Raw genomic sequence first — 72,089 nt, forward strand, 5'->3', positions numbered from 1 at the left:
CAATAACGCCTCCAGGATATCCACAATGACTATATTGCCCTTTCTGCTACTATTTTATTTTCTACCATGAATATTCCTGGATATTTCAAAAATATCTTTTTTGTGAGTCGTAGGTAGGGTAGCTTTTCACTTTCACTGCTGTTATTTTAATTTTCTCTCCGTTAAAAAAATAATATTTTCCATATTTTAATTCTACAGTATCGAACAAAAGTGTTTATCCGGGACAGTTCCTGATTGGTAAAGAGATAGAAAAAAATACGATTTTTTTTAAAGAAAGAGAAAAAATGCTACTTAACATTTTCTTATTATGGATGTTATACAAACCAGTATATAGTTTGTTTATTTTTAATAATTATTGTTTTAGCTTTTTTTCTTAATTAATAGATTGTATAAGCTGAATTCATAAAATTTTAAAAATTAATATATAATCGTATTCGAATTCAATGATGCATCAATATTATATTTATTTCTAACTTTCCTACGCATCTAGAAATTATAAAAATGTAATGAAGAGTGTTTTTTTTCATTATTTGTTTCATATTTTTTAATATATGAATATTTTATATTTAGATAATGCAACATAGTTTAATGAGAATTCAAAATTTAAAATGTTGAAAAATAAAATTTATGTGTTGAATAATCAATTAATTTTTTAGTTCAAGCAACCCAACCCATTCTCTCTAGTCAAAACATCTATAGCTTTAAATGAAAATTTCAAATGGTTGGTGGTTGATAGTTAGTGATTGATAATGCTTAGTAGGTTAGGGTGACTGGGACATGTAAAATATTTTCTTTAATGGATGTGGAGACTCTTCTGTGCTTAAGTTAATAACTTTATAACAAGAGAAAGTGCAATGATATTTTATAGATATAGAGTTTAAAAATATATATGCAAAAAATATGAAGAATTAAAAGATTGAGAATCTGGAGCTTTGAAAGGATTCATGAAGGTATTTATAGCCTATAAGTTTTTTTTTTTTGTGGAGAGGAGTTAAAGAATCATTTTATTTTTGTGACATTTTGAGTTGTATTTTTTATGATATTTTGAGTTGTATTCTAATTAAAATAATATTTATTAGATTAATATAAAATATTGAGAGACTCGTGTGGAGTTTTGAGAAAATTTCCAAGGAAGTATTGCACTCGAGCAAGGTGTCTAAGCCCATTAAAGATGAAAAATTGTCAAGACGCACTACTTAGACCTAAACATATTGGGCTAGGGGCATATAGGATGTTAGGCCTCATGCCAACCACAAAAGGTGTTAGGTGTGACAATATGCCCAGCACAAGCATGTCACACCATACTAAGCGTGCCTAGTATGGGATCGAGCTACCATGTCAGACGTTATGCATCTTAGGCCCAAGCAAACAACCTAAGTCCATCCCTCTTTGCAGCAAATAGACTCGAGCGTGGTAGCCCAAGTCTATGAGTTTTTTTCCTTGTAAGGGGTTTTTTCCCCTGATACAATTAAGTCTATCAGTAGCATCCAAAGTCTTTGTGATATTGATATATATGGACTTGTAAAAATTCTTAGCTTAATAAATTAATGGAGTTTTCTTCATATAGAAAGAGAGTAATACACTCCAAGTTTATTTAATTGAGCGCTTGTATGTAAGGATATGCACCATGTTTAAAGAAATTTCTAAGTATGTAGAGAGGAACCATGAAGGAATTCATATTTAGAAAACTTTCTACGAGAGTGATGTAAAATATAAAGGACTCTATACTTAGAAAGTTTTTTTAAGAGGCCAAGCGAACTTAGAGGGTAAGGCTATCATTGAAATTTTTTTTAAATGGTTAAAAGAAACTTATAAAGGGTGATTCCTTATGATAACATGAGACTCGAAAGCTATGTAAGAACTCATGCTGGTTGTTCTTACAAAAATAAAAAGGCCCGTGTTGTACCACGCTAACCTCTTCCACCTGTATATGACTTTCCACTTGTTTTATATTGAGTAAGTTTTTGTCTAGTAAGATATAAAGTCTTCTTTAGAGGGAATGCTCTCTTACCCTTCTTATCAAGAACTTTAAGGTTATTGACTTAAGTAGCTCTTTCATTTTAAAGATATCCTCATTAAACCTTTTTAAATATACCCTGATACAGTGGCCTTTTTACCAAATAGTTATGTGGAGGTTTTCTTGGTAAGTATATTGGTGCTAAAGCATGTTACTAGCTTGTCACAAAGGTTACTGAATTTTTTGATGAAGTTTGGTTTTAAGTTATTGTACTAAATATACTTATACCCCCGAAAGGTTATAAAGAAAATTTTACATATTGAGCCATTGTCTAGGGTGACCAACTTTTAGTTGATATGCACATTCTACACATGCTCTATTAGGTTGGCCAAGCTAGTATCATTGTAGAGGCTTTTTTTTATTTATTTATTATGGAAATATAGTCCTTAGAGGATCAAATGTTCGATACTCATTTAGACAAGGGGGAGTCCCTCACCTAATGAGGGCTATAAATATTCTTCTAGGTATGCTTATGTATAGAGAGTCTCTTAGTCATTTGTCTATTAGGCTCTTAGGATTAGCAAGGTATGATTTTTTATTTAGATTGCTAACACGGCCCAAGTGAGGACTTACACCTAACTAGTGATTTGTTGAAGGTTTGGTTCGGCAAAAGTGCATGCAGTGATAGGTAGATTCGTTGTACATCTTGACCTTGGTATGTCTTAGTTGTGTGCCATGAAATAACCTTGAAGTGTTAAAAACTAGTAGCTTTTTGATAAGTTTTAGAAAAAAACAACTAGTGGTTTTTTGATAAGTTTCCCATAAACACGCTAATGATAAGATCCTAAAATCCAAGATGCTTTCAAATAAGGTTTATGTATTGGATAATTTGTTAATCTTTTAGTTTATGCAATTTGATCCATTTTTCTTAGATAAGGTGTTTGATGACTTGATGTGAAAAGTCTAAAAGGTTGGTAGCTAGTGGTACCTAGTAAGCCAAGAAGACTAGTAGTTGATATCTAGAAAATATTTTCTTTGATGGTTATGAAGACTTTTAGATGCTTAAATCATTAACTTTGTAGAGAGAGAAAGTACAATGATACTTTATAAAGATAAACTTTAAAAACATATAAGCTAAAAATGTTAAGAATGAAGAGACTATGAAGATGAAACTTTAAAGAATTTATAAGGTATTTATAGCCTATAATTGTTTTTTTAATTATTGTGGAGAGGAGAGGTTGGAGAGTCATTTTACTCTTGTGATATTTGAGTTGTATTATACTCAAGATAATATTTATTAGATTGATATAAAATATCATGGGACCTATGTATAGTTTTTAAAAAATTCTGAAATGAGTGTTAGGCACAAGTAGAATATTTTAGGAGTAAAAGATGGGTCTAAGTGAGTTGCTTGGATCCAAACATGTTGGGCTTGGTTATGATAACTCGAGTCCATGTGGGTGCTAGGACGCATGCCCAATACTAAGGGTGTTAGGTGTGATAACATGCCCAACACAAGCATATTATGCCTCACTGGGCGTTCTAGCTTAAGCTTGGGCTTCCATGATCGAGCTTTTAGGCTTCAACAAACAACTTGGGCTCATCCCTTTAGACAACAAATGAGTTTGTATATGGAAGCTTAAGCATATAAAGTTTTTTTTTTTTTGAGTTTTCTAGGAGGTTTGATAATTTTAAAGTTTTTTTTAAAGTTGTTAAATTTGTGCTTATTAATATCAATAAATTTTAATTCAATTTGTATTAATACTATTAATTTTTTTTTAGACTTTAAACTTATTTTTTATAATAAAAAATAAATAATATATATTAAAAAAATAAAAAAAATTATATTATATAACATTTAGTTAATTAGTTAGATTGTTTTTTTTGTCTCGTACAAATCATTGCCTCCTTGTTTCAAAAGCAAAAGCATGAATATTTGGCAAATATTTTCATATACCGAGGAGAAATTCATATCTCATATTTTTTTTTAATAAATATGTTACTAGGAAATAATTCTGTCAAATATTTTCAACATAAAATTTCCAGTATTCATTTTCTCTTTTCATCCCTGTTCTAAATTAATTTGTCTATGAAAATACTTTACTAGAAAATAATTTTTAAATAGCAAGGGATCTGTAATATCAAATAAATTAAATAATATGTAAGCCAAATATAGATTTTGTTTTCTAAAAAGAGATTTTGAAAATAATTTATTAATTTATTTCAAGCTCTTAGAAAATTACAAAAAAATTGATGGCAAACACACGTTTCTAAATAGATATTACTAGTAATTAAACCTATTTTCAATAATTTTTTTCTTAGGATTTGTTATAAAAATCATATATATATATATAAAATCTCTGCTGGAGCTGCCTAATTCAAAAAAAAAGAAAAAAAAGAAAAGGAAAATAGAAAAAGAAATTAAGGTGATGAGTGAGGCGACATCTTTAGAGAGGGTAGTTTTGTAATTGAAGCAAATCATCAGCCTCTCCGTGCAAATCTTAACCTAAGTTCTGTACGCCCATTATTATCCACTCTGGGAACGCTCTAACAAAAAAGGAAGAAGACAAGTTTCGTCTAAAATGACAGATCAGACCCCCAAAAAAAGTTGCAGTTTCGTCCCTTCCATAATTTCCAAATCCAGCTCCTCCTCTCTCTCACTTTATCAAATCATCACACTTCCATATCTTCTCCCCAACCTCACACCTCAGTGACAGAGTTCGCCTATTTTTCCCGTTAAGTCCCTTCATATTTTCATGTTCTCTCTCTTTTTCCTTGAAGCTTTGCTTACCCTGAAAAATCGGGTCTGTTTTATTTTCTTTGTCAACCGTTTGTTTTAAAAATCCTTCCTTTTTTTTTTTTTTGTTTCAACTAGAAAGACAGGAAGACAACTTGACAAACTCTTCAACCATCATCCCTATATTTCTCTCTGCATGTTCCTTACCAGGAAGATCTGTTTTGTGAGTCATGTCTGATAAATCTGTTTGAATAAAACCTGTGCTTTTCTTGGTCCCTGTTGCGGTTTTAATAGTTATTTCCTTTCAACTAGTAATTGGAAAGTTTAAAGCTTTTTTTTTTTTTTTTTATCCTATATAATTGCAAGCTTACAGGATAAGACGGTCTTCCATTTCTCTACTCATCCCAAGCCAATTCAATTTAGCCACAGAATTGACCGTTTCTTATGTTTCCAAGCCATTTGTGGCCTTTTCACATTTGAATAATAAAATCATAAAAAAAGAAGCCTTCTCCTTTTACCACCACTTCTCTCTTTATCTTTGCCTTGTTGATCTATCGGAGAAACTAAAAAAAAAAAAATGCATCAAACACATAGCCAAAGAGAATTTGCCATAGAATTCCAACCTCAAATACACATATTGAGGCCAAGCATCCATTCAAGAAGGGCAAATATAGTAGTAAAATTCCAAGACCTTTATGGGTTCACTGTAGAGGGCAATGTGGATGATGTTAATATATTGAATGAGGTTAGAGAGAAGGTGAGGCAACAGGGGAGGGTTTGGTGGGCGTTGGAGGCTAGCAAAGGTGCTAATTGGTATCTGCAGCCACAGGTTTCTTCATTAACTGAAGGGATTGCACTCAAATCTTCTCTCAAATTGTCCAATCTGACGAATGCAATTACTTTGAAGAGGTTAATAAGGAAGGGGATACCCCCCGTGCTGAGGCCTAAGGTTTGGTTTTCTCTGTCCGGTGCTGCAAAGAAGAAGTCTACAGTGCCTGAGAGTTATTACAGTGATTTGACCAAGGCCGTTGAAGGGAAGGTCACAGCAGCTACAAAGCAGATTGATCATGTGAGTCTTAATTTCTGTTATGTTGCAACATGCCAATGCTGGTTTTGATATAATTTGGATTGGTTTTCTTCGTTTATTCCGATTGATGAATTATGTTGTTTGGTACTTTGGTGTTTTTGTGCTGCCTTGATGATGGGCTTGGACAATTTTCTGTTGGCTTTGATTGTCAAATTATGGTATTAGATTTGGTGGTTATGCTGGCTTTACTATCATGCGTGAATCCGTTTGCTTATTTTGAATTGCAATGATGGTTGTGGCCATGATGTGAAATTGTTTTGTTGTCTTGCTTAAAGCCTGATGTTTTAGATTTACTTGCGATGTGCTCTGCTGGGATACCAGATTTCTTTCTTTAAAGATAGGTGTTTGCATCCTAATTCTTCAAATGTTGAAAGTTTTTGTTTAGAGTGTTGATGCATAAGATAAAGGATTTTGTTTTCGATTCATTTTCTGATAGAATCTGGTGATTATTTTTTCCTTTTTTCGCCTAAAGCAAATCCAATTGTGTGATTCAGCATTATTAATTTGTTAATTTTTTTTTCCTAATGTCAAAACCAATAAGAGCATAACATTCACGACAAAACCTGTCAAGAGTACATGTAATTCTGATGTTCCTCCAAAATGACGCTTAATAAGCAAGGTGGAACATTACTAGTACAAATAAACAGTGCTCCTAGAAACCAGTTTAGCAATAGCATGTGGGGTGTGATTATTACTCGGTCTCACATGCTTAAAGAAGAGGAATTTGTACAGTTACTCAGCTGCAAAATACCATTATCAATGGCTTCAATTTCCCAGGATCAAGAGCCTTGTACAATCTCATTCACCACTTCTAAGCAATCGCATCCAGCTTAAAGCCGTCATCCCTTTTGAACTAGCAACAGAGGAACAATAGACTGCTTTAGCAAAAATCAAATGACCATGAGTATCGCAAATTACAAACCTATACCCCCTTCTTTTGTTTCAGCATTATTTTTTGTTGCCGTTTTCAAACTCAATTTTTCAGAATCCGTTGTTCCTACTGATTGCTGATCAAGATATATAATGACAGGTCAAGATATATCGTGGCTGAATTCTTACCATGTTCATCAAAGTCTAACAGTCTTTCTTTATTTGCTTCTTTGATGTCTCTTGTGGAAGACATGTTGTTGTGCTGCCTGAACACATAGAATGGGGGGGGGTAAGAATCATTCAGATGAATGAAAAAGTACTTTTGATGAGTGTTTATTAAAGTACCTAATTGCTGTATGCCTTGGAGACAACCTATACAATGCTGGTTCTCTTGTACATTTATTAATGATTGGGTAAATTTTCCATAGAAAGGAATTTAGTCATCGCTTCATTTATTTAACTCTTTTTTTCAAGCTTATTATGTTGGTCTGCTTGGCAGAAAAATTATTGTACTGTTTCCCAACAGTATCCCTTACATTATGGGTGCTGTTCATTTTGCTATCAATTTCTTTTTTTCACTGTGTTAATTTGTTCTTGCTTGCAGGACCTGCCACGGACCTTTCCTGGTCATCCATGGTTGGACACTCCAGAGGGCCATGCTGCGCTCCGACGAGTTCTTGTCGGATATTCTTTCCGTGATTCAGATGTTGGCTATTGTCAGGTAAGTTATTTATGGGGCTCACATTGTTTAATTAAAAAATGTACAATTATGCGATTACTCAGTGTCAAATGAAGTAATTCAGAAGTTCTTCCATGTTTCATCTTGCACACTTTGTTTGGTTGATAATAATGCCCTTACATTAGTTTTTGTACTCTTAGAAACACATCAGCATGAGCTTGGCCTGGAATTATTTTGTATAGATTTGGCAGCAGAGCAAGATGAATGCAGAGTTATATTCAGATTTCTTGTATCGTAGTCAAATTCTTGCTGCACCTTGCTCAAGTATTTTAGCTGTACTGAGCTGATAGCCTCTAGATGTACTAAATGCTTAGTCTCCGTTTCTTTCTGTTTTCCTATGAGCATAGCTTCTAGATCAATCACCCTGAGATTTACTATTTACTCCATATTTTCTCGATGTACTTTCATGTGTAATATCATGTTCATATTATTTCCTAATCATCACAATATCTGATCTTGCCCCAAATCTTCTTCATTACCCCTTTGTAAATCATTAATGGCATCCTTGTCATCTAGGAAGAATCTCCATTTGTATTCCCATGCCGGAATTAGGGCTTGAACATGCATGTCTGGCATAACATATTTATCTTCCCAGACTATTCATTTAAGGAACCAAAAAATGATATGCTAGCAGGTGTGTGCCAGCTAGGCAGCTACTGATTTTGTTTTTGAATTGGCCATGGTTTAATTTCATAGATTTCCTTTATTAAGTTCTTAAATAAATAAATTCTAATTTCATAAAACGTGTTCTAATTATCTTTGGAGCAGGGCTTGAATTATGTTGCAGCACTGTTGTTGCTTGTGATGAAAACAGAGGAAGATGCTTTCTGGATGCTAGCAGTTCTTCTGGAGAATGTCTTAGTTAGTGACTGCTACACAACTAATTTGTCAGGATGCCACGTTGAGCAAAGAGTTTTCCAGGATTTGCTTGTTAAAAAGTGCCCAAGGTATTTTCCTTTTGATGGCCTAGCTAGTTGGCTTTTTTAGCGGTTGTCAATTTTCTAAGAAATTGGGAATAAAAAAAACAATGCAGAATAGCTACTCATTTGGAAGAACTAGAGTTTGATGTCTCCCTTGTTGCCACTGAATGGTTCCTATGCCTCTTCTCTAAGAGCTTGCCTTCAGAGGTTGGATTGCCGCTCTCCCTCTCCTGCGCACTCTCTCTCTCTTAGACACGCTTTCTCCTGAGTAGAAAGATTGTAATTTTTTTGTTTTCATTGATGAATAACATTTTTTTTCCTTTGCCTCGCTACTTTCCAGACAACTCTGCGGGTGTGGGATGTCCTTTTCTATGAGGGAGCAAAGGTTCTGTTTCATGTAGCTTTGGCTATATTCAAGGTGCTAGTGCTTTGCTTTTCCACTGGGCTTTTTATTTAAGCTGTTTGAATTTCTATAAACAAGCTTAGAAGTTTCTTGAACATCATTATTAAGCAAAACAAAAAATAAATTGAGATTTATGATTGCAGATGAGGGAAGAGGAGCTCCTTCAAACTCACCATGTTGGTGATGTAATTAATATATTACAGAAAACAACACATCACCTCTTTGATCCTGATGAATTATTGACGGTAAGACAGTTTACTTGCTGCCTCACCCCCTACGTAAAATAGTTTTCTATTGATTATTGCGTAGCACATTTTCTTTTTTCTTTTTTTTTTTGCGAGGAAAAGGAGGAGAATTTGATGAGTGAGAACATGTTAGAGAATGTAATCTTTGGTGGAGGACAAACCATAATTTAATTTTTAATTGATGGTCAAAGAATGATGGGGCTTCTCTTGATTTAGTACTAACTTGACTTGTCAAACAACCCAATTGATTAGTCGTTAGTTTCTCAAGCTATGAGCATGATATTGGTTAAAAAGCTGATTATAGGTTATTTCCCCCTGCATTTGGTGTCCCTAAACCCCTTTTGCAAGGAACTACTCCCATCTTCTTGTCCTGTCCTGTTCTGTAATTGCAATCACCTAATTCATTATAATGGCGACCAGCAAGTTAGTGAGGCACCGGCATTTTCTTGTTTTGAATGTAACTTCCCTCAATTCATGAAGAAAATGTACACTGAAACTTCCCCTTATCTAAATCTTTCAGGTGGCATTTGATAAGATAGGTTCCATGACAACTAACACTATATCAAAGGAAAGGAAAAAGCAGGAGCCAGCAGTAATGGCAGAGCTTGATCAGAGATTGAGAAGGCTAAACTCAATCAAAATGGATGACGAGAAATAGCACAGCACTTTTAGCACCTTGATCAAAATTGTTATATAACACATCTTAGAAGTGGCTTGTTTCCCCTGAGGAGAATATTTATTGGTCCCCCCTTATATCTGAAAGGGAAGGACAGTAAAGTGTGCGTGTTGTTGTTTTGAAGGACGTTGTGGGTGGCTGAATGTAAATTTGAGCTTGTTTTGACGCAAGCATTTAAATTAAAATGCAAGTCACACATTGCTGGCCTTTTACCGCCCCGCAATTTTCATATCTGATCCGAAGCATTCTAAAACTACTCTGGAATTGTTTTATTCCCTGAAATCACAGACTTGTGTTCGACGCAAGGTAAGTTTACCAGCTTGATATCAAACTGCTCTAGAAATTGGAATGATTTCTGTCACATTAGAAGACAAGTGATTAAAGGACCCCCTGGTGTGTAGTCTATAAGCCATGTCGAGCCTTGCAATAAACAGTTAATTGCTGTTTGTTGGAAAACCACCAAAATTAAGCTATGGAAGCCCTCAAATGAAATGGCCCAAATGAGGGTCTCATCCGTGGTAATAAGTGAAGAACTGTTCTTGTGACTCGCTAGTGCCTTTCAAAAAGCCCGAGCTCCAGCCTCTTTTCTGTAAAAATAAAAACAGAGAGAAGACAACAGCAAGGTAGGTTATATCCTAGCCAGTAGCCAGCTCTGGATTGGTGGGAGTTGCCACTGTAAAAGTCATTGATGTGTTTATTAATGGTTAAACAAGTAATCCATTCTTGCAGATATGATAGTAAAAACAGCTGTTTGAACTTTCGCATATTCAGTTTTCAACTCGATCTGATGGCAAATCTGGAGAGCCCAAGTCACCTGCCATTATTCCACTACGGCCGTGGGATTCTGGTGGTTTGCTTTCCAAATTGCTATGGATGTCAGCGGAGCTGTTAGGGAAATTGATTGGAGATATATCCATGTGGATGTGCATATCATCAGCTTCAAATGGTATTGCAATATCATTTTCTCCCGGTAATACTGAAGCAGTACTGCGTCTTCCCTCATTTTGCGTCCCTTTCAGATTCCCATGGGAATGTTTCTTTGTATGGTAGCTCTCTCAGCCGTCGATGTCGACATAACCAAAACAGCTCTTGCTCTGCTCACCAGTGACAAGTGCTCTGATTCCCTAGACGTCTGCAATCACCCCTAGGAACGCCAAGTGGATTAGGGAAACCATCACATACATATTTATCCCCGGATAAATAATCATCTTGTTCTTTAGATTCGTGACCATGCTCTCGTGCTATTGGAATGCGCCAGGCAGTCCATTCAGCACGGCTCCAAAGACATATCGGAGGTGTGTTCACATTCCAATCTTCTATCTGCTTGCCATTCGCATCAGCTGATCCAGGCAGATAAAATGACTGTAAAACCAAGAAAATAAATAAAATTCGCTACGTTAGAAGCTTATATTTCATATAATTCCAGTCAGGAATTGCAATGAGCTGCCTCCCCGCTTTTTATACCTTTGCCTGAGAGTAGCCTATCATCCTCCCATATTAAAGGATTCAGATGGAGGTAATAAGAGCAATGAGCTTTAGTCTAAACTCTAGAGCCTTGCTAATAAATTTATTAGCAAATTGTGCATCAATCCAAATGAAGGATTCAGCCCTATGATCTGATAAATAGAAATATAATGAAAAATAGAAAATTAAAGAATCAGGTTTATGCATATGAGTTAACAAATCTGAACACCCTGATAATCAAAAAGCCAAATCTTTACTCTTCCCGTACCAACTGTGAACTGCAGCAATTACTCTAAATGAACCTTCTTCATCCAATCTCTTCTCAAAACAGAAAACGTTCAGCAAAAAAAGACAATTCTAAGCACCTAAAAAAGCTGACATTCACCAGCAAGCAGGGAAAAAACAACAAAATCAGTATGAATATGTTAAATGACGGGTTTTCTATTTCCATTTCATTGGTTGGGATAACGCATGACAGTGACCTTTAACATTACCAGAAACCACGTAAAGATCAAGGACTGTAGCTATCAATTACACCCCAAAGCAAACGATGAAGTGTGCGCATGAGACCAATTATCTTGTATATTTCTACGAAACAAATCTTCTATATTTCTGAAACGTCACTCACACAAGCTAGCTTTTTATTTTTTTTTCCCTTTTCTTCATCTGGTATTTTTCTTTCTTTCTTTCATTGCTACAAACATGTTAATTATGTTAAATAATATTTATATAATCTTATGTATTAAGGGTAGAATAATATTTTTAGTTTATACATATATACTTTATATGTATTTAGGTTAAGGCTAAGCACTCATAATATACAGATTATTCAGAATTATAGTCTCCCTTTTATGTTTGATCTTAATTATTTTAACATGATATCAGAGTTGATTTTATGAAACAAAGCTTCATTCCGAACACAGTTTCGTGGATCCAACTTCGTCAGTTTTTTAGAGTGAGATTTTGTCTTCCGCTTCTGCAAAAAATTTGATATTTCGTCAGTTTCTGCAATTATTTTAGTATTTCATCTTCCCTTCAGCTTCTGCAATTTGGTATTTGCGTTCAGTTTCTGCAAATTTGTTTTGTGTTTTGGAGTAATCATATAGTTTTGAGAAGATATTTGTTTAGTTTCTGAATTTCTGTTCAATTTCTATAATTTGATATTTGGTTTTCCGCTGCTTTTGCAGTCTAGTTTTCTATGATTGTTGGTTATGGCTACTGAAAGAGATGATTCACTTCAGTCTATAAGTGTGAGGTTGGATGAAAAGAACTATTCGTATTTGAGCTATATAATGAGAAATTTTCTTAAGGGTGAGAAGATGTGGGGATATGTCAGTGGAATTTATGTAGTACCTAAAAATACTAAAGAAGGAGAAACTGCTTTGAAAGATGCATGAGAAGCAAACAATGCAAAGATCATTACTTGGATCCACAATTCTGTTGAGCATTCTATAGGTACATAGTTGGCGAAGTATGAGACAACAAAGGAGGTTTGGGATCATTTGTAATGGTTATTCACGTAATCAAATTTTGTAAAACAGTATCAGTTAGAGAATGACATATGAGCTCTTCACTAGAAGAATATGAGTATTCAAGAGTTCTATTCTGTCATGACAGATCTTTGGGATCAATTGGCTTTTACAGAATCAACAGAATTAAAAGCATGTGGTGCTTATATTGAACGTAGAGAGCAACAATGATTGGTACAGTTTTTAATAACACTTTGCAGTGATTTCAAAGGACTTAAAGGTTCAATTTTACATTGTTCTGAATTTTTTGAAATATATGCAGCTTTTCGAGCTCTTATTAAAACTCAACATCTGCTGTGATCAAATGCTTTAGGTGTGATTTGGGTGGGGAATACATCTCTAATAAATTTTGCCAATTGCTTACCTTAGATGAGACCATCCACCAAACTTCATATACAGATACTCCTGAGCAAAATGGTGTTGCTGAAAGAAAACATAGGCACATTGTTAAAACTGCTCGTTCTCTCTTATTGTCTGCTTTTGTTCCTAATGAGTTTTGAGGAGAAGTTGTTCTTACTGCTATAAATTTGATTAATACAATTCCATCTTCTCATAGTTCGGGTCTATCTTTTTTTGAAAAATTATATGGGTATGTCCCCAATTATTCCTCATTTAGAGTATTTGATTGTACTTGTTTTGTTCTTCGTCCTCATGTAGAACGCAGTAAGCTATCCTCTCGATCTGCTATTTGTGTTTTTCTAGGTTATGGTGAAGGTAAAAAAGGGTATCGTTGTTTTGATCCGATAACTCATAAATTTTATGTGTCTCGTCATGTTGTCTTCCTTGAGCATATAAATTTCTTTTCTATTCCATCCACTGCTTATAGCCTGAATAAATCTGATCTTATTTGTATAGATCCTTTTTCTGAGGATTCTAGTAATGATACCTCTCCCCATGTTCGATCAATTTGCACTCATAACTCTGCAGGTACTGGTACTTTACTCTCTAGTACACCTGAAACTCCATTCTCATCTACAGCCCCTCAAGCTTCATTTGAGATTATAGATCCACCTCCATATCAATCCATCGGCATTCGTAAGTCCATAAAACTACCAGATTTTGCTTATTCTTGTTATTCTTTATCATTTACTTCCTTTTAACTTCTATTCATTGTCTCTTTGAGCCCTCTTCCTATAAAGAGGCAATTCTTGATCTACTTTGGCAGCAAGCTATGGATGAGGAACTTTCTGCTTTGCATAAGATAGATGCTTGAGATTTAGTTCCTCTACCTCTTGGTAAGAGTGTTGTTAGTTGTTGTTGGGTGTATAAAATCAAAACTAATTTTAATGGGTTTATTGAGCGATACAAAACTAGGTTGGTTGCAAAAGGATATTCTCAACAATAGGGTATGGACTATGAGGAGACATTTACCCCGGTTATAAAAATGATTACTATTCATACTCTTATTATCATAACTTTAATTCGTTAGTGGTATATTTCTCAGTTTGATGTTAAAAATACCTTCTTGAATGGATATCTTCAAGAAGAAGTTTATATGGCTCCCCCTCTTGGTATTTCACATGACTCTGGATATGTTTGTAAGTTTAACAAAGCATTATATGGTCTCAAACATCACCATGTGCTTGGTTTCAGAAATTCTCTATTGTGATCTCATCTCTTGACATTGTTTCTAGCAGTCATGATTCTGCTCTTTTTATCAAGTGCACTGATGCAAGTCGTATCATTTTGTCTTTATATGTTAATTATATGATTATTACTGGTGATGACATTGATGATATTTCAATTTTCAAGACAATAGCTAGACAATTTGAAATGAAGGATTTGGGTTATCTTCAATATTTTTTAGGTATTGAGGTAGCATACTCACCTAAAGATTACCTTCTTTCTCAGTTGAAATATGTTGCAGATATTCTTGAGCGGGCTAGACTTACTGATAACAAGACTGTAGATACTCCTATTGAGGTTAACACAAGGTACTCTTCTTCTAATGGTTTGCCTTTGATAGATCCTACTTTATACCACACTATTGTTGGAAGCTTGATATATCTCACAATTAGTCGTCCAGATATTGCATATGCTATTCATGTTGTTAGTTAGTTTGTTGCTTCTCCTACTACTATTCATTGGGCAGCTGTTCTTTGTATTTTACGATATCTTCGGGGTATAGTTTTTCAGAGTCTTTTACTTTCATCCACCTCTTCCTTGGAGTTACGTGCATACTCTGATGTTGATCATGATAGTGATACTATAGATCGTAAATTTGTTATCGGGTTCTGTATCTTCTTAGGTGATTTTTTTATTCCTTGGAAGAGCAAGAAACAATCTATTATTTCTCAATCATCCACCGAAGCAGAATATCATGCAATGATATCTACTACCAAAAAGATTGTTTGGTTACGTTGGTTACTTGCTGATATGTGAGTTTTCTTTTCTCATCCTACTCCTATGTATTGTGATAACTAGAGTTCTATTCAGATTGCTCACAACTCGGTTTTTCATAAGCGAACTAAGCATATTGAGATCGATTGTCATCTTACTCGTCATCATATCAAACATGGCACCATTGCTTTGCCTTTTGTTCCTTCTTTCTTGCAGATTGCAGATTTCTTTATCAAGGCGTATTCCACCTCTTTTTTTCGTTTTCTAGTTAGCAAACTTTCGATGCTTGTAGCTGTCGTATCGTGAGTTTGAGGGGAAATGTTAAATAATATTTATGTAATCTTATTTATTAAGGATATAATAGTATTTTCAGTTTAACCTATATATACTTTATATGTATTTAGGTTAAGGCTAAACACTCATAATATACAGATTATTTACAATTATAGCCTCCTTTTTGTGTTTGATCTTAATTATTTTAACAAATTGCAATCATTCCAACACCAACACAGTAGATTATTGTACATCAAGACAACTTTACCTTCCTAACTAGAATCATCCTTGATGAGACCAATTATCCATTATAGTCTCAACTCATGGAAATGCATACAGGACTCGTAACAAAGCTGGATATCTTATAAGAGAAACAACAAAACCAAAATTTGAAAAATTCAATTTTAGAGCATCAATCATTGAAAATCACAGTATCAATAAGTCCAACATTAATGCAATGATTTATTTGCCTTTTTATTACGAAAGAAATATAAGAGGTTGTATCAAAAACATTTTATGATGAATTAAACAAAACCTGTATCTTTGAATTCAACCAAAGATCTTTCTCCACCAAACATAATTACTGTAATGAACTCGTTGCTATCAGTCAAGAAATTGATCATAAAACAAAATCTTAGGAAGGAACAGTTGAAGAGGTAATTTAGTTGCACTTCGAAATGGCCAGGCTTAGATTTCATATTCTTCTCAACGGACTGGATTCTGAATTCAATCAGGTGTGTGGTGAAATATTGTGTAAAGATCCAAAACTTAATTTGGAGAGCACATACACATATACACATATATCAGGAGAGAATACCAGTGAAGACAAACCACGAGGAGCTATCATCCAATCTTTCAGAATTTAGCCATGCTAACCAACACTACTCGATAGGGATCATCATATGAATAAACAAAGAAACGAAACACTCAATTATCTAGAAAGGTTAACAACCTTGCGATCATTGTGGGGAAAAAGGTCATTCACAACAGCGGTGCTATGAGATTATTGGTTATCAAAAGTAGTGGGATTTCTTGAAGAAACCTAAAAAATAATAATCTCTATAATAGCTATGACAACATCTATAGAAGATCAACAACTGCCTACAGTAAATATTGCCCATCCTAGTAATATTGGTAAAGTATTTGTATTCTCTGCAAATTTTAAGGATAAAACTTAGATTATTGATAGAGGTGCATCTTAGCATGTGATGAGAGACATTAGACAATTACAATTTATACTCCCTTCTTTTTAATTAGTTATTTCCACAATCAATGGCAGTACCTCCCCGGGAAGGATTTTTTATTTTATCCAATACACTCACACTAAATACTGTCCTTGTTATTCCTTCTCTTGAATATAATCTATTATCAGTTAGCTAAATTACATCCACTTTTCATTGTATTGTAACTTTTTAGCCATCTTTATGTGTCTTTCAGGACATTTTAACTCAGAAGATTCTTGGTTATGGTGTTAGACAAGGCAAACTCTACTACTTGGAATTAATAGAGAATGAAGGATAAAAAATCAGTCAGGCAAATCATGTTAGTAACAAAGACAAGGCTCAAACAATCATATAGCTATGGTATGTAGATTATAACAATTATTATTATTATTATTATATAAAAAAACTACAACCAATACTCTTTTCTAGTTTGAATGGATTAGATTTTTATTATGATACTTGTGAACTAGCTAAAAGTCACCGTGTCTCTTATTCACCAAGTTTGAATAAAAGTCCAAAACCATTTGAGGTCATTCACATTGATGTCTAGGGTCCTACAAAGGTTCCTTTAGTTTTTAGCGCTCATTATTCTGTGACTTTTATTGATGAATGCACGAGAATGACTTGGGTATCCTTACTTATACATAAGAATGATGTGTGTTTAACTTTCCAGACATTCTACATAATGATACAAACTCAGTACCAAAAACTAATACTTGTGGTGCAGTTTGATAATGGCATCGAGTTTGTAGTTACTCTTGGGAACCTTCTGTGTAGCCATGGAATTCGTCATCAGACCTTATACACCTATACTCCACAATAAAATGGATTAGCTAAGCACAAAAATTGATAACTATTAGAGGTAATGCGTGCTTCCCTCTTTGGTATGAACATGCCAAGATTTTATTGGGGTGATGCTGTGAAATCTATTGCTTATATCATCAATAGAACACCTTCTCGGGTGCTAGATTTTCAAACACCCTTACAAAAATTGCAATCCTTACTCCTAGTTCTATATTTCCTAACCTTGAACCCTAATATTTTCCCAACCTTAAACCCTGGATTTTCGGTTGTACCATGTTTGTTCACATCCCAAAAACCTTATATAACAAACTTGATAAATGTGCAAAATATTGTGTATTTATTGGCTACTCTGATCTTCAGAAAAGATATAAGTGGTATGATCCCCACACTTCCAAGCTCCATGTGACACGAGATGCATCCTTTCATGAGCTCATACCTTATTACTTTGGGGGAGTTTCAAACCATTCTCTTTAGGCGGAGAGCTACAGTAAAGAAAATGAGGTTTTGATTGATAAAGGGAATTGATAAAGGGAATGAAGAGTTTACCCAGTTAGAAGCCTTGATAGATAGAGGGAGTGAGAAGTCTATCCATTTAGAAGTAGAAGTGAGTGAACAATTGAATCCACAAGGTTATGATCACAGCAATGATGTTGAGAATAACTCCATATAAAAGGCTCTACTTTTTACTCATAAAACTGCATCACCATTTGAGTTGCCCCCATCTACACCATTACTTGAAGAATCATCCAAAAATGTTCCTCCTTGGGTGGGTCTTGCTATTAGAGAATCTAATGAAACATATTATCCTACAACAAACCCCACTTCTAGATATCCACAAAAGATGAATAAGAGAGTTCCGAAAAAACAATATAAATCTGATCTTACAGTTAAAACCAAATATTCAATTAACAATTATATGTCCTCTCATAGGTTAATTAGGTTATATGAACTTACTATTAATCAACTTTCTATAGTTTCTATTCCTAGTAATGTGCAGCATGCACTAGCCATTCAAAGATGAAGAAAGGCAATGAATGAAGAGATGAAGGCTCTACAGAAAAATACAACGTGGAAACTGGTTTCATTGCCTAAAGGAATGAAGAGAGTTGGATGCATATGGGTGTTCATCATGAAACTCAAATAAGATGGTAGTATTGATAGGTATAAAGCTTGATTGGTCGTAAAAAGATATATATAAAGGTATGGAGTAGACTATTATGATACTTTTGCACTAGTAGCCAATATCAATACTATTTGCATTCTTATATCTATATAAGTAAATCAAGATTGGCCTCTACAATAATTTGATGTTAAGAATGCATTTATTAATGGAGATCTAGAAGAAGAAGTCTACATGGAACTACCACTTGGAGTTAATAGTAATGTATGTAAATGTGAAGTTTGCAGACTGAAGAAGTCATTATATGGACAAAAATAGTCACCTAGAGCATGGTTTGAGAGATTTTTTTTCCTATAATAAAGGAGTTTGGTTATAAACAAAGTAACTCCGATCATACTATGTTTATAAAACATCACTGACACGATCAAAGAGTTGATGTCTTATCCCAAGTGCAGGAGTGTCAAAGTAAAATAACCCGGCAAGACTGGGGTCGAACCACAGGGAAGTGAATTATATAAATTACAAATAAAGAAAAAGATTTGAAGAGAATAATAACAGAAAAGGAGTTGAAGAATGTTTTGAGATGTGATATTGATGTAAGGATTAAATAATAACAAAACATATGTCAAGGTTATAGGATTCACTAATGGTATTTCAAATAAATATAATATAAACTCTTTTTATTACTCAACGAGAAACCACACACAAAGGAGGTTCTAATCGGATGATTTCTCGTTATTAGCTCATTATAAATTACTAACATGATCATATTAATTATCTTATCTAAGTAATACCATACTTATAAATATCATCAAGCATTCATGTTGCTAGTTTATGTTAACAACAAATCAAGTTCCTATCATAATAACGATGTCGGCCGAAAACTATGAAGGATCAAACATTTGATGTACCAAATATTATACAACACAAATCTAAATTAACCATTTAATAAGCAAGGTATTAAGAATTAGTAAGATAAAAAGATAAAACATGTTAATAATAATCTTTCTTGAATATAAACATTTAAAGCTCATGTTGAGTTTATATTATACCTATTCTAACACCATTAGAGAAACCTTTTCACCTTGACATAATTAACTTAGCTAAACATTAAGAAGGAGAAAAACATAAATAAACAATATAAGAACATAAACATAATATAAGCTAACTAAGTATAGGAAAGGAAATGAAAGAGCATAAACAAGAGATTACTATAGCATAAAAGAAAACTTGAACATTACAAAGATGTAGAGAGAAAGCAAGAAGATAACTTTGATCTGAAAATTAATATGACTAAATACATGGACAATGCCTCCTTTTATAGGCTAAGTTTCAGAACTATTGATTGATTGAAGAATTGGTGGGCATCCATTGATTTGGTGGCTGGTTTTTGACATTAATGACTGCTGTTTTTTTGATATTGTTGGCTGATTTTTGATATTGTTGGCTGGCCAAAACATCATTGCTCACATCAGAATTATAGCCAACTGAATTGTGGAAGCTGTGGGAAATTGTCTCAGCTTTCCATATAAAAAAAACCAGAGCTCATTTGGACTTCTAGAACTCAAGATATGAGCCAAAAACCGAATAGTGCTTGAGCTGCAGGACAGCTTCCGACATCTTCGTTGTTGCTAATATTTGGGCTTGCAAACGGCATAACTGAGTCTTTGACTTCATATGAAAGTTGTAGGTCTATGTCTTACCTATCTATTGATATAAAATGGACCTAAATCTGATATCTACAGCTCTAGATATGATCAAATTACTGAACGGTGTTCGAGTTTGGAATGCACCAGCAACACTTTGCTAAGTTTGGCCTTCTTTTTATCCTTTCAATTTCAATCCTTAAACTCATCAATCAATCCTTTTATTTATGTGATAGACCTGCATTTAGGATGAACATTTACCATGAATTAAAGGTATATTATATTTTTAGACTTGCTAATATAAAACATGCTTTTGTTAGGGAATTTAATGATACTTTAGGTGCAATATAATGACATAAATCCTTAATGAGAATGCACTTTTAAGTACTAATCAATAACGCAGGAAGAGTAACCACTTTAATTGTGTTTGTGGATGATATGGTCATGACAGGAGATGATCCATGCGAAATGAAAGCATTACAGAGGTATCTAGCTACTAACTTTAAAATAAAAGATCTCGGACACTTTAAATATTTTTTGGGGATTGAGGTGGCAAGATCAAGGGCAGGAAATATCTCTCTCACAGCAAAAATATATGATGGATCTTCTAATTGAAATTGGAATGCTTAATTACAATTTAGTAGAAACGTCTATGGAGATGAATCATAAGCTGGGAATTTTTCCGGATCAAGATCTAATAGACAAGGATTGTTACTAGCAATTAGTTAGAATGCTAATCTACTTATGCCATACCAGACTTGATATCGTATATATAGTAAGCGTGGTAAGTCAGTTCATGAATGCACCAAGTAAAAAATATATGGAAGCAATATATTGGAAGCAATATATCGAATCTTATAGTACTTTAAAAGGTTCTCTAGAAAAAGGATTATTGTTCTAAAAAATAGTACCTCTAACATTGAAGGATATATATACTATGATTGGGTAGGGGATTAAATAACTATAAAATCCACTTTTGGTTATTTTACGTTTATAGAAAATAACCTTGTCACTTAGAAAAGCAAGAAATAGAATGTAATAGCAAGATCATGTGCCGAAGCTGAATTTCGAGAGATGACTTATGGTATATGTGAATTGATATGGATAAGAAATATATTGAGGGATTTAGGGATTAAATATATTGAGCCTATGAATCTCTATTGTGATAATAAAATAGTTATAACAATCGCACAGAATCCTGTTCAACATGATCGCATCAAACATGTTAAGGTTGATCGTCATTTTATCAAGGAGAATCTCGATGGAAGAATCATACAATTTTCATTTATACAATCTAAGAGTCAATTGGCTGATGTACTCACAAAGACAGTTTCAGGAAATGTATTTCATGGTATAATTGACAAGTTAGGTATGATAAACATCTAATTAACATAACATAAAGCTATTCTTTATATAAAGCAAACTTGTAGAATAACTCTCTATTAAGAAGTTTGCCCATCTCGATGAAAGTTAAAGGAAATAGAACACAAACCTCATTTTTCGCTTTGAGACATGCATCGAGCTGTATGTTTCACTAATAAAGATTACATACATCCTTACCCAAAAAAACATGGAAAATGACATGATGTGGTTCCTATAGAGATGAAGTCTTGCAAGAGAGCATTTAAAGATAGCTTATTGCCCTACAATTTATATAAATCGATCAATATAGATTTCATTGAAGCATATACAAAGCAAACATACTTATTTAATATATAGATCCATTACAATGTAGCAAGAATATGTAATAGATTACAAGCCATTGAGATTGATGAAGTTGTGAAAACTTCATATTGAATTAGGCTTTCTCTTATCTTGAGTTAAAATGTAATATATAATATCTTTGGTTTTAGTTATTTCTAAAATAATAATAAAAAATTATGCAACAAAAGACTCTTAATATTTAAATTAATAAATATAGAAGTAGAAAATAACATGTATAAAAAATAAATAAAATATACTAATGTGATGCAATAAGTTTGAATGACTTATGATGTGAAGTAATGAAGGTTAGATTTTATTCATTGGTTTAAATTGTGTGAGAATTATTTGACTTGAACGGTTTAAATTGACTTGAATTTTTTAAATGATAATCAAGATATTTATAAACTATAATCAAGGGGAGTTGCATCACATGGAGAAGTATGATAATAAATTAACCATTAGTGAAAAAAAAGTGATGTATGATCCACGTAGAAAAAATTATATGTATTTAACTTCTTGAAATTATGAAAAATATATTTAGGTATATGTCCGATAATTATTTGACAAATCTAGGTGAAAATGTTAGGCTAGATTGTTTGATCATAAAAAAAATATTAAGATGGGAACTTATTAAATTTAATTAGAATAATTTTAGTTAATTTATTATATTCATGACTTGTATTGTGAGATCATGATAACCACATATAAAATAAATATAAAACTAATTATGAAGCTCAATTCTCATTCAATTTAATGTTAAAGAACAAAATTTAAAAAATCAATTTAAAAAAGAATAAAAAGTAATTTGAGTTAATTTGAATTAACTTACAAAATCCATGATCTAAGTCATAATACAATAATGTCCTTATAAAAAGTAAATTGAAATAAATTATGAAACTCAATTTCCTATCAATCCAAATATTGAAAGAAGAAATTGAGAAAAAATTAATTTAACAAAAAGAACAAGAAAAAAATAACATGAGTTAATTTAAGTTAATTAACAAAATTCGTAATCTAGATTATAAGACTTAGGTAATCTTGTAGAAAGCAAAGACAAAAATGACAAATGTCAACCCGTGTTACCCTTCAAACTCATATATCAGGTCATAAGATTGAGATAATTTTATATAAAATAAATCAAAACTAATTATGAAGCACAATTACCAATCAATTCATTATTGAAAAATAAAATTAAAAAAAATTAAATATAAAAACACACAATAAAATAACTCAAGTCAACCCTCGTCAACTCGCAAAACTCGTGATCCAGGTTATGAGACCGAGATAAGCTAATATAACTAAATAAAAAAGAACTATAAAATTTAATTCTTAATTAATCTAATATTAAATAATAAAATTAAAATAAAAAAAATAAATATGAGTTAACAATTAACCTGCTAAACTTGCAAGGAGGGTTACGAGGCTTAGATAATCATATAGAAAAAAAGTTATAATCAATTATAAAACTTAATTTTTATAAACTAAACATTAAAGTATGAAATAAAAAACACACAATTTAAAAAAAAAATCAAAAGCAAGAGTATTTTTCATTTATATATATATATATATATATATATATATATATAAAAGATGATGAAACAAAATGCAAAAAGTGGGTGTGGGCAAAATTTATTAAATCAATTATAATTTTAAAAATTAATTAGTTTGGTTTAGTTTTATAAGTCTGAAAGTTAAAAAGTAAACCAAAAAAATCAAGGTTTAGTTTTATAAGTCTAAAAGTTAAAAAGTAAACCAAAAAAATCAAGTTAAATTAAAAAGCTAAATCAAATAAAAAAAACCGAACCAAATTAATTTAAAATAATTTTTATTTTAAAATAACCAAATTAAACTAATCAATTTAAATCAATTCCAATTCCAATTTAATTTTAATTTTAAAAATATTAATTTAATTATTTTTTTTAATAAAAATCAAATCAAATTAAAAATAATTATCTTAATTAAAACAAAAAAACACCCCTCGAAGGGAAGAAGATGATGGGGGGTTTTAAGGGGGCCTTGGGAGCTCCCTACCTATAAAACCGGAGAAACATTTCCCTCCAGTTCACTCTTTCCCACCTTACGTCACCTCGCCCGCTCAAATCAAACGCCCGATAGAACCCCATCCATCTATCCATCCAATTAATGCCCCAAAATCGCCCATCTTCCGGATGGATAATCGACCCGGACCTGGACGAAATAGACCTCGACCCCTCCGATTTCACTTCCTCTCTCCCACTTAAAAAGGTCCCCAACGGCGACGTTTTCCAAGCCTCCCGTGCCGGTGACGTCGAACGCCTCAAATACTTGCTAGAATCAGGCGTCAATGTCAACGCGCGGGACCAGTGGGATTCCGTTGCTTTGTACTACGCTTGCCTCGCTGGACACCTTGATGCCGCCCGCATGTTGCTGGAGAGTGGGGCTATTTGCTCCGAGCACACTTTCGACGGTGACAGGTGTCACTATGCCGCTTTGAATTTGAAGGTCAGGAAGTTGTTGAAGGCTTTTGAGGCTAGGCCGCCGCCTTTGGCACCGTTGCAGGCCGCCTTGAGAGATACTTTTTTGAGCTGCGAGGCTAATAGGGTTTATTTGGAACAGAGCGAGGATATTTATCATGTTTCAGGTTGGTGCCTTAATTTCGTTTTTTTCCCTTTTCATTTTTAAAATGACTGTATTTGCTCATTGTTTGGTGAACTTGTCAAGCAATTTTCTGTATTCAAATAGTTAGAGCCGTGTTTCGTTTGCATCAGGATTGGAAATGGAGAGGGACCTCTTGTTCTATTCCTTTCCTTATGCAATGTTGTTTCGTTTGCTAATAGCGTGGATGAAGATTCCGCAAGAAATGAAATATTGTTCTTCACGTGGGAAATTTATATCACATGTTTTAGTTGGAAGTAGAATTGGCATTCAAGTTCCATTTTCGAGTGCTCCAAACATGGCCTAAGCTTATATCTTTCCATTTGATTTTGGATAAAACCATCGTTTGAGCATCGTTATGGTGTCACTGGGACTAGCCTCTTTTTTTTTTTGGCTTAATCAGACTTCGTTCCGCTGCATGCGTCTTTAGTGGTGTTTCTCTGGCAGATGTTCGGTCAGAATGGAAAGCTTTATCCCGCTAGTTTATAGAACTGCATTATTTCTCGGGTGCATGCCTTGACCTCGTGTTTGTGATTCATCAATAGCATTTTTAGTTAATTCTATCATTTTCTTTCATTCTATTATGTTCTCAACCAATCTTTGCATAAGCTGTGGCAACACTTAAGTTGTTTGGAGCTATCTATCTCACTTGAGATTCAATTAGATTATCCTGTTTATGGAGGGTTATGGCGGATTTAGACAAAGTACAGCCTTAACTTCCAAGGAATTGTAAGCATGAGTAAATGGGTTAGAGAATTGAAAGTCAAAAAACGTTTGGATATTTTGGTGAGACTGAGAAATCAATTCCACAAATGATATGATGCTATAAAATCTGAATCAATTGAAGAGACTTGTGCTGAGAAATGGAGAGGACATGGTGAGCTTATTTGTGAGAAATGGGGCTGGGTATTTTGATATTTCAGTTTGTGATGAATTTGTGTAGCGTCTAAAGGTTTATTTAAACATGAATTATGTGTTTTCCGTGTCCTGGACTAGCCTTTTTCATCAACAATCATGAAACCTGCCTTCCTTGGGGTTAACTTTTTGGGAGTAGAAGATCTGATGGGCATGAGCTACCTAAGACCCACATGAATTGTTCAGAATCGTCTTTCACCTTTTTGTGAAGGTTTTGTTTCTTATGCATATATGTTACAAACAATGGATATTTCAAAGTAACTCTGTTCTACTTCCATAATCTTGAATTTGTGCATATTGCAGCTTCATGAGTTTTTGATTGTTGGTCAGATTATCGTGGTTGTGCATTTTTTCTCCTGAGAACAATATGGACTTGACACTCGACATGTGATATTGTTGAGTAGGTCTTTCATCCAATGGGGTATCCAATGCGAATCACTTCCCTCCAGATGTTGTATTTTTTGTGCAAGGTAGGCCTATTGAAGCTCACAGAGTCATATTAAGTGCTCGGTCACCTTTTTTTAAGAGAAAGTTCAAAACTGATTGGAGAGGCCGCAGTGAAGTGAGATTAGCAAGGGAAAAGTTGTCATATCCTGCTCTTTACAGTCTTGTTCACTTCTTTTATTCTGACAGACTGGAGATTGCTGTAGATGACATGGAAGATCTGGTAAGAATCTGCAAAGTATGCAAATGTGAATCTTTACAAAGGGTTCTTGAGAAGGAATTGATTCACCAAAAATATGCAGAGTACAAAGCACTGAGAGATCTAGACAACTCTCAGAAACGTTATATCTTACAGGGCCTATCACTTCCTGAGGAAGACAGGCTTCCTGCTGCCCTGCAACGGGTCCTTCAGAGCTCTTTGGCAAGGTCCACTATGCAACAAAACCTAGAGAATGATGTTGATAGGCTAGTATCATCTTTTGATGTAGTGCACATGAATGATTGTGTGGATGATCTTGCCGATATTTGTGTAAGAGTTGATAATAAGATTTTTCGTTGCCATCAAGTGGTTTTGGCATCAAGGTCAGAATACTTTAGAGCAAGACTGTCCCATATGAAGGACTTTCATGAAGGGAAAGTGGGGTTACCTAGTGATGCTGTTCCTTGTTTTGAAGAACATGATTTAAGCATGGAGGCATTTGAGAAAATGGTGGAGTATATGTAAGTGCTTTCTTTTCTTGTAGAAGGCTAATCCTAATTAAAATTGTCTAGAGGGTAGCATTCATTTCCAGGCTTGGTCCAATGGCCATTGCCAATTATTCCTTGTAGTAGTGGTCCCTGGGCTTGGTAGATTTAGAAATAGTCTTAGGTGTAGCTGAAATGTGTTGCTTAAAATCAGCATTCTCCTTGCAATGTGTGTTGCATAATCAACCGTTTTAATTCTTGGAATCATTATATGCATCAACGAAATTCACTTTGTTATTAGCAATGCTAAGCGCAACTGTCATGGGACTTATTTTTACATCTTTGGTTCAGGTATACTGATGGTTTAAAGGATATAAATCCAGGGCAGGTACGTTATGTGTCAAAATGGCGTGTGCCTGACTTGATATTATCAAATACTGACTCTATTGTTTGAGCAGGCAGAGGAAATGTTTGATGCTGCTTCAAGATATCTATTATTTCCCCTTAAGCGTGCAGTTGCTGATGTACTGTTGCCACAACTGGAAATGGTCTCACCAGCAGAACTGTGCCATTGGCTGATACTGTCAGACATGTAAGATGCATGTTTATTGACCTTCTTATTTCTTAAAATTTAATTGATTTCCTGGTTTGAATGTATTTGGGATGGGCTTGAAGTTCAATTTATTCAGGTGTTATATATTTTTGTTGTTCCAATCATGTGTCAGGGTGTGTTGAGTTGAGACACATTGAAAACAGGTTCAGGAATCTAAATATCAGCCACCTTTCTCAATGAACAGATTGTGTTATGCTATCATTCAGGAATTTAGTGGTTAAGCTCCTAATTTGAACTCCCGGTTTTCTGATTTTTCTGAGGGAACCAGAATTCAGTTTAGCTGATGGCCATAAAATTGACCTTTTGTTGAACCTAAATGTATCTTACCAGTTTGAGCCAATTGGTGTCTACCGAGTTGTTAATTGGTGAATCTACATGCTCAGGTATGGTGTCATCAAGATCAGGGAGTACTGTCTGGATACAATAGCCTGTAACTTTGAGACATTTGCTGATACTCGTGATTTCCGAGCAATGCTTTTAACGGTGCCTCCACCATCTGGAGATTCCTCACTCCGCACAACTGCCCCAAGCGCTCCTGGAGCTGCCCTGAATACAGACCAGGGAAATCTCCTTGATGACTTGCGGGAGAAATGGCTTGAAGCTGAAGCGGCTGAGCTTGACAAGAGAGATGAGAGTGCGTTACTTTTTGACAAGCGCCTGGAGATGCTTATGCTTGTGGCAAAGAAAGAATCTGAAACAGTAGTTGATGATATTCAGGACTCCCCTGCATGAACTTTCCTCGTATGTGAATTTTGTTTTACATAATTTCCTTTGCACACCCTCGCACAAAGTTGGCAAAAGAGAAGGTAACGTTTAGACATGTTTTCCTGACATATGAATCTTTTCATTGTGTAATTCTTTTTATGGGTCCTGTCCTTGTACTATTGTTTTATTAAGATTTGTGCCCTGCCATTAAATTAACAAATGAAAATTATTTTTTAATGAAACTGGGAAAAGAAAAGAAAAAAAACTGACCACCCTCTTTTCTCCCTCTCCCACTGTCCCTGCCAAACAAATATAAAGGTAGAATCTATATATATAAAATTACACGACGAAATTCATTAAAAAAAAGAAGAACAAAACAAAAATACATGGGCAAAACGTATCATTAGCCCAATCATTTCAGCATGATGAATGCACCAATGTGTTAAAAGAATATGCCTAAGAACATCAGGCTCTAATTAAAGAATGCAATTTAATGGATTCCCCCCCTTCCTTTTCTTTTTCCTTGCGTGCTTCAGGAGCACATTGATTATGAAGATCCCCGTCTGTTCTGCACGCAGAGACCCTGTATCTGCTAACGGCTGCTGTATTTTCCTTCGATTCTTATCTTTGGAAATGAATCAGTAATGAAAAAAGTGCTGCAGCATTTTCAGGTCATTTCATGTAAGGATCTTTTTCCTCCACGTGTGTCGACTCAATAGGACTCAGTAGCATCTGAAACTGCATCGTCCACCGTCAAATTGGAAACCTCACCAACCAGAACTTCCTCTTTCTCGCCATTTACAGACGGGGGAGGGGATGCATCAGGAACATCACTGTCTTCAGCAGCAGAAGACTCTGAGTCACCCTGGTGCTGCAGGCTCCAGTACATTATGCTTGCAGTCAATGTAAGGATCATCTTCTGGTTTACCTGTCATAATCATAAACACGAAAGCAAAGTTGATCATCTGCCAAACTAATATACTGTACTCTGATTAAATCCAGTTCTGCTGAAATCAGTTGGGGTCAATACGGTACCATCTGTTGACAGACTTCTTTGCATTTCTTTCAAAGAGTTCATTAAAGACCTCAAGTAAGGTCGTCAAAAGAGAAAGCTAAATAATCTGGCAAATAACACTTGTAGTGCATGAAGAAGACTCGGGGGCCGAACCAGCCTTGATGATTCAGGGTGGCCTTTTCTATTGAACTTTTTAGCTAGACCTGAACAAGTAACCTTCCAGAGACAAATGGGAAGAAGACACGGCAGTTCATTTAATATTCAAAATATGTTCGTTCTATGTTCAGAACAGTGAGCCCACCTCTATAATGTCCTCGGGTAACAAGAAGATGGAGCACCCAAGCTTTCGGGCAACACTGATTATATAGGTAGCATTCAACTTCTTATCCTCGTCTGCAGCGTCAGAAAAAAATAAAGTGAGACATGGTCTTCGTGTCGATTGTGTCAAACTAAACTAGGCACACAGGTTCCAACGTCGTGCTGCTTAGGAAGCCAAAATGGTTTGAGCTCGGCATGTTCCCCATTTGTTCGGCGATTGCCATACAACTCCAACAACATCCGCAAGCAAATAAGAAATATGTTGAGATTAGAGAGGTAAGGGATTATGATGTACCAGTTTCTCCTTTCGTAACCACACTCCAGTTGACCACTCTAGGCTCCACTGAGCTAAGAAGCTCAAGGAAGAAAATTCCATTTGAAAGGTTCTTATCCTAGAAGCAAAACATCAAAACAGAGAAAGGTAAATCCCAAGGTAGAACTTGGAATAAAATTGTCTAACAAGGTCAAATTCATTGATTACCTTGAAGCTCTCCATTTGAGACGTTCTACCTGCTTTCTTCACTTTGTTGTTTGCCCATTTTAGAATGTCAGCATCTGTAATCTCTTTACCCTGGGAGTGGGAGGAGTGGGATCTTAAGTTTTTCAGGAGTTGAAGCATCGTAAACCTCATCAGTTGCCATAAATAGGCTGTGGGGAAAAGAGAGGGAAGAGTCAGGTCTTCGCTATATAAACTGAAAAGCAGTCACAAACAACTAAATTGGGACAGAAACGTTGTCAAATTAAAAAGGAAGGGAAAAGAAAATTGTTAAAGAGATTGTTGCCGAAGCTATTTTAGAGATTGGTTACAACTGAAAAGCAGTCACAAGCTAGTTGATTACACATAAGCTGATTAAAGAAGAACGTCAACCACCACCACCGATGCCTAATCAGCTATAACCAATCAAGAAGGAAGAAGTCAGTGGGTTGAGTTGAATAAGATAACCTAATATGAGCTTCTTATTTCCTTGGACAATGTCATTTCCAGCTACATTCACAAGGGAGAAGCACAAGTCCTTCCCTATCTGTATTACTTGGTTGCAATTCTCAACTTTTCTAAATGGCATCTTTATAGGAGGCTTGGATGCCAGCTTCCAATTAACTGATCCAGGAGAAACTTTGTCAAGAACTTCTAGAAGAACCCATCTGCAGTGCAAATCATAAACATCAAGGAAGGTTTAATGAGGCTTTGTACTGAGGAGGAAACGAAAATCTCACCCGTTCCTGATATCCTCAAAAACATTATTGACATATGTAGCAGTTCCAAGACTGTTAATCCACAGTCGGAAGCACCTCTCCTCTCGAGAAGTTTGTGCATCATCTGTCATCATCTCAGCAAAGGACATCTTACTGGTATCAGCAGACAGCCCATTTCTGCAAGAGAAATTCATGTACTGGTGACACAAATTTCAAGAATAATGCTTACAGAAAAAAACCAGCATTTGCACATGCATACATGATTAAGAATGAAATTTTGAAGTTATCAAATCCACCAGAAATACTTTCTAATTCAGTACAATCAAGTTGCATGGAGGGCACTAAATAGGAAGCTTTTAGCAATATGGAAAAATCAAAGTGAATGAACAAGAAGCTGGCTGGCAGATTGAAAATTCCATTAGCCACAATTTATTGATGGTAGTTGGTAAGAAGCAGACGATGGTCAGACTGGAGTGAAAGAAATTGATAAAATAGTTGACTAGATAAATCTTATTTTGCAACCTGGACAAGACCATGGTTCTCCACAAAAGGTTGATAGAAGAAGCAGGGAGATCAATAACCTAATTTAAATATTTTAATGACAAACTAAACTTCCAGAAGCAAATATGGATACCCAACGGGACAAGAAGCATCAAAAGGTAGTGGAAATGCAAGCAAAAATGTCACTTAAAAATGTTCGTCTTTTCTCAGTACCTGTGCTGGAATATTTGAGCCACAAATGCAAGATTAAGATTTGGTGATCCCTCAACAATGTCTTTAGAAGTGAGATATCCTTTACAATCCAGCTTCTCTGCCTGCACAAGAACCATGTTTGCCCTCTCTGTCGGATCCTTGGTATCCAAGGAAGCAGGGCTACTGTGTTCTGGGGCAAGAGCATTGAGAAGGTAAGCATAGGCCTCTCCATCCTGCAAATTCAAGGGTTAAAATTATGAAGAGAATAAGAGATAAAACAAGAATACCAGAAAGTTTTAGTTTACAAAATCCCAAATGAAGTTTTTTTGTATGGAAGAAAATCTACAACAAAAACTGATTTTGTTAATGCAAATATCTGCTTCAAATGCTCAATTGATTACAAAGTGCATGGGAAATCCACCCAGCCAAAGTTTTTATCCCAAATTAAAATGCCACCAATTGCATAAGATATGAACATGAAGTATCTTGGCATGGATAAATAGTAACTTGCTCAATTTGCTTACCTTCACATCAGAGGAGAAGTTTGTAACCTGTTTACTGTAGCCAGCTTTCTTCAGATGAAAATTCATCCATTTCAGTAGAACCTTTTCAGGTCCCAAACCCAAGAGCTCCTCCACATCCTGCAAATTTCTGTAAGTAATAAGCAAAACATATGGGATAGCACAAACAGATTTACCCAACATTCCTCCCAAAATCGAAGCATGGAAAGAAGGTAAATGAAAACGACAACTTCTGACCTTGCTGTCATCCACCAATTCCACAAGTTGAGGAGTTTTCTTAAGATTAAGGTCGGCTAATAGCTGAATCTGAAAGTTGCCACCATATTGGAAGACGACATGTTAAAAGCATAGACACCTAATCTTCAAGTCTTTTAATTTAAACAAGACTACCACCATCATCATTGTTTCTATATATATCCTGCTTCACAAAATGAATTTTACACATGTAGTGGACGAAACTTTAAGTTGAATACCTTAATAATTTGAGAAATCAATCCAAGTACCAGATGGGGCTGCAAAAGAGAAACTGGAAATATTGAGCATAACTGAAACCACACAGAAAAATATAACAAGATTGCAAGGGAGAGCTAAGCAGCCCAACTTACTCTTGCTTCAACAAGGTCCTGCGTGCCGATATTAACAACTGTACAGCCAATAGCCTTCGCAGAATTAAGGCAAAGGGTGTGGTTCTCATTCCTTTCCCATGGATTAAGGGTCCCTTTTGTGTTAATAGCTCGCTCATCTATGGTCCCAGGAACAGCCACATTTATAAGCTTACTGCATTAAGCATTAAAAAGCATCAACATATATTCAAAACATCCTCCAACAACAAAATTGCTGTCAAGCGGATGCGACTCATCTACCAAAGAAGAACTCCATCTTTTACAAGATCAAATAAATCATTTGTTGCTGCATCTAATGGAAGATATTTCTTCAAGAAGCGATCTTCCGCCAAGTAGCTGTTAATGTGGGACACATAGGAAGCCTTCTCTGACTCGTTGATGTTATGGTGAAATGTAGTTGTGGCTGCCTTGAGAAAGGAAACAGAGCTTTTCAGTTTCTTCCCACCTGATTTTTTAGTTGCTCGGCTTTGCAAATTTATGTATGCCTGCGAATTGAAGTTTAGCAAGGTCATCGCTTAAAATTTAAACACCAAGATAACAAGAAAAGCATTTTAACCAGTCCTCAAACGAGAAAATAATCAAAGAATTAAAAGCTAAGCCAAACAAGTTTTAATTAACCTTAAGGAAGGATTCGAAGTCGAGTTCTTCTTCCATGTTGAAACCAGCCTCCCCCAACATAGCCTTAATACCATCCTCATTAAACATCTCAGTGAAGGCCCTCAATTTAGCAAAAATAGGTGGCAAATCCCCCACGGTGACACTGCCGGACTGAGTCCTCGTCGACACAAACTAAAACCAATCCAAAAAGAAAAAAAAAACATAAGAATATTAACAATAACGAGAACGTAATGAAAAGAAGAGAGTGAGTTAGTTACCTTAGATTTGAGGGAGCGTAACTCGACTTGAGTGAACTGGCTTTGAAGCCATGGATCAGAAACAATTACACCCACAAAACCCGACATCTTTGCCTCTTGTGCTGCACAAATTCATTAATCAGCTAATCAAGCTAAAACTGATCCCCCCCCTCCCCACCCTGCATGCATGCATTCCTTGATTAATTATGTAACAACAAAACTGATTCATTTAAACAATAAAAACATTAAAAATTGTCAAGGGATTCATAAAAAAGAGGAAGAAAAAGAAGAGAAACAATAATGATGATATGCATGAATAGGATATCTGATCAAACGTCATTGAATCGCGAATGTATGTAAAATCTATTGCAGCATACGAGGGTCAAATCCAATAAAGAAATGGTATTCTATATAATCCAAAAGAAGAAGAAAACAAAAGCAAGAGCCAATGACCTGAAAAACTCAGAGATTGATCATAACGTCCTTCTTTTGGGGCAATTTGTGCTTGAGAGATAATGGAGAAAGAGAGAGTCAAGTGATGTTTTGGAAAAGAAAAAGGATATATGATTTGACGATGGAATGAGAAGGAGAGAAAAGCGTGTTGCCTGTAAACACCCGCGAGGACGCAGGGCCTAATAGTAGTATGAAATTATCTTTTATAGAGCGAGAGAGGGAGGACCCCAAAATGCTGGGCTACAAGAAACACACAGAGACAGCCAGCTTTTCTAGTTTAGTTTACACTTCTGAAACTTCCCTCTCCTTTTCTTTTCTTTGATACATTCAATTTAGTGTCTGTAAACTCAATCCTATTTTTTATAAAAAATTAAATAAATATTTTTTAATAATTTTAATACGTTAATATGAAAATAAAAAAAATATTTTTTAATATATTTTAATACGTTTTTATATTGAATTCGAGTGTTTAACATTAGTTGGAAAAAAATATTTAATTTTGATAGAGATGTTGTAGTCCAAAAAGATTGGTGTCATTCTTCTTTCTCTTTTTTTATTTTTATTTTTATTTTTAAGTATAAGATGGGTTATTGGACCGTCAAGGTGCGCAGGCCCGTGACATATCAACCCAATTTTCTTCCGGTTGTGACATGCTCCATCTTGTCCTGATCTTTTATATCCTCGGCCAACATATAGCCATGATCCATACCCACGGGCTCCTATTGTGTTGTATTAGCCCACGGATCATATATATATAAATAACTTGGTAAAATCAAGGTCAAATTACATAAAAATTAACTATATAATAACAACAACAATAACAATAATAAGTTAAAGAGGACTTTGAGACTATAAGATTAATATGAAAATTAAACAATGATAAAAAAAAAATATCAAGGTTAGAGGATCCACTAATATTAAGCATGATCTTGATCTAAAAACCAAAACGCCTAAATGCATGACACATAACTCCTTTTATAAGCTAAAATTTAAAACTATTGATTTGTTGATTAATTGTTAAGTGGGTGACCACATCTTGACTTGGTGACAATCCTTATATGATCAAAACATCATTGCTAACATCATAATTTGAACAGACTGTCAAGTTCTAGAAAATTATCTCAGCTTTCTAACAAAAAAAAGAGAGTTTACTTGGACTTTTAAAACTCGAGATATGGGCTGAACACTGAACAGTGTCAAGGCTACAGAACAGATTCAGACTTCTCTATTATTGCTACAATTTTAACTTAAAAACAACCTTTTTGAATCTTGCAATCTCATGAAAGTTTTAGGCTTATATCTTAGCTTTCCATCCATATAGAGCATATATAAATTCAAGTTTTACAGCTCTAGTTATGATCCAATAACCGAATAGTATTCCAGTTTGGATTGTTTCTAAGCTTACACATCTTTTTATCTTCTCAATTTCAGTAGTTAAACTCATTAATCAATCCATTGATTTACGTGATAAGCCTGTATTTAAGATGAATATTTACCATAAATTAAATGTATCTTATATTATTAGACATGATATTATAAAATATACTCTAGTTAAAGAGTTATTGATACTTCAAGTGCAAAATGATGATATAAAATCTTAATAGAAATGAACTTTTAAGTACTAATCACTTAGCCTTCGGGTTTGCATCAAGATGATAAATTGAGCTTTGCGAGTTTGCATCAAGATGATAAATTGAGCTTTGGTCCATCTTTTACTAGTTATGTTCTAAAATAGGCCCAAAAACCACTACTCGTACTCAATATTGAAAGTCTAGGTGAATTTAAGATGAGGGTGAACTGGGTTATCAATTAAAAAATTATTCTTAACTTAAAGTAAAATATAATCTAATGATTAACTCAAATATCGATAGAAACAAACTTAAAAACTTATTTTCTAAATTGGTTAGACTGATTTAGGTATTGGAAAAATTCTCATGTTTTGGGAATTTCATTCTTGTTTTGTGTTCTTTTGGGTTTGGTTAGGTTTGTTGTTATGGAAACCAATTTCTAAATAAATTAAACTATTTACAAGATCTTGATCTTTGAAGTTGGGAGGTTATTATTATCTCAAAATTTTTGTTTGAAGTCAAAAATTGTTATCATGACACTTTATGTATCCATACCTTGCTTCTTTGATTATTTTCTTAAATGATTTCATTGTCTTAAAGCCTGTTTACATCATCACAAAGTTTATGTAATATATAAATACAAGGATATATATAGCTTTTACAAATTCCTTAACTTTTTATTTAATTGTCATTTAACTTAAGTAACAATAGATGTTTCATATAAGCATATTATATATAAATTTAAGCATATCTTATACAGGCATTCAAATAAATAAATGATTATCTCATCATTAAGAAACATAAAGATTCAAGCATGATATTATAAACTTCAAGCATATAGGATAAATCAAGTTAAATTTTGAGTTTAAGACAATTTGATTCTTGAATGTAAAACTAGTTAAATATTGACTTTTAAAAAAACTTAACTTTTAAGTGTAAAGCAATTTAAATATTAAGTTTAAAACAACTTAACTTTTAAATATAAAATCAATTAAGTTCAATTTTTTAAGAGTATAATTAAATCACTTAATTGTAATTCATTAATTATATCAACCTACACATGAATAACCTCAATCATGACACCATATGTATTTCTCCTTGTATTGTATGCAATCATGATATAAATATAATGCTATAAAACATATATCAAGTATATATCATTATTAAAAGATATTTTAGAGATAAAATACGATGAAAAAAAAACATATTTATTTACAAATGTTAATTTTTATTCGATGCAATTTATTTTTCCAAAATTTTGACAGATTTTTTCCTATAATGGGACTATACCAAATTATCAATATTTTCATTCCTAACATAATTCATATCATAATAATGATCCTATCATCTTGTACTTCTTTCCTAATCAATACATCACAGAAATAATAGCTTGTATTGTCCGATAATAAAGATACAATCAATAAAAATAAAATACATAAAAAATTCTAAGATTTACATAACTTGCAAAAGTAATTGATTCTAAGAAAAACAATAAAAACTTAGATTATAAATGTAATCTCTCATTATTTTATCTGGGACAATTTCTTAGTTAAATATAAAAATTTGGGGTAAATTCTTCTTCTTCTTCTTTTTTTAATCATTCTAACATTTCTAATCCTATAAGCAATTATGATAAAATGCAAATACTTAATATAGCACAAAAATAGTTTTAAGTATGGCATTCACATTAATTACATATAACAATTTTGTTCTACGAATAAAAAAAGGTTCATTTAACCTCTTTTACATCATTGATTAATCTTAAAATACATGTTGATCAATATAAATATACAAAAAATGTCATATATTCAAGCAACATCTATTCTACTGTTGCGAGGGTCTTAAAAGTAAGATTAATATTTTATCAATATAATTATCAATAAATACAATGTATCATTTTACTACACTTATATAAAAATATTTCTCCTATATACTTTATTATGAATCATTAATATCTTACACCTCCATATTCATCCAGTTAATTTCAATTTTATCCATTTCATGAGGGTACTACTCCTTCATTAGGAACACTAATCCATTCATCCAAATATCGGTTACTGGTTCATCCGTTTAATTACCGGGCATTAATTCATCCATCAAAATATCAGGTATTAGTTCATCCGCTCGATTACTAGGTATTAGTTCACCCACCCAATTACTGAGCATTAGTTCATTCACTAAAATATATTCACCTGCCCCATTATTAGACACTAGTTCATTCGTTGACATCAAAATATAAATTATAAAATTTCTAATTAAAATTAATACATTTTTTTCAATTAATCTCTCTATAAAAATTCAAGATGTTGGACACCTACCTGCTAGTGATGCTCGACTAGCAGCTCCCTGTTACTGTTTGGAGCATCTAACCTCTTTTGTTTTATTTAAAAGATCATATAATTTCAATACTTCATCATCCAATAATTTACCGAAAGCTTCTCTACGTAGTAAATTTTTTTTATTAATACAACTTTAATACCCAAAATTATTATCATTAATTTTTTCTTGTTCTTTAATAATTCCACAAATAATTCTTACAATGTTATGTCCACCTAAACTTTTAATTCATCACAATTATAACGAAATCTTATATTATTATAAAAATTTCCCAATAATTATAGCAAATTTAATTCCTATGTACCTAATTCAACACATCATTTTTTATTTATTTTTTCACTATTTAAATGCATTCATTAATTTCTTCAGGTTTAAAATTTTATTTCTTACATTTTCGATGGTCAAGTTCACCTTTCTAAGATGAGAATAAATTCTTTTCTACTCTAAATTTTAATCTATCATTCAAACTCAATTCATCCATTTAAGTCATAAAAAATCTCCAGTTACATCAATTCAGCCCACCTCTTAAAATTCTTTATCCTTATTGAAAATTCAAGTAAAAATAATGACATGATAATTCTTCAACTTTTCACTTAATTAACTTTAACTCATATATTTTATTTTATTTTATTTTTTCATGCTAACATATAATACTCTAGCACAACTTTACAAATTGCATCCACCATTTCTATTTATCTAAGAGTTCCATAATAATAACTAAGAATTAATGTATAAAATTTCACTAATAAAATAACAATATCATATTTAGTTATAACATAATAAGGGATTTATAGCAAATTCAAGGTGGAAACCATTCTTTACCCCCCCTCTATCTTCTCATCTTTTCTTCTTTTTTTTTTTACAAATTAACCTCATTAATTCTATCTTCTCATCTTTTTTTTTTTTTTTTTACAAATTAACCTCATTAATGACAAGCCCAAAAATTTATTCCCTCAACAAACATATAATGAACATGAATCCATGCATTTAAACCACCCTAGCATCAAGAACCTACTTTCACATAATATCAATTCTACTCAATCCAAGAACAAACATGAAAAACAATACAATGGATCATCAATGAAGAATCAAAAGCCAAAATAAGTTGAATCAAGTTCTCATTCACACTTTCCTCTAAACTCAAAATTTTCTTCTTTAAAAACACACTCAAAATCTTTAAACTCCTTGTATGCTCCTTAATATATCAAACCCTCTCTTTAATTGCTTAACACTCTTTCTAACTTACATTTTTTTTTTCAAGCAATTTCCATGAAAAATGACAAAAGCCTTCTTTTCACATTTTCTTCTTTTGGTCGGCTATGCCCTCCCTCTTTTTCCTTCTTTTTTTTTTCGTTGTTGGCATCTTATAATGAGGGTTATTTTAGGAAAGTTTTCAATTTGGTCCCTAAAGAAATTTCTAAACACTCATTTGTGCTATTTCTTCTTTTTTTTTAAATAAAATCTTATCATACTTCAAAAATTCTGAAACTTTAACCTAAGTTAAAATAATATTTTATAAGACTCCAAGGAAAATTTCAACTTAATCTGATGACCAGATTGAAAGTTACATATTACAACGTAAAATTAGCTGATTTGTGATTTTTCATAAAAAATTTAAATTTTTATATTTCATACTTGTACAAATCATATCAATTAATTTACTCAATTTTGTAGACCATGTTTTTATCTCTATCTCTCTCTCTCTCTCTCTCTCTCTCTCTCACACACACACACACATATAGAGAAATTTACATAAATGATCAACCAATTCAAATTATTTATTCCATAAAAGTATAATTAAGATAATAACGAGGAAATATGGAGTCAAATATTATATAACTATTTTCAATAAACACATATCACAAATAATTAAGAGGATAAGAAATTTATACCATGACTCTTTGATAAATAATAAGTCATTATATGCTTTCTTATTGTTTCTCTTTTGATTTGACTTCTTCACCATGCTTGAGTTGATTTATAATGCTAATTTCAAGAACTTTATGCATATATTAAAAACATTTCACAATATGAAATCAGTAATACCAACCAATATATCCATTATTTCCTTATTCACTTATTCATATAAAAACATTATTCAAATCAAAGCAATACTTAACTAACATTTTTTTCAACATATCAACGAAACAAATAAAGTTATTTATCAAAACCTCATTTTTTATGCTAATTTAAGACATAGATGTAAAATATAGACATAAACATACGTTAAACAATATCATTAATGTATCTTGTTATCATCAAAACCTTACATAAACATATATTAAACAACATCAATCACATATTATGTTATCATTAGAGTTATACAACATTAATCACATATTTTATTATCATCAAATCATTTAGATTATTGGTGTGCATCCAAACTAACAAATATGCCTATGTGGGATCATGTCAATCTAACCCAAGTTCTCTCATACATTAGGGAAGGATATCACCTAAAAATATATTCGCACACATTGATATGGAAAAATAAAAATTCATATAACAAATAAATTATTGTTAACAAATATATTTTTATTTTTTAAATAATAAGGATTTGAGTGTTAACAACTTTGATTATCTGCTTGTTAACGTCCTTGAATAATAACCAAATGGTTCATTTATCTCAAGTTGGCTTTATAAACAACAAAAATAATTATTACACTAGAATCATAAAATCATAAAAGAAACATATATTATATTTCTTAAAATAACTTTAAGAAAGTAAGATTTAAATCACATGCCAAACAATCTTCATAGCCATGTGTCAACATCCTTGAACAACATTCGATAATGGTTCATTTATTCTAAGTTGACTTTATGGACAACAAGAAAAATATGTATGCAACAAAATATATCAATAGTTTTCATACATGTAGAGTAAAAAAACAAATACCAAACTCATGGTCAAATATCGTATTCCACCATAATTAATAGTTCATAAAAATTAACAATATGTCAAAACGATTTAAAAATACACAAAACTTCATGTAGGATTTAAAATTGACTTTTGCAAGGTGCTAAAATCAACTAAAAGCTACTGAAATTAAAATAAAAGGTAGCGGTGTATAGGGTTCATATGTGGACAAAGACCAGTGGTTGAAAACTAGGCATATATGACTCACGTGTTTTCATAAAATCCTAAAAAAACACACAAACAATCATATTTGTGGTGATTTGAAGCTCGCTCATAGATGATTTGGTTTGGTAAAGATAAGGGATCTCCATCGGGTTTGGTGGTGCAAGCTGTAAAGTTAAACAAGAAAGAAAACAAGATAGTAGGCGCGTGTGACTTTTTAAATGACCGGTGGTTAATCTATAAGGAGAATAAAAAGGGTTTTGGTGCTACTAGAAAAGCTAGCAATAATGGAAAATGGTTGATTTTTTTCCACCACTCATCACTTGTAGAAATAATATCTAATTCATTACTCCAACCAAACCAATTTTAGCAATCAATTTTTTTCATATCCTTTTTTTTTTGGTACCATCCTATTTGTTCTTCAATTAGGCATTTGTGAAAGCATGACTAATTTTTTCCTTGAAGATAGTCATAACAAATTTCCAACCAACTTTATCAAAAAGATTATTTGATCTTATTCTAATCTTATATAAATGTCACAAAATTTATGCAATATTTTTTTAGTCTAAGAAGTTTTATCATGACTTTCAGAACCTTTCATTATTTTGTTTGATAAGTTATTTTTTAATTTGGTTGAATCAGAGGTTTAATTGTATAAATTTTAAAGATTTATAAGCAATTAGGATTTGATCGAAGACATTCAAAATCAATGACCAAACCATAAAAGGAACGGGACTTCAGAGACTTAAATCAGTAAAATTGTGGGCCAAAGTAAAGACAATTGAAAGTTTGATGGTCAATTTGTATAAATTAGGAACAAAGGACCAAGTTAAAAAAGATGTTGACTTTGGGGATGACAATTGAGTTTTATAGCGGTGGAATTGCATTAAATTAAAAGTTCGGAGGCAATTACAGGTATAATTTAAAGCAATTGAAAGAACAGATATTAAATTAAGGTTTGTCAAATCCTAAATTAAAAACCCTAGTTTTTATTATTTAACCTAGACGATGCATCACTTAGATTTAGTGAAGGGATTGAATGATACATTGTTCAACCATTGTATATATTTTTTTTGCAGTAAGCATCTTCAGATAAATAAATATAACGTATTCGACCACATCAGGAGCTGTAACTATTACCACTTAACTTATAAAATCCTTTTTTATAAAGAAAAACAACTCTCATCAAACATTTACATCCCATTTTTTTCAATGAACTCAACAACATCTTATCCTTGATCAATCCTTACTACATTGACATATTCTAGGTTGATCAAGTTCACATCTTCAAATGAGTGAATGTGAAGCTACAAATATTTAAATCAAGCAAAGTTAGATCCAAATAAAAGGTGTGCACCCCCTCTACCAACTTCAAATGGTAGTAAACAATAATGACATCAGGGTTGCTCTAACAAGGCTTCAAAAATAGGTAACCCAATCATCGATGATTCTGATATCCATTATGCAAAGACCACTTTTTTGTTCATATGTTCACACTTCAAAGCTTTTTATAAGGTTCTTATTAAGAGTTTAAAACCTTTATCTCATGATCAAAATGCTAGAAATAGCTCATTGCCCTCTAAGTCTAGCAAAACCATTAAGAATCTTAAAAATCAAAACCACCATTACAAAACTAGCCAAGTAAAGAGCTTTGAGCTATGAAGATTTGTCCAAAACTCTTCCATTTTCATTAGAGGGACAAATATTGATTAATAATGATCAATCTTTGATTGAATCCATAAAAAACCTAGCAAAAACTTATAAATACCTTGGAGAATTAAGAGAGAGAAAAAATAAAGGAAAAGGCAGAAGATAAAATAAAAAGAAAGAAACTTAGTTATGAAGGTTTATGAGCCTAGCACAAGATTTTTTCTTAACTTTGAAAGGTTTGAAATTTATAGAGGTAAAGTTTTGCAAAAGAGAGCAAAAAAATATAACAGTCACTATTTGAATCTTTGAAAGTATAAAAACCTCATCTAACCTATTAGGTGATGTCCATGAGGCACGACTCTAACTCTTTCTTACCTTTTTTAATGACATTTTGTACTTGTTTTGGTGTCTCATGGAGTTGATCTTGTATCTTGATTAATATATGAAAATATTATTTTTCTTTACTTAATGTTGCTTTGAGTTGGTTGTTAATGTTATATGGATGTTTATAAAATGTTTGAATGTTATTTTTGCTGAGATGGTAGGAGTCGTCACTTAGTTTATGATAACTAGAAAACTCTAACTAATCTTCAAAGTTTTAGGTAAGGAGTTAATTATGCTAAAGGTAAGATAAACATCACCCTAAAATATTCTACTTAATACAAGCTACATTATTCTTGTTTTATAATGATAAAAATACCTATTGCGCTCACACTGAAATTTATTTAAACTAGTATATGCATTTTTGGTAAAGGCTATTAATCCTAAAAAAGTGGTTTAAGACCTGGGTCTGGCTACAAGGTTCTACTTTTAAAATTATACGAAGTAAAAAGTAATTTTTGGATTTAAAATTGACTTTCTAAAACCATAAAAAATGACCTAGAATAAGGCAAAACAATATCAGCATATACGTCTCATGCACTTATAATTTGAGTTGTAAGTTTGGTGACGACAAATGCTCCTCACACACTACTATTGACTTGCTAAAAATCCATAAAAGTGCTAGGATTTTAAAATAAAATTAAAGTTTTGACTTTTGGGATTTTTTTTAAAGATAAATAAGATGAGTTTTTAGTCATGTTTATGAATGATTTATTAGGAAAAAGGATAGATTTTGGTGTGATTTTAGGTTAAAATTTAGGATAGTCATGGCTTGGTTTTGTTTTAGTAAATAAAGGATTTTCTTTATCACTCTTAAAGAGAGAGAATGAGGTTGATCTATAATGTTTAATTGAATAAAAATAAAAGAAAAATCCAACTAGATAGTGGTATGGAATGGTTTTTTTTCTTTTTCCAAAGGAATTAAGGCTTATCTATTGATGATGGTTATGTGTTTCATAGTAGGGTGGTTGAAGAGACGGGTTAGCCAATAAGACAAAGTTGTAGCTTGTATGTCACAGTTGGTTGAAAGTTAATGGGAGAGAGGGTAGCTAAGGTTTGGTTTGTTATCTAGGGAAGAAAATGAAAAGTGTTTTTTCTCTGTTTTTTTTTGTTTGCACTGTGTACTCCCTTGAATTTTCCTTTGCTTTGGACTTTAATCTTTTATGAATTTTTTGATGTATGCTTTTATGAAAAGTTTTTTTCTGGACTATGTATCTATATATAGACTATTCACCAAATATTTTACTTTCATCCTAATATTTTATTTATTGATCTTGTATCTTTACCTGCTAATCATTTTATTTCTCTATCTCTTCATCCTTTTTTTAAGTTGTTTAGGACAAACTCAAACTATTTGTTATTTTATTTTATTTTGGACCCTATTTCTTCACCTGATTGTCATTTCACTCCATATTTTTTTTTTTTTTTTTTTAAATGTAGGGTTAAAGTCAGTTATGACTATTTTTTAGAACAAGATTCTTATAAGGAGGGGTATTGTTACAAAAGTTTGTTGAATAGCTTTGGAAGAAATCAATAGTAAGCTTTTAGTATAAGAATGAAAGCAATATCAGCAAGCAATATAATAGATAGAGTAGCAGTTAGTTAACATATTAGTTGGATAATAGTTAAAGAAAAGGAATTTATTGTGTAGTGTAATAGAAATGTGAAAGACAAACAATAAATAATTTAATTTTTGTAATACATCTTCTCAATCTCTTTTTCATTCTTTTTTATTTCATTCTTTTTTTGTCATTCTATACATTGCTTTGTTAAGGACAACCTTGACATAATTCAAGCCATGATCCATGAAAGGAAAAATATAAAAGTACTATATTTAAAATACAAGAAACATGTATGATTTTACTAAGAAAGTTTTTTAAAAAAAACTACAATTGAAATGGTGATTTGCTGCTTATTTACTAATGATGAATAATCATAAAATAAAATCATGATTATCTTTCACTAGTATGAATTTACTTTGAGTATCATAATAATATTCTATTAAAAAAACCTAACCCATTTTCATTATTTAGTGAACCTCTCCATTCAAGTTTAACATATGGCAAAGCCTCATGTATAGTTAACTAAAGAATTAAAAGAATTTGGTAACAATCACTGCTTATATAAACTCCTCAATTCTTATATCGTCTTTGCATTGTTTCTTGCTAAACAACTAAAAAAACTGAGGTGGTAATCACTCTTCATGTTAACACTGAAGCTGCTCTTTAATTCTTACATCATTTTTGCTTATTTTTTTTTTTTTACTGACTGAGAAATAAAGTGAGTGGGTTTAAAAGAGTAAAAAAAATCTTTTAGTTCTTTGCATTGTTTTTTTTTGTTTTTGTTTTTTTTTGTATTTGCATTGTTTTTTTTGTTTTTTTTTTTTTGTAAATTAAGAAATATAAAGAATGAGATAAAAGAATATTAACAATTTAAAACCCTTGATTACAATAGATTGCTCCTTGTGACCACAACAAAGATCAATTGGACAAATAATCTCACCATTGTAACCATCACAAATCATCCAGGATGATGATACTAAGCATGAAAGATCTCAAGAAAGAGAAAAGAGTGTAAATAGATGAGAGAGAACTCACAATTACAAATCATATTCCTACTTGAGGTGTAAGGACAAAGAAAGGTCATATGATGCAAGAGAGGAGAGAGAAAAGAGCAGAGAGATAATGTGCAAAAAGGGAGACAAAGAGAAACTAACAGGGAGGATTATTTAAAGAAAAAAATGGTGGTGTTTCGACCACAAATGTAAATTTTCCCTTGAATCTATTTTGATTTTCAATGCTTTTTTTATGTGTATTTGTTTGTTTGTTTTTTTTGCATAGTTATCAGACCCGGCCTAGCCTAACAAGTTGACTTGGGTAACCCAGGGTCTTGGTCGAGTCTATTTTTTGTGCATAGTTATCAGACCCGGCCTAGCCTAGCAAGTTGACCCGGGTAACCCAGGGTCTTGGTCGAGTCTATTTCATTCAAAACTCGGGCTTGCATTTGACCTAGAGAAAACTGTTTGAATTGTCAGGTCAACCTAGGACCTAGATGATTTGGCAGAACTCGGTAGAGATCATTTTAAAAAAAAAATTGTGTTTTTTCCCCTAGCCATAAACCCTTTTTTTCATCTTTTTTAGTTAGTTACTAATTCATATCAAAGTTTACTATATAAATACTAAAAAAATATTTTATTTTTGTAATGTAAAATTTAAAACCTATTAATACATTTACTTTATGTTCACAAGAAAAATATTATGTTTTTTTAATGTGAAATAAAAAAAATTGATATAAATACTTCAACTTAAAAGAATATGATAGTATTTTTTCAATATGAAATAAAAAACCTTTTGAAATAATCTTTTAGTATATATTTTTATGGATTGTTTCTTATTTTTTTTTTATATGAAATATTAAAATTTACATATATTTTTATGGATTGTTTTTTTTTTATATGAAATATTAAAATTTTAAATATATATATATATATTAATTGTTTTCAAATTAATCCGATTAATTCTTATGAGCTGAACTGATTTTTTTACCGGATCAACCCTAGACTAGGTTTGATATGTATGATTTTGTGGTATTCTATATAAGTTTTGTTTGTTACTGTACTAGAAAGATTAACTTAATTTTAACATGTAGAAGTGACATGAGAGTTTCTTGAATCATTGGAAAAAGAAAAGAGGATGGGAAGTCAATAAATTCATGCATGCCATCATTAATTAACGAAAACAACTAGAAGACCACAATGACGGTCCATTGACTGCTAATAAGTTTTTTCTTTTCTTGGTAGATTATTTGCATAGATATTTAAAGAAAGAGTCAAAAGTGACAGTTAAGATCACCCTCAATCCTAGGCTGACACTGTGCTCCATTAAAATCCGTCGACCTACCATGTCTCCTTACAGAATGGTGACTTTCACTTTCTTTCTGATATTTCGGATCACCACATGACCTTTTCTCAGCTACCTCAAATCGAATTCCCAATCTTTTTTGCCTCTCTCTCTCTCTCTCTCTCTCTCTCTCGAGAAATCTCAAATTGTTTTGAGATTCAACAACAATCCACCCGAACCGAAAGAAAAAAGGAGGACAAGAAAAGCCAGGAGACAAGACAAACCTAGTTATTCCTTTTCTTTTTCCGTTTGTCTTTGCTGAGCTTTCGTTTGTGGATTGTGGGTCTTTTATTTGTCTCTCGTTAGGTGGAGTCTGCGCAAAAATATCTTTTGGCCTTTTCTTGCCTCTTTTTCTTTGACGCGGCAAAAGTCAAGTGATAAATTAACTTTGCTCCCATTTTGGATTCTGTTCACTCCTTTTTCTTTCTTTCTTCGATATAACAAATTCTTACCAGTAATCTTTCTATCGTCGAATTTATTTTTTTTTGGGTTCAAAGTTTATAAATTTGTAGTTCATTGTTATAGATGTACTGCCGATCTTAAAGTTCATGTCTTTGGCTATTGGAGCTACATCAAGTTTGAGAAATATGGGGTTTGATGACGACAAGAAGAAGAAGGAAGGAGGAGAGAAAAGTGGAGTTCTGGAAACACGTGACGGGGATCATGATGGTGGAGTGAGGATAGGAAGGCAGATGAGTGAGAGTGAGACCTCTATGTATGCGACTGATCACGAAGAGGGGGATGATGAGAACGGAACCAACAAACTTCAGCTGGGTCCTCAGTACACCCTCAAAGAACAGCTTGAAAAAGACAAGGTTTGTTTTTTTTGTTGCTGTTATTATTTGATGTTCCATTTTTAGTTATGAAAATGCATTTGTTAATTCATTTTTCATATATTGGTGCATGGATTTTGGAAGTTCAGGATGATGAGAGCTTGAGGAAATGGAAGGAGCAGCTTCTTGGGAGTGTGGATTTGAACAAAATTGGAGGTGCATGCATGTTGTCATATTTTCTTTATCCTTATCTAAAATTACGCGAGTTCGTTGGATTTTAACTTCTGAAATTATTAAAATATATCTCGGTTTCTGTTAATTCTTTCATTTCTATAATTAATGATACATGTTCATGCAGAGAATTTTGAATCCCTTTCCTTGCGCGTATGCCGATCGAATTCTTGTGCCATGTTCTGTTAGCTAGAGTTGCTCATGTTCCAACCAACATAATGAAGAATTTTGAACAGAATTCTTTTCCTTTTCTTTTCATTATCGCAGAAACGCTTGAACCAGATGTGAAATTTCTTAACCTGTCGATCCTTTCTCCTGGTAGACCAGACATCGTACTTTCTATTCCTGAGAATGGGAAGCCCAAAGGCCTGTGGTTTACATTGAAAGAAGGCAGTCCCTACAGCTTGAAATTCTCCTTCCAAGTCAGTAATAACATTGTGTCTGGCCTCAAGTACACCAATACTGTCTGGAAAACTGGCGTCAAGGGTGAGCTATCTACATCCTGACTCGTGCCAAAACCTGTGCTACAAACACTTGAACGTTTCCCCACTTATAATCAGTCTTTGTTAACTCAGTGGACAGCACAAAAGAAATGCTTGGAACCTACAGTCCTCAGCCAGAGGCTTACACGCATGTTAATCCAGAGGAGACCACACCCTCGGGCATGTTTGCTAGAGGATCATACTCTGCAAGGTCGAAGGTTAGTTTTAAACTTTTTGAGGTTTTTCTTTGAATATAATCTCAAAAAGAAGAAAGAAATCTTCATTTTAATAATCTGCTAGTAAACAGTACTCTGATGCAAAATCACAATATGGCATCTCCCTTTAATTTGTCCTAACCATCTCTGTTTCTTTCAGTTTTTTGATGATGATAACAAGTGCTACTTGGAGATCAACTACACCTTTGGCATTCGAAAAGATTGGGCTGCTACTTGAATGATCGATCATTCTTCCAACAACCTTTTCACACATCTGTCTCACTCAGTTATAATTCTTAAACTACTACTACTACTAGTTCCATGTCTTCACTGATCTTCACGCCATGTTTAATTGTTGTCTCTAGTTCCATTAACCTCTTGTAATCATGTCTGCGGCCAGATATCTCACAGCAATAGAGACGAAGAAAGTGCAAATGGTAATTTTCTTTTTAATAAATGAAAGCTTAGCATGTCTTTAAGGTACTTGCCTTTTCTCTATTTCTGCAGTAGGTTGTGTAACTCAGGTTACTCGATGTTTATATGAAATAGCCTTTTCTCCATTTCTGCAGTAGGTTGTGTAACTCAGGTTACTCGATGTTTATATGAATTAGGAGTCACGAGAATATTTTATAGTCATGGAGACGATGGCTTTGATTGTGCGTGTCTATTTAAATTCCCTTCAGGCATTGCTAGAATATTGTGCTTGCTTTAATTTTTGTAAAACTCCTTGATTCTTTTCTTTTTTTTATTTATTTCCCTTCAGGCATTGCTAGAATATTGTGCTTGCTTTAATTTTTGTAAAACTCCTTGATTCTTTTCTTTTTTTATTTATTTCCCTTCAGGCATTGCTAGAATATTGTGCTTGCTTTAATTTTTGTAAAACTCCTTGATTCTTTTCTTTTTTTATTTATTTATTAGAATCCTCCATTGAGAAAAATATTCTTAAAATGCTTAAGAAATAAATGAAATTAATTTTTCAAAAAGATTAAAAAAAAGATTTTTCTTGAAAATCTTCGATCTAAGGAATAAAACATTAATATTTCAAAATGTAATGATTTTAGGTGGGCTGGTATTTTGTTTTAGGGGTTGGAAATCTCTTATTTGGGTCTATCAGTCTTGGGCTGTGAGACTTCAGTGAGCTGCATGAGCTCTTTGATAAGTGGAATCTACCCAACCCAATTCAATATACAATATTGTTTTCTTTCCTTTCCTTTCCTCGGCAACATCAACATATAATAATACTATATGACTCTCTCACGAAATGAAATTAACATTATCTTTCACCATGCAAGTTACAGAATCAAAACCGACCTCTAGAAGGGCCACCAGACTCGTCAACAACAAAAAAATGGAGCATATGAGCTTGAAAGGGCCACCGTAACTGCTATACACAGTTGAAAGTAACCTCCCATCTGACCTCTACCTCCTCCCTGGCTCCAGGTTGATATTAGCCTTTCCCAGCTTGTCAAGAATCCAACTTGGCCCTGGACTTTTCTTTTCTTTTTCCCCAAAACTCTTCTTGCTAGCAATGATTATTCTCACAGGAGAAAGGGAGAGCTTGTTGGGAATGGCAAGTAACCTTTAAGCTACTCTTTCGAGTGTTAGATTAAGTTCTTAATCAAGTTGTTAACTGAGAAATTGAATTTAACTGTATAGATGGGTGGAATCAGATTATGTAAGGTCGTGATTAGTCGATGAACACACGAAGAGACCCTCCACCGAAAATTGTGTATTTAGCTCGCTAACCCTCTTGATAATGATATTGATTAGTTTAATTGTAATGCCATGATTTCTTAAAAACAAAAAAACAAAACCCATGTGCGAAAATCAAGGTCTAACCAACTAATGTGGTCGATCGGTCTTGATATTGCCACCAGACCTTCACCAAGCACAAAGACAGAATAATCTTCTTTATGGTTTTTTTTTAACTTCTAGGTTCACAAGACAAATCCCACCTTCCTAACCCGAAGTCAATGTTGATTAAGTTATGATTAGGGGATTAAACTTGCCCGATGTCCTCAAATCTCCTTGACTTCACATGCCTCGTTCTTTAATAAATGTCAGTAAGGATACAGGTAATAATAAATCATCACTTGAGATGCTTCATTAATTTGTTTAATTTCTGAAGTTTGAATTGCAAAAGAAAAAAAAAACCATATAAGAATAAAATCCCAACTCCTAGTTGGAACTTGGTAGCAACGCTAAGATACAATGCAAAAATAATTTTCTTTTATTTCCTTAAAGGGTAATATATACATATATATATATATATATGTTCTTCTATAAATAACATTTTTTTTATATTACGGTATTATTATTTACTAAATGTAAAAGAAAATCTCTACAGAAAAACAATGTGAGGTTTGGTTATATGAAAGATGGCTTTCATGTGATGAACATATTAATAATATTTGAGTTAATTCCTACGTTTAATTTTGGTCAACTTATACACTAAGCACAATTAAGTGTCGGTGGAAAATATCGAAGAAACGATGACGTTTCCCTCGTAAAAAATGAGATCCTTGAATTCTGAGGGTCAAAGGTGGAATTTAGGGGCTGGGACAGCGAAATGCTGGTTGGTCCAAAAATCATGGCGGGCCCTCACTCTTGACCACCAAGGCACCACCCTCACCCTCCATTATTTCACACCAAAGCCAAGCCCTACGATATTTTGATTCCAAAAAACTCTCTCACTTTCGTTTCCATATCTGGGGTTTTCCTGATTTGCTTTGTTTTTATTTTTGACCAATTTGATGAGATGTAATTCAATGTTCTTTTCTTTGAGAATGTAGACTTAAATTGATTTTTAAATCAAACTAAAATTGATAATTTTATAAATAAAATAATTTTTAAAATTTTTATTGTGTTACTTAAAACTAAGATTGAGCATGGTTTTGATTTATGAGAATCAATAATTTTTTTATAGTCAAATGAAATTGAAGGATTTATTATATAGCATTGGAAATTACAGTAACTGTATTTTGATTGATTTTTGAAAAAATTATGGTTTTAAAATGTGTTTTTTAGAAGAAAAAAATAAATTTTAATCACAATAACATAGAAAATTAAAACAATGGATTTCCTTTTTTTATTCAAACATTAGATAAATCAATGAATTTCATCTTGGTTTTATAATGAATCAATAATTTTTATTCAATATTTTTTTGTATTTTGAGAGCATCCAAATCTAAATCTATTATAGGGTAATAACCTAATTAGATGTTAGTTTAGCAATCTATTAGCTTTGATATACTTGGGTTTTGTTATAAGATGGGTCCAAGGTATTATAAGTCTAACAAATTATCAGATTTAATATACTTGTGTTCAGCTGTGAGTTAAGCTCAAGTCTTTATAAGTTTGGCGAATTGTCAAACCTAATATACTTGAGTTTATTTATGAGTTAAATATAAGTTATTATGGGCCTAACGAGTTGTTAAGCATAATATACTTGGATTTGACTATGTGTTGAGCTTAAGGCATCGTGGGTCTAGTAAGATGCTAGACCCAACATACTTTGGATCAACCATGAGCTAAGCTTAAGGTACGATGAGTCTGACAAATTGTTGACCCAATATACTTGGGTTCAGTCATGAGTTGAACTTAAGCTATCGTGAGTTTGATGAATTGTCAAACTTTTTTCCTTTAAATTAGGCTATATATCAAATCCAACTAGTCTTGTAAAGCTATATTATGACCATATCGATCTATTTTTAGATTACTAACAAGACCTATTCATGTCAGGAATAATTATCTCTCACACATGTAGTTGTATAGAATATCTTTCAAGGCCTACTATATTTTCATCTCATTAATGTTTATTAATAATCTGTAAGGGATATTTATCCCTCATTAATGATCTGTAAATGATATTTATTTTAATTCATTAATAATATGTTATATATATAACATCCTGGATTTTTTACTGCAGTTATTTTCATTTCAAATAATCAAAGTACATAAGAATTTGAGTAATTTTTTTAAATCAAAATACTTATATCTTTTACATTACATTAACATAAGATTTATATGTCTTTACTTAGTTTATTATAAAATTTTAGCCGTGTTTTATTTATACAAAACTCTTATTTATAACCTCAACCTGTCAAATTCCTGTATAATTCCACATAAATATCACATTCAACAACTAATACCTAGGTAGCCCACATACTTTTAATTCATCATTCATTGTCTACACCACTATAATATCCTTTACACATATATAGAGAAAACTCTTATCCATAACTTTAGTCTGTCAAATTTCTATATAATTCCACATAAATATCACATTTAATAACTAGTGCCTCAGTAGCCTAGGCATACTCTTAATCCATCATTCATATATATGTGTGTGTGAGAGAGAGAGGTCCTTATATCATTATAACATATATGTATAAAGAAAATCGAACTTAATTAGTAGTTTTATATTTCACTAGATAAAAACTTAAAAAGAATACACATATATTTTAATTAATTACATAACAGAGCATAAAAACAATAAAACTCTACTGAAGATGGCTATAAAGACCTAACAACCATACTTCTAATGTAATGATAGATGTGATATACTTGAAATATATATATATAAAATTAATCATTTTAATATAAAAAATTATGCATTTTATTCATGAAACATATATTTATATAAAACAATATGCAATATCCTTTTTATCACATTCTTTTTCACCTTTTACCTTTTTTTTTTTAAATTGATAGTAAAAAATACGTTTATAAGTCTTCATTAGGTTATCTCATTTCTTAATAACACTTGTCTTAATATTCTTTATACACAATAAACTTCATATAAATGGTATCCTATGATATCCAAGGTTTATTAGCCATAATTGCAACAACAATCCCAACCTTTAAATCCAATTTAAACATAACAATCTCAATTCATTATACAATAAATAAAATCTTTTAAAATAATTATTATCTCTATAAAGATTTTCACATAGTTTCCTTTTAAAATAGATCATTCTTAAATTATCGACCTAAACTTGTTGTACTTGTACTCATAGTCTCAATCCCTTAATTCAGTGATCCTATATGATACTCTATGTCAATTATATTCCAATAATTTCAAACCATCCAATATCATGTACAAATAATTATATAACACATTCATTATAAAGTGTTGATAAACAAATAACATAATTTCATTAAAAAAATTACGTTAGATAAATATAACTAGGTTCTTTTTTTTTTATATTCTCGTGCTGACAAGTAAAATATTTTTATCTCATTTACTTATAGTTCATTTGTCTTTTATCTAAATTTTCAACATCTAACATAATATTATTATCTGTCACCTATAAACTTGCTCAATTGATCGATGTTGATAACAATTTCTAAATTGATATCATTAACCATCACCTCGAGTGTGACTAATTAATGGTATGTCGACACCAATCCCATTAGTATCATTCACCTCCATTTCATTAGATATCTAATCAAATTTTCTAGTACATGTCGGTGCCAATAAACTTATTGACATTATTAGCCTTCTAATTTTCTTTTTTAGGAATTGCTAATTAAGTCCTTTTTTTATTTATATATTCCTTTTATGTTTATACTGATACTAATAAACTTAATTGGTATCATTAGTTCCCCAAATCAGGAATAACTAATCAAATTTAAAAGATATCAATACCAATATAATTCATTAGTATCATCAGTCTCCTAAATCGGAACAACTAATTAGGTTTAAAAGTTTCTGATACCAATACAATTATTGGTATCATTAGTCTCTCAAAGTAGTGACACGATCATAGAGTTGATGTCTTATCCCAAGTGTAGGAGTCTCAAAGTAAAATAACCCGGTAAGACCGGGATCGAACCACAGGGAGGTGAATTATATAAATTACAAATAAAGAAAAAGAGTTGAAGAAAGTTTTGGGATGTGATATTGATGTAAGGATTAAACAATAACAAAACATATGTCAAGGTTATAGGATTCACTAATGGTATTTCAAATAAATATAATATAAACTCTTTTTATTACTCAACTAGAAACCACACACAAAGAAGGTTCTAATCGGATGATTTCTCGTTATTAGCTCATTATAAATTACTAACATGATCATATTAATTATCTTATATAAGTAATACCATACTTATAAATATCATCAAGCATTCATGTTGCTAGTTTATGTTAACAACAAATCAAGTTTCTATCATAATAACGATTTCGGCCGAAAACTATGAAAGATCAAGCATTTGATGTACCAAATATTATACAACACAAATCTAAATTAAACATTTAATAAGCAAGGTATTAAGAATTAGTAAGATAAAAAGATAAAACATGTTAATAACAATCTTTCTTGGATATAAACATTTAAAGCTCATGTTGAGTTTATATTATACCTATTCTAACACCATTAGAGAAACCTTTTCACCTTGACATAATTAACTTAGCTAAACATTAAGAAGGAGAAAAACACAAATAAACAATATAAGAACATAAACATAATATAAGCTAACTAAGTATAGGAAAGGAAATGAAAGAGCATAAACAAGAGATTACTATAGCATAAAAGAAAACTTGAACATTACAAAGATGTAGAGAGAAAGCAAGAAGATAACTTTGATCTGAAAATTAATATGACTAAATACATGGACAATGCCTCCTTTTATAGGCTAAGTTTCAGAACTATTGATTGATTGAAGAATTGGTGGGCATCCATTGATTTGGTGGCTGGTTTTTGACATTAATGGCTGCTGGTTTTTTGATATTGTGGGCTGATTTTTGATATTGTTGGCTGGCCAAAACGTCATTGCTCACATCAGAATTATAGCCAACTGAATTGTGGAATCTGTGGGCAATTGTCTCAGCTTTCCATAAAAAAAAACCAGAGCTCATTTGGACTTCTAGAACTCAAGATATGAGCCAAAAACCGAATAGTGCTTGAGCTGCAGGACAGCTTCCGACGTCTTCGTTGTTGCTAAGATTTGGGCTTGAAAACGGCAGAACTGAGTCTTTGACTTCATATGAAAGTTGTAGGTCTATGTCTTACCTTTCCATCGATATAAAATGGACCTAAATCTGATATCTACAGCTCCAGATATGATCAAATTACTGAACGGTGTTCGAGTTTGGAATGCACCAGCAACACTTTGCTAAGTTTGGCCTTCTTTTTATCCTTTCAATTTCAATCCTTAAACTCATCAATCAATCCTTTTATTTATGTGATAGACCTGCATTTAGGATGAACATTTACCATGAATTAAAGGTATATTATATTTTTAGACTTGCTAATATAAAACATGCTTTTGTTAGGGAATTTAATGATACTTTAGGTTATCATATTGATATTATTATCTTCTGAATTACCTTGGGTAACTAAACCTAGGTAACTAAATTAAATTCACATTTTCCCTTCTTTTTAATAGTTCATTGAATATTCATGAGTTAAAAATAGCTAGTATCAATATATCACATTGATATATTATCTTCTAAATTACCTTGGTTAACTAAACTTGGGTAACTAAATTAAATTCACATTTTCCCTTCTTTTTAATAGTTCATTGAATATTCATGAGTTACATTTTTAAAGAAACTGTAGTTTAAAAAAATATCTAAATGATACAAATAAAATTATCAAGATGTAGGATACTTACTTGTTTCACATATAGATCCTATTTTTCCGATCCATGGTAAGTTTCCTAGAGTCCCTCCTAAATTGGTACAAAATAATTCATCATATTATTCTAAAAAATGATTTATTAGATACTCTACTTTTATTTATATCTACTTTACACACCTATTAATATCCATTTATTTAAAATTCAACTATAAAATTTTAGCGTTTTGCTTGGCCAAACACATACTTAACTATCTATTTATTTAATTTTAACATCCTTGATGTCGTTTTATTCACACCTTAACCACTATCTTATTCATCTCTTTCATACATTTTATCAAACACCTTATATGCAATGTTATTATTCTTCATTCTACACACCAATAAGAATTTATTCCTCATATCTCAACTCAAATGGTCATAACTGAATTCTCATATACAATTTATAATTATAGCTTTTATAGTCCAAATCAAACACATGACTTCCAACTAAACATCTCATGGTCGATCACTAATGGCTAAACCTTTACAAGTGATTTCAATTTCTTTAATATAATTTTCATTACACAATTTCTTAATAATTCATAACGTATTTACAATAGTTCAACCTTCTAAATAAGTTTATTTTAACTTACACTCATAAATATTTTTAATATTCATACATATTATTTCAATGATACCTCATCCACACATAATTTCTTATCATTTATTCAATCTCACTCTAATATTTCTCATCATATTGTAACATATCTTTAATTACTTGATAGTTTTAATTTATATAATAATCTCAAACTCATCTTATTCAAAATCCTACCATTACACATCATCATAAAATTTTGGTTTCATCAAGGAACCAATGTTTGCTCCTCAAGTTTCATAAATAAGACTTTAATTAACAATTGAACTAATCATTAACCCGAAACATATAACTCTTTTCATCCTCTTAGGTTATTACTTCATCATGTTAATCTTTTTAACACCAAATGCATTATACCATCATTTAAGTAGCAATTCACTATACTAAATTTTCAACAGTTTCATTTTACACATTCCAAACTTTTACACAACATTAAATTTAGAATTATCATTAAGATTTCTACATAATTACAATCTAATAAACTTATATAGTCACATTAACACACACCAATTCACCAAAATTACATCAACAATCTTTCTCTAAATTCTTCTATCATGGCTAACCAATTGTGATCAAAACACCTATTAGTTTATTTCAATTTTTTTTTTTAAGATTTTCACTTAAACAATTATATTGCATAATCTAACAACTTATTTCTTATACAAATATCATTTCTTCATCCATCATTTAACAACCCCAACCTTTCTTTCAAATCTATTTAACATATAATTAAAATCAATTAAAACTTGAATATAAATGCAAGGAAAAGCTTGTTTACCTTTTCAAATTCAATTTAATGACAATTTTCATGGTCCAAAGCTTTTATTACCCTTTTTCTTCTTTAATCTTCTACTTTCTTTTTATCCAAAAATTTCTCTCATTTTCTCATAAATTTCTGTCAATGATCCATTCTTTTCCCTCTTTTCTTCCACTTTCTCTTAAAACTCTTCTTTATAGTGATTTTTAAAGGATGATTTGAACAAAAATAAAGAAAAAGATCTCTCTCTCCCTTTCAAAAATGACTAACCATTTAAAAAGAAGAAGAACCTGGAATTATTTGGCCAATTACATTTTTGGCCTTATTTATTATTAACATGCTATTTTTCTAGATTTTCTCTCAACCACCAATAATTTCATATGACTTTACCAAACTTTGATTGGCATGAAATTTAAATTAAGGTAGAAAAACATGTTAGAAGACTCCAAGTAAGATTTAAGCCCAATCTGACTGTCAAATAAAAAGTTATGTTTGATAGCATAAAACTAACTAGTTTATGATTTTTCATTAAAAATTCAAATTCTCTTATTCCACCCTTGCATAGGTCATATTAACCATTCTACTAAATCCTTGAAATCATTTCATTATTTCAAAATATATTTATTTTTTCTTCTCATAATTTATTTTGTTTACAAATTTTTTATCATTTCATGGTAAATTGATTGATTTTTTAACCGAGGTTTACACCAACACGTTTTCATGTAATTATTTCTTAAATTTTATTCTTCATTTTCATTATAACTCTTTGGAATTATTTTATCACTTTTAAAACATATTTATTTTAAATTTTTCTAATTTTTTTTTGTCTATTGAAACACATTACTGTTTTTAAAACATATTTATTTTAAACACATTACTGTTTTTACCATTGTTATGAATTTGAAACTAAATTTCCTAGTAATTAATTTCAATTCATCAATACTTTTAAATTTATTTATTGATGTTATACCCTCTTTTTACATGACACATATACTATTTATTTATTTATATTTACTTTTTTTTCTAATCTTATTACTTCGTACGGTGTGTGTATGTAGGATTTTTTACTGATTTTAAAAAGATCTAACTCACAACATAATGTTGGCTAAAAAATTCAAAAATATTTTTTTAACTCATAATATTTTAACTTTCTTTATGATTAGAAAAAAAATCATAAGAGCCAATAAACTATTTCAGACTAAATCCTGAAATAAAGAAAAATTAGTATAGTGCATTACCAAACCCATCTATGAGGAGGCTGATTTATCATGAGATGATAAATTGAGAGAGATTATGATAATGTTAGGGTAGAGTACAAGGTGGGTGTCACAAGCATTATATATATATATGAGTAGATAAATGATTAAGAAATGCCACCCATTTTTATTTTTTCTTACCTTGAAAAGATTTCCAAGAAAGCATGCTTTGTTTTGCCCTGTAAGAAAGAACCATCCAAGTCTGGAAAGTGAAAACAACATCTAATAAATAATAATAGACAGCCTCACCTCCTCTCCTCACGCCCATGTACGTTCTACAATTACTTAAATGTATTCTGATTTGTACCTCTACTTTCATCTCTTGAACCATCACTAGCTGCTGCCGCCCCCACCCTTTTCTTTTAATCTCTTTTCTAGTTAAAATCCATCTTTATATAGTGTCAACACACTACATTTTGCGTTGCAGCATTTGCGTTGGCACTTTGGCATCCCCAGACCAAAACCAAAGCAGTTTCTCTCTGAATTCTTGCTCAGGTCAGTACTTCTTAACCTTTTTTTTTTTTTTGGGGGGGGGTGGGGGGGTGTTAAATATGCTAAAGGGTCTGTTTCTATTGGGATGAGCTGATCTAGATCTGTTTCTTTGCTTTATGTTGAACTACATTGTGTGGTGGCTGTGGTTTTCTTTTTTGTCCAACAGAATTTGTTTTTACTTGCTTTTACTAGCTTCCAGTCACGAAAGAGAAAAGAAAGCAACATAGATTGCACTGTTTTTCTCTCTCTTTTACCTTAAAAAGGACAAGATGTATTGTACTTTTAATGGGGTTTTGATCTTGGTTTTTGCAAGAATACTTGATCTTCTGGGGATTTAGCAAGTTGGGTATGGTATTTCATCCTTGTGATTTGTGCATGATGTTTCTTTTCTATGACATTTGCATTTTTTATGTCATCAGTCATTGCTTCATATCTCTGTCATTAGATTAGATCCTCGTCCAACCTTTCTCAATTAATTTAATATCTTATTTGTGCCTAGAAGAGGGGGTTGGTTTTGCTATAGTAATTGTTTTGAAACTATCTATAGATGAGTTGAAAAAGATGTTGTTTTTTTTTTTTTTGTTGTTGTTGTTGTTGAAGCAGTGATAGCCATGGCTTTCCATGGTCATTGCAAAGATTTGGTTACTCGGATTTTGTGGATTTGGGAATCTTAATTGGATTCTGAAATGCTGGGTTTGATTTCTCCAATTATTAGCTAGTTTTTCTGTTCATGCTGTGGATTCGCATTGGTTTGTCATCGATAGACTTGTGCTCATAAATTGAGATATAATCAATGATGGGATTTGGTTCTTGCAGGGATTTAGAGAAGATAAACCATGGAGTTTTCTATGATTATTGTGCTTAGCAGCACACTGCTGTTTTCGTGCACCCCACTAGCATATGCTCAAAAAGTAGCTAGTCCTCCAGCACCAACCCCAACTCCATCCCCAGCACCAGCACCAGCACCATTACCTCCTTATGTTAACCTCACTTATTTACTCTCTGTTGCTGGCCCATTCCACAACTTCCTTAACTACCTTGAATCCACTAAAGTCATTGACACCTTCCAAAACCAAGCCAACAACACTGATGAAGGCATTACCATCTTCGTACCAAAAGATGATGCCTTCAAAAATCTCAAGAAGCCTTCTTTGTCAAACCTAACTCAAGACCAGCTCAAGCAACTCATTCTTTTTCATGCCTTGCCACATTATTATTCGTTGTCTGATTTCAAGAACCTTAGCCAAGTGAGCCCTGTTAGCACATTTGCTGGTGCAGGAGGATATGCTTTGAATTTCACAGATACATCTGGGACTGTGCACCTCGATTCAGGATGGTCTAAAACTAAAGTTAGTAGTAGTGTGCATTCGACTGATCCTGTTGCAATCTATCAAGTTGACAAAGTCCTCCTTCCTGAGGCAATCTTTGGTACTGATATACCTCCAACCCCAGCTCCATCACCAGCTCCTGAAACTAGCCCTACTGCAGATTCCCCAACATCTGACTCAGCAGAAGCAGGGAGCACCCTAGGAAAGTCCTCCCCAAATTCTTCTTATAGGATCAATGGTGTAGGTATTTGGAGTCAATTGGTTTTAGCTATTGCAGGTGTGCTGGTCCTGTTCTTGTAATACAGGATTTCATTGTTGTGTATTAATTTATGAGAAGAGGGTATATCTGGATTATGTCATTTGATTTGATTTAAAACCATTTTTTTTATTATACATGTCATTTGATTTATGTATGTGAACTTGGGAGTTTTATTTCTATTCAACTAGAGTACTCTTGTCATTTTCTTGGTTCTCATAGCAGTATATGGAAGCAATTATTTTGTTTTATGATATTTGGAACTTTATGACCCCAAATGCTTGCAAAAATGATGATGTTGAGAAATTTATGGCATTGTGATTGTGATGTGGAAAACAATTGCTTGCCTGTAAATGTTGAAAATCTTGATTTCTTCATGTGCTTTTCACCTAACCAGTTCTATATCTTTAATTAACGCTGCTTTTCCAGTTATCATCACTACTTTACCTCGAATCCAAGGGGAAAAAACCCTTAATAGGTGACACTGATCCAGTTATTAATGGTTACAAAGCAGAAAAACCTTGTGTTCTATCCACCTTATTAGCAGATACCAGTCTCTTCGTTGTGTTGAATGCCTGATCTTGAGTTCTTTGTTTGATATTAAAACCCATCTACGAACAATTAATTTCCAAGGCACTGACCGTCAACGGAAACACCGCTGGCTTTAAAACTGGCAAAGATTAAAGGCTTCAAATTTATAAACATTGTCAAAAACATGATGCCTGAATCTTCTTCACCCCTTCATTGTTATTGGATATACATCCTGTCAACAGTTGTGATCAATATTGGAGTATTTAAGATTCCAGTGGCTTCCCTGTTCTCATGGCATTATGTTAACGAATGAGGCCAACATACTCATTAATCGTTATATGGACCACCCATTATGCCAACCACAGCAAATAATTTCAAGGGTTTGGCAAAAAGCTAAAAGGATAGCCTAGCATGGCCGTATCTATCGCTTGTTCCCGTATAGGAACTGCTGGATATATAATTGTTACATCTTAGCAAGGTAAACGAAGCAGAACATTCAAAGAACTGGCCTGCACGCATCACTGATGCTGTTTGGGCAATTAACTTTCTTTATAAAGAAGAATGCTTACTGAGTATCAAAGCTCTAACTATGTCATCTGAATTAGGTATGAGCTAAAGATGAAGAAGAAGAAACAAAATGGGGACAAGGAGTTGATGAATATTTTAAATGATATGCCTGAACCAATTGACTTATTTTTAGCACAGAACACTCAGCAGATAGGCCTATTAGCTCAGCTGGTTAGAGCGTGGTGCTAATAACGCGAAGGTCGCAGGTTCGAAACCTGCATGGGCCATTCACAACGTTTTAATCTTTTTTTTTTTTTTAAAGATATAGAACTGGCTAGGTGAAAAGCACAACGGTTGCATTATGATAAGAGGTATTTTTAAATCAGTTTTGTGAGAGGAAACCCACAAGCAAACATCCCTACAAGTTTTCCTTTGAGCTTTGCCTGCAACAGTTTGAACTCTTCAATCCAAAACAATAAATAATGCTTTTGAAAATTTACTAAATTTTCAAAAATGTTTTTACTTAAAATTATTTATTTTATATTTTTAGATTATTTTAATATAAATATTATTTTGATGCTGAAATTCACTTTGAAAAAAAACTACAACAATATTCCTAAACACTATCTTAGAATCCTTGCATGGAGGACTAGGTAAGGTCCATTTACTTTCAATTGACTCATCTTTTATAATTATTCTAAATTTTGATTCCTCTAATATAAATAATAGTATAGATTCTTGTATATGTGTGTAACGTTAAAGAAACAATGTTCTTGTCAATTTCTCTTAATTTTTTCGCACTTTTATGATAAGAAGTATTTTTAAATCAGTTTTGTTGTGGGAGTGTGAGCCGGCACAACATTGTCTAGTGACAGCGAAGGCTCATATGAGCCTTTCATGTGAGGTGTTATGTATTGGAAATGGTTTTTGAATTTAATAATAGTATTATGATTAAGGTTCAGAAGTCGTCACCCGGTATTATGGTCATTAAGAACCTATAGTCTGCGAGAGTCTAAGTAAGGGATTGGTTGTGCAAGGAGAAGACGTATCACTCGCAGTGCACTGTACTTAAGGTAAGCTGTATTGTTGTTTGATTGTTTTTTTCTAAGTCGAGTTTCTATTCGTTGGTCTTTTTTAAAGCTCAAGACATATCCTCTCTTCATGAAAAAATCTCGATATTATTTGGTTAAATCCTAAATGCTTTAAAATCTAAATTTTAGTATCGTATTTATTTACACTTTATATCTTTAATACTTGTAGATGTATTTTATCGTGTAATTTTACACTCCACAAATATTTAAGTCTACACCTCGATCCTAAAAAAAGATTGGAAAAATATTTTTGACATGCTGGTTAACTCATAATGGATAATCATAAACTGGTTACGATATCTATTTTTGGATTTTTTTTTAAACATGAAAAATAAATTTTTTGTTTTTTATGAAAAATATGCTTGAAAAAATTTTAGGAGTTGATTGTATACATGGAAATAATTTTATTTTATTTTGAAAAGGGAAATTGATTTTAAAAGTTTTTAAGATTTTAAAAAAAATGTTTTGAATTTTTTTCTAAAATATTTTAAAAAAACCAACATTTTAATACTAGATTTATATTTTAAAGTGTAAATATACAACCTGATATTATGTAAAACTAATAGAAAAATATTTAAGCAAATCATAATTTTTTTGAAATGATTTTTGAAAATTTTTAAAAAATTAGGGGCCGAGCCAAATCCAGCCTAGCTATTTGGCCTAGGCTAGAATTGGCCCGACCCAAAATGGGAGGCTAATTATTTTATTCGTTGCATGCAAAATGAATTCTGTATGTAGAGAACGCAATAGTGAGCATGGGGATAGTTGATGCCAAGTAGAGGTAGAGAACCACTTGAGGCGATGAGGGTCTGTGGTCGTGTTGGTGGAGAGGATGGTGTCTTCGCTGGCAGTTGTAATGGTGGAGGCCGGCGTTGGTCATAGCGGGAAGAAAGAAGGAGAAGAAAATCCACAGGAGAGGGGGGGAGAGAGAGAGAGAAGTGGTGCAACCACCATGTGAAATGGTTCGATGGTTTCTTGTGGTGGAGATAATGATAAGAAGACCAGTGATGAGGGTGGTGGTGGTTGAAGACCACGGTGGAGAGACAAAGAGGAGAGAGGACTCGTTGTAGAAAAAATTAAGGAGAAGGCTGATTTTTTGTGATTTTTGGACCCGATTTTGTCCTTCCTCAGAGCATGAAATCCACTCCTATTCATAGAAGATTGAAAAGGGTAATATTTTCTACACATGAAAAAATTTTGAACCCTTAATTTGGTTGAGAAGGATCTCAACTGTTGGCACAAAGTGTGTCTCATGAGTTATTTAATCTGTGAAAAAAGGCTACTTAAGTTAAATTGTTTAGGCCAGCGCCAATGCCATCTTATTGCCATTCAAACTAAAATGTTTAGTTGGGGTTGTAAAGCAACTACAACGGATCATTTTTCTGCATGTTTTGTCAAATTTGATGGATGTTAAATGCAACTGTAAAGGATGTGACTAGACCAGTTTTTTCAGAAAAAAATGAAGAAGATAATGAACAGTGACTAGACGATGCGTCGTTTGGTCCTCTCTCTCCATTTATTTTAATACGCAAAATGACATTGTTTTAGGTTCGAATTAGGGATTTTAACTATTTTAACAATTAAGTCCTCTAGCTTTCAATTTGTTTTAATTAAACACATAATTGACCATAAACTTGTGATTTAATGCAATTAAGCCCTTGATGAACTTCAAATGAAACCTCGAAGTTACACACTTTTTACAATATGGTACTTGGTCTCAGATTTTATCAATCTAACCCCTAATAGACCATTAAACTTTTAGTTTTTTTAATTTCACCCCCAGTTTTTGTCAATTACGTCCCTAAATTTTAGCGCCTTTTGCAGATTGATCCTTGATTGTCAATTTCTTTAATTTAATCCCTAATTGACTTCAAAACTTCAATTATCTTGCAATTTAGCCCCTAATTTTAATCAATTAACTTGATAAAAATTAAATTTGATCACGTAAAATTCTAATTTTCTCAATTAAACCCAAATTAGGTTCCCAAACTTAATTTTTCACCAAGTAAGCACCAAATAAAATTAATTTGACCCATTTAATGTATAATTAAGTCCTTGTACTTAATTAAATCCTTCAATTATACCCTAATTAATTCTTAAACATAATTAAAATTCAATTTGGCCTATGATTAAATGAAATTAGCCTATTAAAAAATTTATTATGTCCTTAAACTTAATTTTTATGCAAATTCATCCAATAATCATTTAATTTGACCTTGAATTTGCATTTTTTTTGTATAATGGGGTACAATTAAGCCTTGAATTTCTTCTAAAATTGAAGCTTGATTTCCTGGTTTACTTTTTCCATGTTGTTAGCCTTTATTATTATTTTTTTATTTTGAAAAAGAAATTGATTTTTTAAAAATAACCTAGAATTGAGATATGAAAAGTTTATATAAAAGGTTCATCTTAGGATAAAAATAACACAGAAATTTACAAGTTTAATAAGTGAAAAAGAATGTAGTTATGAACCTTATATTCATAATTTTATTATCTGAAAATAAGTATACAGTGGTTGTCTCCTCAAAAGATTTACAAGATCTTTAAATCAATTCAAAAACCCTACATCTACTAAAAAACAAACTAAAGTATGAAAGATAAAAAAAAAAATTAGAATCTGAAATACAAATAATAAATCTTGAACTGTGGTTTGTATATTAGTGAAACCAAATGGAATAACCTTCAACTTATAGTGCTTATAATGAGTCTTAAAGGTTGTCTTTTCCATACCTTTTTCAAATATTATTATCTAGTGATACTCAAACCTTAAATCTAGCATAAAAAAGAAATATGAACCATGTTATTCATCCATTAAATCATCAATCAATAGAGTAAAGAATATGTTCTTGACATAAAATCTCCTAGTGTAGCATTTCTTCTTAACCAATAATACTGAAAAGAAAATGGGTTATAGTTGTGTTAAATAATTTCATTATGCAGCATCTTCTTTGCCAATTTCTCTACATTTTGTTTTTGGCATAAAAGATATTTTGTATGGTCTAATATTGATTGATTTAGCTTATCATATCATGGGTATTTTATGATCCAAGCTCCTGGTAGATGGAAGATGTTTTGGTTCAGCAAACACAAATTGGTTTTCTTTTAATAATACCCTTATTATTATCTTCTACACTTCTTTTCTTGTGCTTCAACATCTTAAATGAAAAAAAAAAGGTCCAACAAAACAATAAAAGTTTTCTTTTAAACTCTTATATGCATTGGTTATTGTGATCACTTGTAACTTTGCTTCTTCTACAGTCCCTTTCAGCCCAATTATTTTGCTAATTTTTTTTAATGAAAATTTTATTTCAATAAAATTAAAAATAATTGGTGAGTAAATCTTTAATCAATATATTCTAAACACCATATCATATCTACCAAGTTTCAATATCCTCAAATTAGCTTGGAATTTATAACTTTGTATAAATCATTTGAACTTGGGATTATAAGCATCACATCTCATTATACCTTAATTAGCTAATATCACTACCAATATAGTGGTTCTTTAGATGATTTACTTGATTTTTTTAATCATTTATGCATCAATACACCATGTGTACTATAACACGACCAAAAGATTGATGTCTTCTTCCAAGTGTAGGAGTGTCGAGGCAATAAATAACCCGGCAAGACCAGGGTTAAACCATAGGGAGGTTAATTGTATAAATTATAGATAACAATAATATAACAATAACAATAACACAACAATAGTAGTAGTAGTAGTAGTAGTAGTAGTAGCAGCAACAACAACAGTAGTAGTAATAATAATAATAAAAAAAAAAAAGAAGTTGATGAGAACTTTGAGATGGAAGATTAACGTAAGGATTAAACAATGATAACAACAAATGTCAAGGTTAGAGAACCCACTAATGGTATGTCAAACAAGTATAGTATAAACTTTTATTATTCAATTGGAAACCACACACAAAGGAGGTTCCAATCAGATTATAAATTGTTAACATGATTACATTAGTTATCTTATTCAAGTAATGCTAATACTTATAAATCTTGTCAGGTATTCATGATTATAACTTATGCTAACAACAAATCAAGTTCCTTTCATAGCTCAGGTGTCGATTATACCATACAGTATGGGCTATGAGAGTGCCAAGAATTTGTTGTACTAAGTATTATACAACATAAATCTAGATTAACCATTTAACAAGCAAAGTATTAAAAGTGAACATGATAACAAATATAAAACATGTTAGTATCAAACATTAAGACTAACATGTTTTACATTAAGACTAACATAAAACATGCTAAAATTGAAAACTATTGATTTAATGACTAATTGATGAGTGGGTGACCAACTCTTGACTTGGTGACAATCCTTATCTTCTCTTGTCTGCCCAAAACGTCATCGATAATGTCAAAATTAGAACCACTTGAAACATGAAAGTTGTAAAAAATTCTCTCAGCTTTCTAGAAAAAAATTGGAGGTCATTTGGACTTCTAAAACTCTAGATATGGGCCAAACATTGAACAATATTTGGGTTGTAGGACAGATTTGGACTTCTTTATTGTTGCTATAATTTAGACTTGAAAATAGCCTTTTTAAATCTTGAGCTCTCATAAAAGTTGTAGCCCTGTGTCTTACCTTTTCATCCATATAAAATAAACCCAAATCCGAGATTTATAGCTCTAGATATGACCCAATTACCGTATAGTGTTCCGGTTTGGACTGCACTAACATCTCTTCTCTAAGTTTGGCCATCTCTTTGTCCTTTCAATTTCAGTTCTTAAACTCATCAATCAATCTTTTCATTTATGTGATAGACTTGCATTTAAAATGAATGTTTACCACAAATTAAAGGTATCTTGTATTATTAGTTATGTTATTATAAAACATATTTTAGTTAAGGAATTATTGATACTTCAAATGCAAAATGATGATATAAAACCTTGATAAAAATACACTTTTAAGTACTAATCATATTACCATTATCAATTAGAACGGTAATGGTCCTTCATTGACAAGAATATTTAATCATGATTGTTATAGCTATCTACCAATTCATTTAACGACACTCCATATTCTTCGATTTTATCATCCTCAACTATTATTCCATTATTGTATCCTCTAGCTCCATTTATAAATTTCCTCATTTTTCTTTTCTACTCTTTTTATCATATATAATCTCTCATGTTACATCAATGTCTCAATATATACTTATTTTTATATTTAAAACAATGTCCCAACTTTTTTCTTTGCTCATGTAAGGTTTTAGGCTATTGTTTTAAACTATATAACATGTTTGTTTTTTTTTTTAATGATTAAAAGGTTTATAGTAGGAATCATTTGTTATTTCTCCCAAACCATATGAATAGTTGGTTCATGGTATGAATTTATTATTACTGGCCAACATATTATTGTATTTTTCTTTCTATTTAGCTTAATCAAAAAGCCTGTATCACATTGTGGGTTTAAGAATCTTAAGGATAGACTTAATATTATCTTTAAGTCCATTTATAAAATTAGAAATATAGTAAGATTCTAACAGTGATGAATTTAAAACATTCATCAAAGATTTAAGTTCTTTAAATAATTCAACATACTCCTCAACATATTTATCTTGCACTAACATATTGAATTATTCTATCTCATAATCTCTACTACTAAATCTTATACAAATAACTTTGTTAATTTCTTTCTGATTTTTCAAATCATCTTTACCTATTAAAAACCCTTCATACCATATTTTTTCCCTTCCTTCTACATATGAAAAATCTATCTCCACCCATTAATGTATTGGAGTAAAGTGCATATTAAAAAACTTGTTATTATCCAACCCCTTGCATTATCCCTATAAAAATAGGTAGATTGATCTTTAGTAATATTTTTGTAGAAATCATAACTCCTTGTGGCTTCTCTATAATTACATCCTCTATAATTATGAATCACCCTATCAGGATTTGAATTGATTTTTTTTTTTTTATTGTTTGATTAGCTGTAAATAACTTAATATGATCATCAATGCTCCTAGTTGTATATTGATTGATTTATTTTTTTTGTTTTTCTCCGACCATTATTTTTTATTATCAACTATTAAATCTTGAAGTTTTTAAATAATGTTTTGTATTTGTTCATCAAGCCTTTTATTATGCTTTTCAAAACTTTCACCTTGTTATTCTATATCAATATTTATTGTTAAACAATAAAAAATGCTTATAATAGCCAAGGATCATGCTTTGATACCAATCCCTTAAGGTTCCCCTCACATATCAATATATAGATCGAAGAAAAAAGTATACAATATAAGAAAAGGAAACATAGGTGGAGAAGATGTATTCTGAAAACTCATATCTTTATTTTTTGCCTTACACATTTCTATTATAATGCTATTTTATACAATGACTTCCTTTCATCTAATTATTAATCATTTAACTAATAACCTGTTAATTAACTTCTAACTAATTGTTAATAGGTAACTAAATTTCCACGTATCAATTTTTTATAAATTAACTCTAATTGTTGCTGGTATAAAGCATTGATATTCTACCTCCTTCATTCTTTTCCTAAAAGCTTACTATTGATTACTTCTAAGGCTATTCAATTAGCTTTTGGAACAAATTAAAAGATTTCAATTGTAAAGGCAAAATAGTTTTCTTACTTTTTTTCTCTTTTTTCGTTTGTTTTATCCATGTTTCATTAAAAAAATAACTAGCATTTATTTAAAAGAATTACATATTAAGAAATCAATAGAATCAAATCTATCTTTGTTTGATATTTATATATTTTTTTTTGAAGGAATTAACTGGGGGGAAGGGGGAGGGGGTTAGGTAACCAAATAATATTTTCACATAGTAATATTTATCCTCCAATCACCCTTCTATGGTAACTATTACCTTCGAAACAATGTTGATGATGTTATTGGTGGTGGTAGTTATTATGCGTGTATTTAAAAAAATAAAAAAAATAATTAAAATATACATAATTTCTTTAATTATCTTTGAAGAATATTTATTGATAACTTAATTATACATGTACTAGAAGGAAATGATTTTTTATAGTAGAAATGACTAATTGTAAATTTTGTCAATTATTTTACTGTGGCGATGATAAATATCTAATTTTTAGTTTTTCTAGAAAAGAAGTTTTTTTTTTTCTTTATACATGGAATTTTTATCACTATTGTTTTATCTTTATTTTCTTGTAATTGATTGGTTTTTGAAAAAATTGTGGCTTTAAAATGTGTTTTTAAAAAGAAAAAAATTAAATTTTAATCACAATAACATAGAAAATTAAAACAATGGATTTCCTTTTTTTTTATCCAAACGTTAGATAAATCTATGAATTTCATCTTGGTTTTATGATGAATCAATAATTTTTATCCAATATTTTTTTGTATTTTGAAAGCATCCAAATCTAAATCTATTATAGGATAATAACCTAATTAGATGTTAGTTTAGCAATCCGTTAGCTTTGATATACTTGGGTTTTGTTATAAGATGGGCTCAAGGTATTATGAGTCTAGTAAATTATCAGATCTAATATACTTGTGTTCAGTTGTAAGCTGAGCTCAAGTCTTCATAAATTTGACGAATTGTCAAACCTAATATATTTAAGTTTATCTGTGAACTAAATATAAGTTATTATGGACCTAACGAGTTGCTAAACATAATATACTTGGATTCGGTTATGTGTTAAGCCTAAGACATCGTGGGTCTAGCAAGATGCTAGACCCTACATACTTTGGATCAACTATGAGCTAAGCTCAAGGTACTATAAGTCTAACAAGTTGTCGACCTAGTATCCTTGGGTTCAGTCATGAGTTGATCCTAAAGTATCATGAGTTTGATGAATTGTCAAACTTTTTTCCTTTAAATTAGGCTATATATCAAATCCAACTAGTCTTGTAAAGCTATATTATGACCATATCGATCTATTTTTAGATTACTAACAAGACCTATTCATGTCAGGAATAATTATCTCTCACACATGTAGTTGTATAGAATATCTTTCAAGGCCTACTATATTTTCATCTCATTAATGTTTATTAATAATCTGTAAGGGATATTTATCCCTCATTAATGATCTGTAAATAATATTTATTTCAATTCATTAATGATATGTTATATATATAACATCCTGGACTTTTGACTGCAGTTATTCTCATTTTAAATAATCAAATTACGTAAGAATTTGAGTAATTTTTTAAAATCAAAATACTCATATCTTTTACATTACATTAACATAAGATTTATATGTCTCTACTTAGTTTATTTTTATAAAATTTTAGCAGTGTTTTATTTATACGAAACTCTTATTTATAACCTCAACCTGTCAAATTCCTGTATAATTCCACATAAATATCACATTCAACAACTAATACCTAGGTAGCCCACATACTTTTAATTCATCATTCATTGTCTACACCACTATAATATCCTTTACACATATATAGAGAAAACTCTTATCCATAACTTTAGTCTGTCAAATTTCTATATAATTCCACATAAATATCACATTTAATAACTAGTGCCTCAGTAGCCTAGGCATACTCTTAATCCATCATTCATGTATATGTGTGTGTGAGAGAAAGAGAGAGAGGTCCTTATATCATTATAACATATATGTATAAAGAAAATCGAACTTAATTAGTAGTTTTATATTTCACTAGATAAAAACTTAAAAAGAATACACATATATTTTAATTAATTACATAACAGAGCATAAAAACAATAAAACTCTACTGAAGATGGCTATAAAGACCTAACAACCATACTTCTAATGTAATGATAGATGTGATATACTTGAAATATATATATATAAAATTAATCATTTTAATATAAAAAATTATGCATTTTATTCATGAAACATATATTTATATAAAACAATATGCAATATCCTTTTTGTCACATTCTTTTTCACCTTTTACCTCTTTTTTAAAATTGATAGTAAAAAATACATTTATAAGTCTTCATTAGTTTATCTCATTTCTTAATAACACTTGTCTTAATATTCTTTATACACAATAAATTTCATATAAATGGTATCCTATGATATCCGAGGTTTATTAGCTATAATTGCAACAATAATCCCAACCTTTAAATCCAGTTTAGACATAACAATCTCAATTCATTATACCATAAATAAAATATTTTAAAGTAGTTATTATCTCTACAAAGATTTTCACAGAGTTTCCCTTTAAAATAGATCATTCTTAAATTATCAACCTAAACTTGTTGTACTTGTACTCATAGTCTCTATCCCTTAATTTAGTGATCCTATATGATACTCTACATCAATTATATTCCAATAATTTCAAACCATCCAATATCACGTATAAATAATTATATAACACATTAATTATAAAGTGTTGATAAACAAATAACATAATTTCATTAAAAAAATTACGTTAGATAAATATAACTAGGTTCTTTTTTTTTTATATTCTCGTGCTGACAAGTAAAATATTTTTATCTCATTTACTTATAGTTCATTTGTCTTTTATCTAAATTTTCAACATCTAACATAATATTATTATCTGTCACCTATAAACTTGCTCAATTGATCGATGTTGATAACAATTTCTAAATTGATATCATTAACCATCACCTCGAGTGTGACTAATTAATGGTATGTCGACACCAATCCTATTAGTATCATTCACCTCCATTTCATTACAT

General features: G+C 31.8%; 5 protein-coding genes and 1 non-coding gene across 10 annotated transcripts; 5 read left to right on the forward strand and 1 right to left on the reverse strand.

Annotated features, from left to right (window-relative positions):
* The first annotated feature begins 4,498 nt into the window (after window positions 1-4,498).
* LOC105107160 (growth hormone-regulated TBC protein 1-A-like) lies at window positions 4,499-9,857 on the forward strand. Its single transcript, XM_011000987.1, has 7 exons — window positions 4,499-5,763; window positions 7,256-7,372; window positions 8,159-8,337; window positions 8,424-8,517; window positions 8,651-8,728; window positions 8,857-8,958; window positions 9,479-9,857. The coding sequence occupies exons 1-7, from the start codon at window positions 5,272-5,274 to the stop codon at window positions 9,614-9,616; spliced, it is 1,200 nt and encodes a 399-aa protein (XP_010999289.1). The 5' UTR covers window positions 4,499-5,271; the 3' UTR covers window positions 9,617-9,857.
* Window positions 9,858-23,790: 13,933 nt separating this feature from the next.
* LOC105107163 (ankyrin repeat family protein) lies at window positions 23,791-27,976 on the forward strand. The gene is made up of 5 exons (XM_011000989.1): window positions 23,791-24,357; window positions 25,691-26,450; window positions 26,766-26,802; window positions 26,873-27,006; window positions 27,411-27,976. Exons 1-5 carry the CDS (start codon window positions 23,880-23,882, stop codon window positions 27,757-27,759), a joined length of 1,758 nt encoding a protein of 585 aa, XP_010999291.1. The 5' UTR covers window positions 23,791-23,879; the 3' UTR covers window positions 27,760-27,976.
* An 82-nt stretch (window positions 27,977-28,058) lies between these two features.
* Window positions 28,059-33,569, reverse strand: LOC105107162 (fimbrin-5). Its single transcript, XM_011000988.1, has 15 exons — window positions 33,404-33,569; window positions 32,972-33,072; window positions 32,715-32,885; window positions 32,337-32,581; window positions 32,079-32,250; window positions 31,947-31,985; window positions 31,711-31,779; window positions 31,477-31,593; window positions 30,974-31,185; window positions 30,281-30,436; window positions 30,009-30,208; window positions 29,547-29,713; window positions 29,361-29,457; window positions 29,049-29,140; window positions 28,059-28,660 (listed from the first exon to the last, which is right to left on the reverse strand). Exons 2-15 carry the CDS (start codon window positions 33,056-33,058, stop codon window positions 28,445-28,447), a joined length of 2,040 nt encoding a protein of 679 aa, XP_010999290.1. The 5' UTR covers window positions 33,059-33,072; window positions 33,404-33,569; the 3' UTR covers window positions 28,059-28,444.
* A 12,712-nt stretch (window positions 33,570-46,281) lies between these two features.
* LOC105107164 (rho GDP-dissociation inhibitor 1-like) lies at window positions 46,282-49,735 on the forward strand. 4 transcript variants are annotated; one of them, XR_838828.1, is made up of 7 exons: window positions 46,282-47,132; window positions 47,240-47,306; window positions 47,589-47,807; window positions 47,897-48,021; window positions 48,179-48,304; window positions 48,419-48,455; window positions 49,317-49,735. XR_838828.1 is itself a non-coding variant. In XM_011000990.1 (5 exons), the coding sequence occupies exons 1-5, from the start codon at window positions 46,866-46,868 to the stop codon at window positions 48,254-48,256; spliced, it is 756 nt and encodes a 251-aa protein (XP_010999292.1). In that variant the 5' UTR covers window positions 46,282-46,865; the 3' UTR covers window positions 48,257-48,652. The 4 variants fall into 4 exon arrangements, 1 of the variants encoding a protein (XP_010999292.1); XR_838827.1 differs by having other exon boundaries at window positions 48,179-48,455; window positions 49,311-49,735; XR_838826.1 differs by having other exon boundaries at window positions 48,179-48,455.
* An 8,655-nt stretch (window positions 49,736-58,390) lies between these two features.
* LOC105107165 (fasciclin-like arabinogalactan protein 7) lies at window positions 58,391-60,605 on the forward strand. 2 transcript variants are annotated; one of them, XM_011000992.1, is made up of 2 exons: window positions 58,391-58,746; window positions 59,560-60,605. In XM_011000992.1, the coding sequence occupies exon 2, from the start codon at window positions 59,580-59,582 to the stop codon at window positions 60,369-60,371; it is 792 nt and encodes a 263-aa protein (XP_010999294.1). In that variant the 5' UTR covers window positions 58,391-58,746; window positions 59,560-59,579; the 3' UTR covers window positions 60,372-60,605. The 2 variants fall into 2 exon arrangements, with proteins under 2 accessions (XP_010999294.1, XP_010999295.1); XM_011000993.1 differs by lacking the exon at window positions 58,391-58,746 and adding an exon at window positions 58,825-59,089.
* Window positions 60,606-61,578: 973 nt separating this feature from the next.
* TRNAI-AAU (transfer RNA isoleucine (anticodon AAU)) lies at window positions 61,579-61,652 on the forward strand. Its single transcript has one exon. It is a non-coding gene; the product is annotated as a tRNA-Ile (tRNA).
* The last annotated feature ends 10,437 nt before the right edge of the window (window positions 61,653-72,089 follow it).

This window comes from Populus euphratica, unplaced genomic scaffold, assembly GCF_000495115.2.
Source record: "Populus euphratica unplaced genomic scaffold, PopEup_1.0 scaffold414.1, whole genome shotgun sequence".
In the NCBI taxonomy this organism is placed as follows: Eukaryota; Viridiplantae; Streptophyta; class Magnoliopsida; order Malpighiales; family Salicaceae; genus Populus; species Populus euphratica.

Excerpts from the sequence above, each read along its gene's own strand:
- LOC105107160 (XM_011000987.1), top strand. The coding sequence starts at position 5,272 with ATGCATCAAACACATAGCCAAAGAGAATTTGCCATAGAATTCCAACCT. Across the intron at positions 8,338-8,423 it reads CTTGTTAAAAAGTGCCCAAG|AATAGCTACTCATTTGGAAG; the intron begins GTATTTTCCTTT and ends AAAACAATGCAG. Across the intron at positions 8,959-9,478 it reads ATCCTGATGAATTATTGACG|GTGGCATTTGATAAGATAGG; the intron begins GTAAGACAGTTT and ends TAAATCTTTCAG.
- LOC105107163 (XM_011000989.1), top strand. The coding sequence starts at position 23,880 with ATGCCCCAAAATCGCCCATCTTCCGGATGGATAATCGACCCGGACCTG. Across the intron at positions 26,451-26,765 it reads GAGAAAATGGTGGAGTATAT|GTATACTGATGGTTTAAAGG; the intron begins GTAAGTGCTTTC and ends TCTTTGGTTCAG. Across the intron at positions 27,007-27,410 it reads TGGCTGATACTGTCAGACAT|GTATGGTGTCATCAAGATCA; the intron begins GTAAGATGCATG and ends CTACATGCTCAG.
- LOC105107162 (XM_011000988.1), bottom strand. The coding sequence starts at position 33,058 with ATGTCGGGTTTTGTGGGTGTAATTGTTTCTGATCCATGGCTTCAAAGC. Across the intron at positions 32,582-32,714 it reads ACTTCGAATCCTTCCTTAAG|GCATACATAAATTTGCAAAG; the intron begins GTTAATTAAAAC and ends TTCAATTCGCAG. Across the intron at positions 30,209-30,280 it reads TTTGAGGATATCAGGAACGG|ATGGGTTCTTCTAGAAGTTC; the intron begins GTGAGATTTTCG and ends TTTGCACTGCAG.
- LOC105107164 (XM_011000990.1), top strand. The coding sequence starts at position 46,866 with ATGTCTTTGGCTATTGGAGCTACATCAAGTTTGAGAAATATGGGGTTT. Across the intron at positions 47,133-47,239 it reads AACAGCTTGAAAAAGACAAG|GATGATGAGAGCTTGAGGAA; the intron begins GTTTGTTTTTTT and ends TTGGAAGTTCAG. Across the intron at positions 48,022-48,178 it reads CATACTCTGCAAGGTCGAAG|TTTTTTGATGATGATAACAA; the intron begins GTTAGTTTTAAA and ends TGTTTCTTTCAG.
- LOC105107165 (XM_011000992.1), top strand. The coding sequence starts at position 59,580 with ATGGAGTTTTCTATGATTATTGTGCTTAGCAGCACACTGCTGTTTTCG.